The sequence below is a fragment of the Erigeron canadensis genome, chromosome 6, assembly GCF_010389155.1.
Source record: "Erigeron canadensis isolate Cc75 chromosome 6, C_canadensis_v1, whole genome shotgun sequence".
Taxonomy (NCBI): Eukaryota; Viridiplantae; Streptophyta; class Magnoliopsida; order Asterales; family Asteraceae; genus Erigeron; species Erigeron canadensis.
Window position 1 is genome coordinate 23345854 of NC_057766.1, and position 72089 is coordinate 23417942.

General features: G+C 37.0%; 2 protein-coding genes and 2 pseudogenes across 2 annotated transcripts; 1 reads left to right on the forward strand and 3 right to left on the reverse strand.

Annotated features, from left to right (window-relative positions):
• Window positions 1–6855: 6855 nt before the first annotated feature.
• Window positions 6856–9398, reverse strand: LOC122606134 (wall-associated receptor kinase-like 6). Its single transcript, XM_043779095.1, has 3 exons — window positions 8561–9398; window positions 8272–8439; window positions 6856–8073 (listed from the first exon to the last, which is right to left on the reverse strand). Exons 1-3 carry the CDS (start codon window positions 9396–9398, stop codon window positions 6890–6892), a joined length of 2190 nt encoding a protein of 729 aa, XP_043635030.1. The 3' UTR covers window positions 6856–6889.
• Window positions 9399–38795: 29397 nt separating this feature from the next.
• LOC122606133 lies at window positions 38796–41863 on the reverse strand (annotated as a pseudogene).
• An 8109-nt stretch (window positions 41864–49972) lies between these two features.
• On the reverse strand, window positions 49973–53238 carry LOC122606129 (wall-associated receptor kinase-like 1). Its single transcript, XM_043779091.1, has 3 exons — window positions 52335–53238; window positions 51571–51732; window positions 49973–51285 (listed from the first exon to the last, which is right to left on the reverse strand). The coding sequence occupies exons 1-3, from the start codon at window positions 53170–53172 to the stop codon at window positions 50222–50224; spliced, it is 2064 nt and encodes a 687-aa protein (XP_043635026.1). The 5' UTR covers window positions 53173–53238; the 3' UTR covers window positions 49973–50221.
• Window positions 53239–57290: 4052 nt separating this feature from the next.
• Window positions 57291–60119, forward strand: LOC122604489 (annotated as a pseudogene).
• Window positions 60120–72089: the final 11970 nt, after the last annotated feature.

Below are 72089 nucleotides of genomic sequence, written 5' to 3' on the forward strand. Positions count from 1 at the left end.
TCCACCTCTTCTATTTTTGTGGTGCTGATTAAAACTTGGTAACTTGTTTTGTCAAAATAATACAACTCTTCAGTGGATACCTCAAGCCATCTGAGTGTATTCCACTACATGTTTTATTAATATTATATTATATATGTCTCGAATAGTTACCTCGATTTTCTCCCAAATGGGCTACTTATTGGTACATGTCTCATCAAACTACTTATTTACGTTACTCACATACGTATTTTTGATTAATAAATAAAAACGTTTATGTGCACTACAATTGGTACACAATAGGCATTATTTTTAGTTTTTACATTTTTAATATCTTCATACTATGTATGTGAGAGAAAAAGTGACGGTTCACTTTTGCAGACGTAGGACCTACTCCCATACCATATATATTTCCAATCATGTCTATATCCAACTTCTTACGTTTCATTTTCTCTAAACTCATATCCTTCTAAACTGCTCAAATCTCTCAACTTCTCTTCAATTTCCTCTAATCTTTCATTCTCTCTAAAGGTCTTTCATTATCTCTAAACTCCTCATATCATCTAATCATCCTCTCTTATAATATCTCAAATGGCTTCTTCATCTGCACAATCTCCTCATGCTGAAAACATTGATTTTGGAAGTGTTCCTGCATATCTCACTTCCAAAGTATATGATCCTGAAGGGATTCCATCTTCTCCTCTCGTTTCCTTTCAAGCTTCAAAGCTGACCGTCAAAGCAAATAACTATCTTGGATCTCAAGGAGTACCCAAGAATGTGGAAGGGTACTACTTTATGATGGATTTCATCATGGGGTGTGACGTCAGAAGGGCTCTGTACCGAGACCCTGGTGAGATGCCTCTTCATCTTTTAAGAGAGTACTGGTGGACGTGCACATATGATAAGGTGAATGATACCGTTACTGGCACGGTATTGAAGAAAAAGTACAACATTGATATTACTGTTAACTCACTGAGGAGGGCTCTTCGCCTTCCTCAGCAATCTGAAGAGCGTTCATTTGTTGGTGTGGTTCCAAACCAAGTGTGGAAGGATTGGCTGGCCTCCATTGGATATGGTACGAATATGGAGCCAGTGCAAGCTGTGCACAACAATCCTCAAAAGAATTTTCTGTCGGGGATATGGAGGTTCCTGTTCACCCATGTCATACAATGTCTCGGTGGGAACAGTGGCTCATTCGATTAAGCCATTGCTGGCCAGATGCAGATCATCTATGCACTGGCACATGGACGTTTCTTGGACTTTGTTGCAGTTATTTTTGAAGATCTTAAAGGCAAGGTCACTATTAAAAACAGATCGAGTTCAGTGCCTTTCGCTCGATTCCTCTCACTAATCTTCAAAAGTGAGTTGGGAAATGAATATATCATCGCTGGAGCTAATTATATCAACTCTCCAAGGATCGCCAACACTGTCTATAAGACTCCAGTATGCGATCTTGAACTATTTGAAGCAAGATATGCTGAGCTCACTCCTGCAATGTATCAGGTACTACTCACTGTCTATCTTGAGCAGTATGCCCCTAACCTTGCTGGAGTTGGTGTGCTGGTAATCCCCCCAGCAGCCTCCAAAGCTCCCAAGAAAACCAAAAAGAAAATGCAAAAACTCTCTTCCATCTCACCTCCTGCTGCTGTCCCAACATAGCAGCAGCGAGTATCAAAGGGCCCAACCACTAAGGTTAAGAAGTCCTCACGGCCCAAGGACATTAGAAACCCAGCCAACCCATCAGCAGTCTCCCAACATACTGCTAACGAGAATATGGGAAACAGTGAACAGCCACCTCAAACTTCTGTAGGCGAGGTTGGTGTAGATATTGGGTCAACCCAGCCCACTAGAGTTGAGTCAACCACCCCTATAATTCCTCCCTCTTCTCAACCTTCTGAGTCCCTGACAGCAGCCAGATCATAGGTGTTGCTAAAGTCAGCAAATTCTACGGCCGATGATGAGTTGGTGCAACAACACACTGACTCTGAGGCACCCGGTTCCCTTAACCCCTTGAATTTCTCTACAGAAGCAAGATTGATTGAAGGTGAAGGTGGTGCTGATGTGGTTGAAGGTGAGAATGTCGTTGAAGGTGGTGGTGTTGCTGGAACAAATAATGAAGAAACAATTGTTGGGGAAAACCCTGAAGGCCCAACTGACTATATGGATGAGGGTGAAGGGTGTGATGTAGAGGGTGCTGGATTTGATGTGGTGGATGATGAGATGTTTGATGATGAGGAGAGTGAGTTTGAACTCGAAGAGTTCACCATTGATGAATTCCAGCTGGACACCTCCACCCATGCTGATGAACAATTTGCTAGTGACTTGGAGGAGGATGCTGACGAGGACACTGCTGCTGATGCTAATGATAATGCAGCAGTTGTCTCTCCTGAAATGGCTGCTGCTGATAACAATGCAGCAACCCCTATTGAAGCTCAAACAGAGGTAGTTGTGGAGACAAGCACGGAGGTTATGGTTGATCCACCTGCTGGTGGGGCAACACCAGCAGTGAGGGCACTTGACAATATGCCTGCACTAAGGATGCCTTCCTTCAGCATGCCCTCTTCCTTCCCCAGCATGTTTGAAAGTCAACCTGCTAGCAAGTCTGCCAATATTCCATTGACTGCCAAAGAACTGGGCCTTGCTTACAATACTCATTCTTCTGAAACGCTTGCCAGGATTGAAGAAACTTTGAATGACATATCCAAGGCTGCTCATCTAGCTATTGAAATAAAAGATCATGAAGATGACGCCTTGGTATGTACACTAAAGAGCTGGTATGTCAGGCAACAGGAAAACAGTGCCAGCATCGAAAGCATCAAAGAAAAATCTATCTCCCTAGCTGCTGATCAAGAAAAACTGTGCAGTTCTCTCACCTCTATCAAAAAGGATCAGCAGATTATTCTGGGAAGAGTCGATCGCTGTGCAAATCGGTGAATGCCACCAAAGTTATGGCTATGAAGGCATCCACAAGTAGCTCCTCAGCAGCTGCTGAAGTTAAAGAACATGCTGACTTGGTCTCTCCACTTATCTCCCAAGTCGAAGACAACACCAAGGCCATCCATGCCTTGGATACTCGTATGGCCAGTCTTCCTCCTCCTTAAGCTTCATTCACTGAGGAAGATCGTAAGTGCCAGCAAAAGTTGGAAACAGAGGTTGCTGACATAAAGAACCTACTGACCCAACTTCTGAACAAAAAAGAAGCACCTGCAGCAGTAGTGGAGGTAGTTATCAATGATACTACCTCCAAGGGGGAGAAACTTGATGCTGCTCTCTATGATCTTATCTCCGAAGTAGTTAAGAAGGCTGCTAATGATTTCATTGAAGAAGCTGCTGACAAGATCATTGATGAAGATGACAATACTTGTACAGCCACCGAAACTACCAATGATAAAAGGGCAATAGTGGTTGTACAAGACGTGGAAAGTGATGTTGTTCCCCCTGCTGGTGCTTAGGGGGAGACAAATACTGAGGGGGAGCGACAATTAATGGTGATTGATGCTCCCCAAGATGATACAGCTGTTGAAGAAGTGCTCAGCCTTCATACTATTGCAGCAGGTCAGGAAGCTGCCAGGCAACAAATGTTAGAAAGAATGGGGGCTGAGGCAACAAGGGTTCCAGCCAGTAGGAGGCCAGATTATTATCTCAATGCTGACAATCTTTCCATCATCTCCCCAGCAGGCAATCAATTCCAAGTGATTGACATTCTTGCTCTAACTGTTGAGGGAAAAACTCAACAACAGGCACTAGAGGAGCTTGATAGAAGGAAGCTGAACAAAGAAAATGAAAGGAAAAACTTGGAGCTCATTGCCAGGATGGCCCTTGCTGAAAGAGATGAGATGGATGGTGAGCAGAGAATGCTATTACTCACTGGTGGGCCTGAAGCGCTGTACAGACAAAAACAAGCCGATGTTGAGCAGCAGGTTAAGGAAAAGAGGGAACAGTTTGAAAGGGAAAAAGCCAGGTGGTTGGAATAATGGAAGAAAGGAAAAGGCCTGAAAAAATTGTTGCTGTGGAGGTGAGAAAAGCTGCTATGGGTACACAAACTAATCTTAAGTTCAGGAGGGAAGGTCTTCCTACTCCAGTAAAACTAATGAATGTGAAGCTGAAGAATCTTGGGGTGTCTGAGTGGTTTGAAGTTTATATGTTGATCAAAGATAAGAAGGCTGCTAGCTATGATCACCTTCAAGACATGCTAAAGAGATTTTTCGAAAGGGTTCTGGAGTATGAAACTAAATTCAAGGAAGATCTTCCCCTTCTGAGAACTATATTTGGCACTCCAGCAGCTGTTTCTTAGACAACAGGCAGAAGGGTACTAAAAAGAAAGCATTCTAGCAGACCTCTGTCTGCTGACCTCCCTCCAATTCCCACCGATGTTGGCTTGAACCTAAGGCTTCCCCCTAGGGCTTATTTTGAAGAAGGAAGGGTACTGGAGCAACCTGCTGGCATCTTCTTCAACAATTTTGCAAATGATCAACTATTCTTTCGCCTTGAAGAGATGGAAAGGGCTTCTAATGGATTTCTGGTTGGATTAAGGAAAAGGTTTGCAAAAATGGCTTGTGCCAGACCAGTAGTCAGCAGAATAGAAGAAGAGCTGATGAAGCCCCACAGGTTGAGTGATCCAGTGCTGAGGATAGCAAAGCAGGAAGAAGCTTTTGAGATTGAAGCTGCTATGGCGTCCTCGAGTACTTTTCATATGTAAAGTATAAATGATGTAACATTACTTTTGTATGAAATAAAGAGCCTTCTTCTTCCACCATCTCTATGTTTTCTTAAGTAATTTTCATCTAGCAAGTCTCCTCAGCTAATAGGGGGAGATTGTTAAGTCTGGGATTCGCTGAAGAAGACTTGCTCGCTGACACACGTCGTCAGCAAGTCTTTAGCAAGTCATCAGCAGATGAAGAGACGTCTTCAACAAGTCGAATGCTTCACCATGGTAGTCATGGCGGGAAGAATTTAAAATCAAATGAAGACAAAAAGGTCACAGGGTGGTTAACCAACTGTAATTTGCCCTGAATGGCAAATGTACATGCTGGGACCAAAGCAAGGGTTCTCTCTCTCTTACCCGATTTGGTATAGAAGACAATGGGCACATGATTCAAGTACCATGAGCCAATTGGAAGTCGACAACCACCATCAAGTCATAATCAAAGCAGGCTGTGTTGCCCCAAGTCTTTCCCTATATAAAGCAACACAGCCACATTGTATCTCGTGTGTTAGTCACCTTAAAAGTGTGTGTCACTTGTAATTGCTTAAGTTTTTAGTGCGTCTAGACTTAGCAATTGTCTTTGCACTCTTGTAGTCTTGTAAGTCAAGTGTATAAGATCAACCATGTATTCATCGTTTAATCAATGATACATATGATTATCCTTGCATTGATGTATTACAATTGAACTTTGCATTGTTCTTGTTATTTACTTGCTTGCTTACTTTCTTGTCTATTTAATTAAAACATAAGTTGTGCATTCGTGGACCATCAGGTTCTTTCTGAAATATTAAAAAACCAATCTTGCCACCCTTAAAAAACAACGAATACGATCATGCAAGTCTTCCCGTTGGCGGATCCTCTTATAGTCTCACTACTAGTCCTAATATCCGTACGATGTACGCTGGCTATATAGACTATATTATAAAGATATATGAATATGTCTTACACATGATTCGTGAATATGAAATAAATTGTTATTAAAATAAATCGATGATCGAAGTTAAGTTATAATAAACATTAAAAGGACGCGTGTCGATCTTCAATTCCTCAACCTTTGCTCTGATGCCACTGATGCCCAAGTATGATTATCGAATTGAAGAATAAAGTATATAATTGAATCACACAATTATATTGAATCAAATTATGTTCAATCACTGTACACGAATTTGATTACTAAGTTGGACATTAAACTAAAATGAAACTACTTCTAATTATACTAGTTGTTTTTGGCGGTTATTCCCTAACCATGACGTTGCTTCATCAACTGATGTGTTTCTTTGGAGCGTCGTGTCTGTTTGTTGTGTGAGGCCCAAACCGCCAACCCCTTTTCTGAAGAAACACATCGGTTCTCTTTTGCCCCATTTACACTTTGTATCCCTCAAGTCTTAAACTAATTAATTCCAACAATACTTTTCCGGATGCGCCCATATTGCCGCCTGTTTTGGAAGCCCTGGTTGGCACCAAACACATTTTGGAGATTAAGATTAGTTATTACCATTTTGGTGAGTGCGAAAGTTGCAAAGGTTATCGGGCTTGTGGTATATGGTGATGCCTTACAATTGGTTAAGAGTAATCTAGTGGAAAGGTCTCCCCTGGTCATCCGTCTTCATCGAGCTTATTTGAAGCGGTATCCAACAACTCATTCCCCGACAAAAGTATTTGGACTAAAGCTGTGAAAGTTGTGAGTTATGTGTGAATATCCTGTTTTGTGTTATATGGCTATGCAATAACATGTGTGATTCATGATTTGTGGTATGGGTCTTGTCTCTGGTGTGACAAAAATTCGGACTATCGGGATTTGGCTACTACTGGTGTGGATGATAGTGTATAGGGACCGGTTATTCTGGACCTATCCGTTGTCCCCCAATTCAAAAGGACCCCAAGGAGTGTCCACAAATCTGACACCATATTGATCTATGATTTATTACTTTTGAAAGATATGTTGGTGCCATTGTTGGCTTTTGGTTTTTGTGTTTCAAATTTGAAAGATGATGTCTTTTGAACACTTTTTCCAATCACATCTATTCTGGCGGTGCATCGCACATGACTGCACTCTAGTATAGAGTCTAAACCTGTATTAAAATATAAAAAAACATATTATAGAACAAAATTACAATAATACACTTATAAAATGGTTACGGAATACATTACCCATACATTCAAATTTTGATAGACTTATGATTACATAAAGTCTAATTACATACTGTACTATCTACCTATATGACTAATACTATCCCAACTCAAGGATGTTGATGTTGATTCACCATATGGCTGCTGAGATAATTCCTCCCCATATATAACGTTATCGACAATGGGTTGAACCGTTGATGGAATTTGTGATGTTCTTATGGTTTCCAACTCTGTAAATACTTCTTTCATTGTTGGCCTATTCTTTCCATTCGGATTCAAGCATTGCAATGCAAGGTTAGCTATTAGAAGAAGTTCATCCCCATTAGCCTCTTTAATCATCTTTGCATCAAGAATAGACATAACACGCCCTTCTTCCATAGCACACGTAAAGTGTGTGGCCAGATTTCTGTGTTCTCCAAATCTAGCTACAGATATTGGTTTTTCTCCGGTTATCAGTTCAACCAAAACAACTCCAAAACTATAAACGTCACTCTTCTCGGTAAATTGGCTGGATTGGAAATATTCAGGATCTAGGTAGCCAAACGTACCTTTTACCAAGGTAGTCAAGTGAGTCTGATCGATTGATACCAACCTTGAAGTTCCAAAGTCAGAGACTTTGGCCCTGTAGTTTTCATCCAAGAGTATGTTAGTGGTTTTGATGTCCCTATGGTATATTGGAATTAATGCTGCTGAATGCAAGTAAGCAAGTGCTCCTGCAACCTCTATAGCTATTTGTAACCTCATATTTAATGTAAAAAGGAACTCGTCACTATCACTGTGAAGGCTACCATACAAGGTCCCATTTGAGATGAATTCAGAAACTAGCATAGGAACCTCTGTCTCTAAGCAGCATCCCAAAAGTTTGACCACGTTCCTATGATTGATTTGTGAAAGAATGACCACTTCATTGATGAAATGCTCTAATTGGCTTTCATCAACCACCTTTGATTTTTTGACTGCCACAATCCTTCCATCCGCTAACATCCCCTTATACACCGTACCTTGACCTCCTCGGCCAAGAACTCTGTTTTCGTTGAAGTCATCAGTGGCCTTCGCCAACACACGTGATGTGAAAAGTATGGTTTTATCAACCAAAGATGGGTTAGCTTCGGCTTGTTGTTTTAATAATATACCACCATTGCGTTTAAAAAACCTCTCTTGTTGACTCTTGCCTTTTATTCTCGTGATACAATCCCCGACTAAGTGCCAATATCCCCAGCTCACTAGCACAACAAATGGTACAACTATGTTTATAGTAAAACCTGAATGAAGTTCAACATGCAAAGTTGCTTAGAACATTTTCAATGGTGTCTAACCTATCATAGATTTTTTTCAATGTCCTTCCCATTAATTTATGATATTAAATTAATAGTGTTAGTTTAAGTTATAGAAAAATATTTTAGTAAAAAGAATTTAAAAGTTAATGTGAGCGTATTGGGAAAAAAAATCTTCGATCATACCTAAACTAACGAACAACAGTGTATTATCAGCTTCATCATCATTCTTTTTGCTACCACAAGAATAGTCCTGTTTGTAAACAGAACCATCATCAATGTTATATATATAATCGATGTCACAGTAGCTTCCATCAGCTCTACACTTTGCACACACATCATTCATAGTCGCCTCTACAAGAGAAACTACGTTAGATGCCAAAATAAATAAAATAGGGAAGAAAAAAAAAAAGATATACACCCAAGAATGCACTAATATTGAACTACATATTACCAGTTAATGAATAGCATCCACCTTCTAAATAAGGATTTCCTTCGTATGAATCATGGAGGTGGCATTTCCAAGTATCTAATGAAGTTCCATTACCCAGAAGGACTATGAAATATTGTCTATAGAATGAACAAGTGACTCGATCGTAGTCATTCTGTGATAGAGTCCACAGAAGTGATATCGGAACAAAAGTTTCTCCTTCCAAGCTGCTAGAAATAGATGATCGGCTTTGATTAGTGTACAAACTTGTATCCATCACAAAGGCAGACCCACAGGCTCTATCACCGCCCTGCTCTTCCAACTCGTTAAGGCTAAAATTGTAGGATTTGAGATAACGAGGAATTGCGGTTTGGCAACAATTTATGCCAAAGCAGTTACTGTTTCTGTCGCTAAGAGTCCTGTTAATGAGACAAGCCGTGGAACACCCCGTTAGCTCAGTACTCCCATTATCTGTCAATACAGCATTACCACACCCCTCGAAAACAAATGTATTGTGTAGTGGGGAGAGCCAGAAGGGGCTCCCACCAAGATCGATGGTGTCCATCTGAGTGATATTCGTAACTGGATTTTGGCAGTTAGAGAATATTGGTTTTGGTGTTTTAACTGTGATTTTTTGATTTATCAAGCTAACACTTACAATTTCAAAGCGGTAATTGAGTGCATGTAGGTATGGCGTCGAGGAGTTGCAATCCACGACGTACCATTCGTTGAGAGCACACTTTGGCCCGATTCCAAAAGGGTACGGAATCCTAACATTCCCACACTTATCACGGCACCCTTTCTTGGCGTAATGGCCAAGCTCTTTTGATGCAACACTTAATGAAAGGAAGATAAATATATAGTAAGCTTGAAATAACTTCATTTTCTTTGTTAAGAATGATGTTAAATTTTATTTTTTTAATGGAAAATGGAAATATCATTTAACTCAATCCCAGCATCTGACAAGACGATGATTAATTAGTACCAGAAAGCTGTGTTTTTGTTTATCTTAATGTTTATATATACATATAGTAAAGTGCGTCTGATAATATATAGGAAATTAGGAACCCGGCAACTTGGAAACAAAGCACTGATCGATTCAATAGTCTACGCCGTGTGAATTAAACTTGGAAGTTTGTGTTTTTTTTTTTAATTTACTTTAAGATTAAGATGTAAGCAATATCTCTACATTCTTTATCACCGATCATATTTTGGATATTGATACCAAATGTGTATGGTCATAATTATTTTACTCATATATCATATCTAATCCATAACCTATTAAAGAGAGTGTCATATTAACCAACCACCATCTTCTCATTTACCCTGTAATTTTAAATCGGGCCTAAATTTATAACACAATACCGGCCATTCATACAAAAACCACTTGACCACCGAGGTCGGTCATAACTGGGTGTAGGCATAACTTCTTGAAATTTTCTTCATTAATGAACATTCAAAAAGATTTGGTGTACACAAATAAGAAACTACACTTGACTACTTGAGAGTCAACGTTTCCCCAACCTTCAGCAATAAATGAGAAAACAGGTAGTTCACTTGATGCATTGGGTGCATATATCGCAATGCAAAGTGATTACCAATATTGTTGGAATAAAGTGTAATTAGCAGATATAAAACTCTTATAACTTATTCAAAAAAGAGTAAGTAGCTAATCAAGACATAACTTCATGTTGGTTACTGGTGGCCGGAAAATGACTGATCTATATTCTTACACGTTGGTTGATGTCTTAGATTTCAATTGATTTGTTTTATAAACGTAAGAAATACTAACCAAATTTGATATCTTTGAGGCGATTGAAGTCTGCGAAGGTTGTTGAGAATCAATCGTTGTCGGGGAATACATGTTGAGGCCAGTCATCATTTTCCGATATGGACGTGAATCACTGGATAATTAGCAAGTGCAACGTCTTTTGGATTCACAAGAATCTCTGTTGGAATTTTGCCAAAGACTTCAGCACATGTAAGACTATAAATTTTTTCTGCAGTTCGATATATTCCTGCATGATTCAGACATACCGTTAACCAAGTTAATGATGGGTTTTAGGCATTACAAACTAACTTAAACTTTAAAGAGAACATGCAACTTAAAACAAGATCTATGTTTTCACAATTGAACCTATAACTATGAACATAAAATTAAAAATTCTAATACCCTAGTAATAATCGAAAATTACTAAGGAAAATAAATAAATAAATAAGATTACATACCTTTTAGGTGTTATAGTAAACAACTAAAATTATCCCTCTCGATCTCTTGAAAGCAAGCACCACAAATGTCGTGCCTCTAAAGAGTTCATCCACACTTAGTTATTTTTTTGAGTCGTCGGGTGTGATTCCATTAAAGGCACGACATTTGTGGTGCTTGCTTCCAAGAGATTGAGAGGGATAATTTTAGTTGTTTACTATAACACCTAAAAGGTATGTAATTTTATTTATTTATTTATTTTCTCTACTAAGTTTCAATTATTTACTAGAGTTGGAGTATTAGGGTTCTTATTTTGTATTCATAGTTATAGGTTCAATTGTGAAAACATAGATCCTGTTTTAGGTTGCATGCTCCCTTAATAGTTTAAGTTAGTTTGTAATGCTTAAAACCCATCGGATAGATATATATATATAAATATATATATATATATATATATATATTGGTGTGTCTCATATATAGGAAATTAAAAAACTGGCAACATGGAAATAAAGCACAGATCGATTCAACAGTCTACGCCGTGTGAATTAATCTTGATGGATCAAAGCTTGGAAGTTTCTGAATTTTTCTACTTCAAGATTAAGATGTAAGTAATATCTCTACAATCTTATCACCTCCTCATGTTTTGGATATCAATAACAAATAGTGTACGGTCATAATTGTTTTACAAGTTAATTTCATTACACGCCCCTATGATTTGCCATATTATTAAGTTTACCTACCGTGCTATTATTTTATCATTACATCACTCTATGGTGACTTATTGTATTATTAGACACCCAATATATAACCCAAATCGATATAATCCAATTCCGTGGTTGTTTGGGGTGACTGTTGCGACAGTGGTGGTGCCGTGGAGGTGTTTTGCCAGTAGTGGTGGGATCTCAAACGAGTCACGACGGTTATGGAGAATGGTGAATGGACGACGTTGATATATATATATATAGCTGTGTGGTATTTGATTTTGTGATATATCATGCTTTTCACCCCGATAGTTAAACATATTGAAAGGGGGCTATGACTCACCTTGATATGCCACACATTATATTCCATATATCCAAAATGGGTACTTCCCATCTATAGCTTCCTTGATTATATATTCCTTATGCTCCTCATTCGTATATCAAAGCCAAGCCTATCCCTACGATAGGACTAATATACATAAGTTTCTATCTTAAGCCATTGCTTAGAAATGCCACTTTTATTAAGTTGTCACCAATTATGGAATCCAAGTGTATTGCTAATATTCACATCTTTTTAATCATAGAGATTGATGGTGTAAAAGGTCACTTTCAGTATACATGTAGTTATAAGTTGTTAGAATTTCAGTAACTTGTCTTCATTTGTGGTTTCGTTTGGCATCTTAGGTTATCATATGCTAATGTCATATTAGTTTATACTAACCTTATTCATCATTTAATGTGTAACCGATTTTAGGATAAATTAGCATTTGTGATATCAATTTATAGATTGGTTAACGTAATTACTTATGTTCATTCCGCTTAGTTATATTTCGCGTTACAATGTTTACGCTTATCCCTTTAACGTAATTGACCCAAAATGTGATGGGTTTTTAAGTGACTTTGGCTTAATTTATTTATTGGGCTTACTCTTATTTGGGTTATGTGATTAATGGGTTATATTGGTTATTGGACTTTATGGTTTGTTGGGCCAAGTGGGCCTACTGATTTATGGTTCTATGGGTTTAGTATTTGGGCTGGGTTAGCCCTTTATGGTATTTTAGTGCATCTTTTAGCCCATTATACAAATGGTTAGTTTCCTTTCAAATCTTCTGTTTTTAATTCAGACTTTTATGAAATGTTGGATACTATTTTGGGGTCAAGCCGAATTATTTGGACCTTCATGATTTTTTACACAGTGACTTATATGTATCTAGTATTTTTGTGAATTTTTGATGAATTTTTAGATGATGTTTGGTGTCCTTAAAAATTATCCAAACACAAACTGTCCCGAATGGGCACTGCTTGCGACATCAGAAGTTTTATAAAAGTTCTTGATGTTCTGATTGTTAGAAAAATCCCATGATTTTATTTTAAGTTGAAAACACATTGAAATTACTTTCCACCAAGTATGACCTCCTGAAACCTTATGGATTAGGAGATAAAAATTGTTAAAGTTTATAAAATATTTATACCAAATTACAGTTTTGACCAGTTTCAGTAGAAAATTCAGATCTTTCATTCTGTTCAGTATTTTTGAGTAATTCTAGTTGGTGGTTATTCTTAACTCGTTCCTCTACAACTTTTATTTTGAAAGTTTTTCTTGAAAATGCCCTCACACGCCCAGTTTTCCCATTCAAAGACAGAATATGGATTATGTCAGCTTACTTTATTTGCCCAATGCATGCCTTTACTTTATGGCTTCACCCAACACTTATTTTGGCAAACTCAATACATTTTGTTCATCCTAATTCATCTCTTAATCTTTCATTAGTGTTTTCTCCAGATTTTATTTCATGATATTTTATGGACAAATCATGTGATGAAAGTGATGAATTTATATTTGTGTTCTTGTGATTTCGGTTAGTGATTTTTATGCATAGTTTTGTCTTGAATTCTTATAAAATCCTTATTTCTTGTACTAACTTCATAAATCCCAGATTATTAACATGTATTTTAACATCAAAATATATATGAAATCATCAATTAAAGATCCATCTCAAATCCCAAATCAAAACAACTTAAACTAGTGCCAATCTAAGCATGTATGTAATCATCTCATCATTTTAACAACAAATCTTTATCCATCTTCAATTCAACAACTTATAAACATATTTTTATGAAAAACTCCAGAAATATATTCATCAAAATGTATAAAAATATGACCATATTTCAAAGGAAAAATCCCTTTAAAAGTTATTTAATCTATAACAACACTTTTGTGTCTTAAACTTGTTGAATCCTTAAATCTTTCTTCTAGATTTCGACATGCATGAGCATGATGAGAAAGATTCTATCAACTTGCCTCCATCAAGTGTGTTTTTTAAAGAAACAAGAAGAAAACATAAACTTTTGATAAAGATCTTTGAATATAAACATAAACAAGATTAATCTAACAAAGAGGTGAAGATTTATACCCTTGATGAACTCGGTTTTGAAAGTGATTTTGGGCAGAAATTTCATGGCCCTATAAGCTCTAAACAACCCTTATTCCAAGCTTGAAATAACTCTTAAGCCTTACTTGAATCAACCCTTGATTAATTTAGTATAAACCCTTATTATTGTTATATGTTAGATGAGATTTATTCTTGCCTTTTTCTTGATTATTTGGGCCGAAATGGAGAGGGGGAAAAGAGAAGAAAATGCAGAAAATTTGAGAGAGAAATGAGAGATTGTGTCTGTGTTGGGAGATGTTAGAGTGATTAAGGTGTGAAGGGTGGGAGTTGGAGTATCCAAGTCTTGTCTTGGAAGTGTAAGGACTAGCTTATTTTTGATTGGTTAAAGGGTTTTGGGGAAAAGAGGTGTAGTGCTTGGTAATGTATTTGGATAGTAGAAAGACTAGATTCATGATACATATATGTGTATCTATATATGAGTTTAAGACATGGAGGAGGGTGTAAGAATAAGTGGGTTAGTTGTATGATGATTGGTGAATTTTTATAAAAGTTTATATTTATAATAAGTTTAAGTTGTATGCATATCTTTTAATTGGAAGACTTATTCAAATGTTTCAATATATTTATGTACTTATTATTATTCAAGTTTACTATTATGTACATAATAGTTTATAAATCTATCTTCAAGATGGTCATTATATTATTGTGCTCAAAAGTACTTTAATTAGATTTGTGTTTGAATTGTTGGATATCCATAAGAAATTTTTGGGTTGTTATCTCATCTTGTGAGTCTTGCATAGTTATTCTTATGATTTAACTCCTTGAAATTAAATTTTTGGTTCGTTGACATTTTCATGAAGTTCAATTAGAACTAATTATAGTATGAGATTGTCTTGAATGATTATAGTTTTTGATTATAGCATTTCTAAGGCATTTCACTGTACTAGAGGGCAATTAGCACTAAGCCCTAAATGTCTAGAAGACAATTCTCTTAATAAACCTCTACGGATCGATACCTAGATAAGTATAAGTAAATAGTCCTAATTGGAAATTGAGGGTTGTTACAGAGCATTCCCAGCCGCAGCGGGTAATGTTATCAACTAGGGCGCTATTGGCCACTAACCACTCGCTCGCCGGACGCTCGGGCTCCGCGTTTCAAGTTCGTTATCCTAACCGTATCCTCTGCTCCACCGGGAGCCTGACCCCTTCTTCTCTTTTTGGTTCTTGAGAATGGTCGCCACCTCCTCTCACTGCCCCGTATAGGGTTCTTGGCCTCGTACCATGACTACGTGTTTCCATTGGTTGATGCTGCTGCGTATTGCAAAAGATCTTGAAAGAAAAGCAACAGAAAGAAGGTTGAGTGATAGACGAGGAGAACGGTTGTTGTTTGTCAGGTTCGGTTCTTCTTAGTTGGGTTGGGCGAGTTCGACCAAAAAATAGACGCTTCTAATTTCTTTGGAGATTCTAAATGCAGCATGTGCTGAAACCCGCCTAGCTACTTGAAGTCTTGCTGCGAGGAAGATTAGAAACACCTTACTATATTGAATTTAGAATAGTGGCAAGGCAAGTAGTTAAGAACAAACGAGCATACAACGGAAAGCACAATTGGGGTAGCTCAGGAACTATAGAATCTCTCAGGAGTTAAATAAACTCTTTTATGCTAGTGGAAGTTAGGATGGGCCGACTCATCCTCGGAATCCTACAAAAAAAGAGAGGGAACAAAATCACTTTCTTTCAGTGACATAAATACATTATAAAGTTGATGATTCCCACCAAGAATTTGATTGCCGGCTCACTCGCTGCCCTAAGCCCTACAGTTCCTTCACTTACCGCCTAAGATAAATCTTGGGAAAAGCATTTAACCTGAATTAGTATATAGATTCCCAGATACGGATGATGAGGATTAGCCTTCCTCTACAAGGAATGGAAGTGTGGGTGAATCGACTTCACGATTTGATGTTCTATATTCCTCTCTAGTTTAGATTCCCCGTCGATTCTTCCCCTGATTCATACATAGCATAGTCCAAGCGAACCCACTTAAAATCTTTACTAAACTATGACCGGCCATCATATTAGCAAATAAACGTATTCCTAAGCTTAGCCAGATCTTCGTCTTTCATATAGAAAAGAGAAGGAGACCATTGTGGATTTGGGGGTTCTAAACCAGAGGAGAGGCAGTGAAAAAAGAGAAGCTTACTCTATTCCAGAAGCAGGAATATCGCGGAAAGTCAATCAGATAAGATAAGAAGATAAGGGACAATCCTATTCATAGAGTGATCCTAGGATCGATACGGGATGGGAATAGAAAAATTTATCTCTTAGAGCACATCTTTACCTACACTTACATTGAACTAAATGCGTTAAGCATATAGTTGCATTTTCATGCTAACCGAAGAGTGGGTCCCTGTTGTTCACAAGTGAAGGCACTAAACGGATCAAGATCTCGTAAATTCATTGTCTTTCTTATAAGGAGAGTCTACGGTAAGCAAGAGAGTCCACAACACCTAATGTAATACCCCACCGTTAGCGGAAACATGAGGTGTCATGAAAAGTATAGCACGACATGGAATTACATAGATACTGCTAAATGAAATAGAATATAATAAATATATTCCCAAAAACATGAGTTCAAAGTCATAGCAGTGCTAAAATAGCTTATTAGAACCAAGTCCATAAAGAAATAATCCAAGGCATGTAGCCTTAAAATCTGACAATAAATAAAGGAGCACTAAACTCTGAAGTCTAGCCTAGCATAGCAGTCTTTATCCCTGATTAGCCTGAGCACCTGAAAAGTATACTAAAATGTGTCAACACAAAGGTTGGTGAGTTCGTAGGTTTTATGTCAAAAATCTAGTCAAAGAAATAAGTCTTTTGTCGATTCTTTTAAGTCTAAACAAGTAATAGTTCAATATATAACGAGCAGAGTTACGCCATAATAAAACCAAATGTCTCAAAGTCTGGCCTTACGGTAACTGCCTTAGTCCAAAGTCTCAAGTCTCCAATACACACAAAAAGCACGTCAATTAAGCAAAACAAAGATACAACAAGACAGAAGCACGTCAAATGGCATAAGTAACTCTATACGCACAGGCTCAATACTGAACATAAACAGAAATCGAGAAAACTGTTTAAAAAGAACAAGTATACTTTTCACCCCAAAACATGTAAAAAGAGGGGCTACGAAACTCACCTGAAAGCAGCACAAGTATAAATATCCTAGATCAACGAACAAGAACACGAACAGTCAGATACACCTGAAATAAGCCCACTATCTGTCCAAAAGTCCTACATTGTCCACAAGTCACCCAATAAGTACTGTTAATTGTATATGTCTATGTCCTATACTAATGTCTTAGGAAATGCCATTATGTATTGTCAATGTCATAATATATATATATATATATATACATATATATATTTATATATAGAAAATAAGCGTTTTGTCCTTATAAATTGTCCATGTGAAATTCTTCTTTTAATAATGTCACGTTTTATTGTTTATATCTTGTCAACTATTTATATGGAATGTCATTATAAAGTATGTGAAGTCCGATAAGTCATCGATTATTATTATATAAAATGTATAATTTATTTAGTCCTTATAAAGTCGTTTTAGATATATATATATAGTCATATGTCCATATTAAATTTAATCTTTATATATATACATATGTCCATATCTATTTAATTCTTGTATATATATAGTTATGTCTAATAAGTCTTTATATATATATATTTATATATATATATATCCATATTAATTTCATAATTATGAAAATTGGAATTTAATTATAAACATGGATCAAATTAATTAAAATATAATTTAACTTTGTTTAAATACTTTAATTTTTAACTAAAATACTAAAATAATACCCAAACCCTAATCCTTATCAATAAGCCGTCGTTGAACAGGTTGACCGATAGTTTGACCAACGTTGACCAAACGAAAATCAAGATTTCGGGTGTATCTATGAACCATAACCGATTTCCAAGGCCAAAAACACGATTAACCTTCGAACTTATACCAGATCTAACCGAAATCATTCGAAAACAACACATACAATTTTGGATTAAACAAGATCTCGATTTATTTAGTTATGTATGAATCGAAAATACAAGGAAACACATCAATCTAAACATGAACATGGTTTTTGGATCCAAAGTATCCGGATTTGGAATGATTTCGGGTATAAGATTTCGGATCTCCATATATTTATACATAACATCACCAAAATATACATATATAAGTGATTACTTTTCAGGTCTAACAAGATTTCGGATATATATACACACATTCATACCCAAAACCGAGGAGTGTGTGTGAAAGTGGGAGGAAGAAGTGAGTGAATTAGGGTTAGGTTAGGGTTTTGTTCTTCCATCTCACTAGGGTTGACCGAAATTGACCACCATTGACCCTCACAAAGATCGTTTGACTCGACCATTTTACAAAACCCGAGGCTCGTTAAATTATTTAGTCGACATATTTGAATGTAACTTTTTAATAGCTTTCCAACGAATATAAACATGACTATATTTGTTTATTAAATTTTTAATTGATTAAATTTTAAGTATTTCACTTAATTTGGCATTTCCACAAGACAACTAGTATTCTTCCTGTTCTCGAGTCCACGTAAAATTTTTCTAAAGTCTAGATGCTCATAAAGCCCGAATCAAACATAAATTCATTTATTCCATGATAAAGTCTTAAAGACTAATGGCGTACATAAACGAAACCACTAAAAATGATCGGAAAAGTAATTCAGGAAAACGTTCAGATGACTGTTGTCACACCTAAGCTACTCAAACTGCTGCTGAATCCATGGGCAGGCAAGAGACAAAATCCCATTCATCCTGGTCTAATTTGAATGAATCTTGTTGAATGAATTGATTCATTGTTCTATGCCCTACTACTTTATATATATAGATATAGATGTATCATGTATATATCATCTTTAATCTAGTTGTCATAGAGTATATCTCTCTATATAACTAAGAGAGGATAACTTTTTTTTTCTATGTGACATTTATCTTTTCGTGCCAACTAAGCTTTTCACTTAGTTGACATTTTCTGGTAACTTTAATATATATTTTTTTAAATATATTTACATTTAAATCTATATTTTTTAATGCTCGTGAGACAATTAATTCGTCACGTCATCATTTGCTTATGTGATGTTATATGTGGACATTTGTTATGTTCAATTTTAAATAGCATATAAAAAAAACAAATACAAGTTTAGAATTCATGACCTTTAACTTATAATATAATGCACAAACGACTTGATCTAAGTTAATATTTATTTAATTTTTACAAATTACGTTAAATATTCTGTGAACATTAAAACTAATTAAAAGACATTGACAATATAATTGTCGATCTTTGTAACTTATCACTTTGTATTTATTTATCTTTGTACGTGGAATATAAATTACATTAATATAATATTTACTAGATAATATTGATAATTATATCTAATAATTTATTAAATGATTTTATTGTAAGATATATATTTTCTTATTTTAATCCACTTTTGTAAAATATAAATGTTAAATTATATATTTACTTTATCACTTTCATATATATTTTAGATATTTGCTTTTAAATTCGATTTGTATTTCCTTTCTTTACATGTTCCTTTCAGATTTTACATACATAATATGAATATAATATCATTAAGAGTCCTTTAAGTTTTATTGTAAAATTTATGCGTAAATAATACAGACAACTTTTATAAAATGTTTTATCCTAATATCTTTTATTAAATATTTTGGTCTTATGATATTAATTATCATTTGATAAAATAGCACTTATAATAAATAATTATTAATTACTTTAATTATGGTGTCCATATCCATATAATCTGACAGTCTACGAATGCACAACTTGTATTTTAATTAAGTAGGCAAGAAAGTAAAGAACAGAAAGTAAATAACAATAACAATAACAAGTTCAAATGCAAAGGATTTAAGCAACTCTAATTATATGTATCATTAATAAAACGATAAACACATGATCGATATTACAATTTGACTTACAAAAATACAAATGAACTAAGTAATTGCTAAGTCTAGACATACTAAAAACTTGAACAATTAAGCGATCCTTTGGCACTTTTTTTTCTACATTCTAGCCATGGAAGGTCTCCATGTTGCTATTGAGAAGCTTGTTGCGGCAGGTAGATTTCGTGGTGCACCTATCTCAAATGTGAATCTCTCACACTTATTAGTATTCGTATCTGTATGCTACTTTAGGTTTTTAGTTCTTATAGATTGATTATTAAGTGAAACATAGAAATCTTTTGTTATTGTTTAAATACTCGATAGATTATTAATATTTAATTATTCACTTTTAGATGCTTATCAAGAATTATTTATTTTAGGTTTTTAGTTCTTATAATAACTGATGGTCCACGAATGCACAACTTATGTTTTAATTAAATTAGACAAGAAAGTAAGTAAGCAAGTAAATAACAAGAACAATATTAAGTTCAATTGTAGTACATCAATGCAAGGATAATCATATGTATCATTGATTAAACGATGAATACATGGTTGATCTTACACACTTGACTTATAAGAATACGAAAGAACAATGGTAATTGCTAAGTCTAGACACACTAAAAACTTGAACAATTACAAGTGATATACACTTTCAAGGTGACTAACACATCTAATACAATGTGGCTGTGTTGCTTTATATAGGAGGATACTTGGGGCAACACAGCCTACTTTGATTGTGACTTAATGGTGGTTGTCGACATCCAATTGGCTCATGGTACTTGAATCATGTGCCCTTGTCTTCTTTATCAAATCGGGTATGAGAGAGAGAGAACCCTTGCTTTGGTCCCAACATGTATCTTTGCCATTTAAGGCACGTTACAGTTGGAAGAACCACAATGTGACTCTTGTCTTCATGTGATTTGAATGCTTCCCGCCATGATGAACTTTTGGTCAACATGCAACCCGTTGAAGAGAGTTACTGGACTCACTGAAGACTTGCTGACTATGCATGTCAGCGAGTAAGTCTTATCAGCGAATCCAGGTCTCAACAATCTCCCCCTATTCGCTGAAGAGACTTGCTAAATAAGTAAGAAGAATGTAATATGAACAAAAGATGTCTTTTATATCATCAAAGTGAATTACAAGCTAAGCATAAAGCTTTTACAAAGTTGACATCTAAAGATTTGCAGCCTCTATCTCCCAAGCATCTTCCTGCTTGGCAATTCTCAGCACTGGATCTTCTCTTCTTGCTGGCTTCATCAATTCTTCATCAATCTTGCTGATGACTGATCTAGCACTTGACATCTTGGCAAATCTTCTTCTAATGCTGATCAGAAAACCAGTCGATGCTTTTTCAATTTCAACCAATCTGAAGAAGAGTTGATCATTTTGAAAGTTTTAGAAGAATATGCCAGCAGGGGACTCCAATATTCTTCCTTCTTCAAAATGCTTTTGGGGGCAATCGAAGGTTCAGTGTAGCATCACCAGCTAGAGGAGGAAGAGCTGCTGGCAAGGTTTGATGCATTTCTTTTCTTTTTCTTGTTTTCTTGCCAGCAGTTGTTGAGATAGCTGCTGGAGCTCTAGATACCAGCCTTAGCATAGGCAAGTCACATCTAAACTTTGTTTCAAAGACTTTTGCCTTTTCAAAGTACTCCCTCATCATATTCTTCAATTGATCGTAGCTGGGAGCCTTTTTGTCCTTTATTCGCATGTACACCTCGACCCATTCCGAGGCACTTAGTGTAGTTGACTTGACACCTTCATACCTGACAGGCCTATCAGCACCTTCCCTTAAGATCTTCATATTTGTCTTTAAGCCCATGTCAGCACGAAAGGCTTCAACTGCCACTATTCTTTGGGGCCGCCTCCTGTCATTCATATGCTTCAGCCATTTAGTCTTTTCACTATCAAACTTGGCTCTCTTTTCACTCAGCTGCTTCTCTACTTCATCATGTTTGTGCCTGTAGAGAGCTTCAACACCACCTGATTGTAGAATCATTCTTTGCTCAGCATCCAACTGGTCTTTTTCAAGGAGTGGTAGTTGTCTTATGAATTCCAAGTTTTTCTTTTCATTTTCTTAGTTTTCTTTTATTCTATCCAGCTCCTTGATAGCTTCTTCTTGTGTTTTACCCTCAGCAGTCAAGGCTAAAATGTCAATCATTTGGTGTTGATGACCTGCTAGGGATTGAATGGTTAGAGATTCAGCAGTCAATGAGGTGGCAGCAGCTTGAGATTCCTTGAATAGTTCAGACTCAGTGAGCTGTTTCCTTTGACTATCAGTCATTGGAGTGATTTCAGCGTTTGCCAGATACCGTCTATGAAAGATTGGCAACGACTCAGTGAGCTGTTTCCTTTGACTATCAGTCATTGGAGTGATTTCAGCGTTTGCCAGATACCGTCTATGAGAGATTGGCAACATCTCACGAGATCTGTCTTGAGCCATTTCTTGAGCGAACCCAGCTTCCCATGCAGCCTTCATGGTTTCTGGTTCCAACTGCTCAGCTTCAAATGTTTCAGGCTGGGGAGATTTGACAATAATCTGCTGTCCCCTTCAGCATTACTCTTTTCCTCAGTCTCCCCCTGAGTACCAGCAGGGGGAACTTCATCATTTATTCTTGTCTCCCCATCAACATCAGCAGGGGGAGAGTTAACCTTGTCCTCACTGACAGCCACTATTGCCAGTTCCTCTTGTTTATCAGTCGCCGTAGCAGTGTCTTCTTCACATGCAACCTTGTCAGCTGAAGCTTCATATATGTCATTTACTGCTTTGTTAACTGCTTCGCTGACAAGTGCATCACTTCAGCATCAACTTTCTCCCCCTTGGAGGTAGTATCATTAATAACTACCTCCACTGTTGCTGTTGGAGCTGCCTGCTGTTGAAGAAGTTGGGAAAGCATCTTCTTAATGTCGCCAACTTCTTGCTCCAACTTTTGTTGGCACTTACGATCTTCCTCAGTAAATGAGACTTGAGGAGGAGGAAGACTGGCCACTGTAGTTCCCAAGGCATTGATAGCCTTGGTGTTGTATTCAACCTGGGTGGTAAGACGAGAAACCAGGTCAGCAACCCTTTTTGCTTCAGCAGCAGCAGATCCACTGCTGCTGGATGCCTTCTTTGATGAGAACCTTACAGCAGTTCTAATTTTGCACAGCGATCGTGAGAATCCACGAATGGCCTGCTGATCCTTTTTGATAGTATTTGTATAAGTGCGCAACTTGTCTTGATCAGCAGCCATAGAGACAGATTTTTCTTTAAGAGTCTCGATGCTGGCAGTATTTTCGTTCTGCTTGCTGTACCAGCTCTCCAAGATCTTCACCAATCTGTCATCTTCATGAGTTTTAAGTTGAATAGCGACTGTGGCAGCCTTGGTGAGATCATTTAATTGGTGTTCCATTCTGGCCAGCCTGTCAGCAATTTGAGAATCGACAGGTTTGGCAGGAGTTAGCACCTCAAATTCTTCAGGATTAGTTGTTGCATTGTCATCAGCAGCAGCTTCTTGAGCATTTTCATTATCAGCTGCTGCAATTTCATCAGCAGCAACAGCTTCAACATTTTCATTGATGGCTGCTGCATTTTCATCAGCAACAACCTCTTCATCAACCTCCATATCACTTGCCTCAATTTTATCAGCCTGGATGGAGGAATCCAGCTGGAATTCATCAGCAACAAACTCTCCCAACTCGAAATCACTTTCATCATTACTAACATCATCATCACCTTCAATATTTTCACCAACAGCACCTGATCTTTCTTCAAGAGCAAAATTTAGAGGGGTAGGGGAACCGGGTGCCTCAGCTTCAGTGTGTTGTTCCACCAAAGCATCATCGGCCGTAGATTTTGTTGTCTTTAGCATCACTTGTGATATGACTGCTGACAACGACTCAGAGGGTTGAGAAGAAGAGAGAATAATTTGTTCGGTGGACTCAACTCTAATGGGCTGGGGTGGCCCTTGATCTTCACCAACCTCGCCTACAGAAGTTTGAAGTGGCTGTTTTCGGTTACCCTTTTTCTCGTCAGCAGCCTTTTTTAAGGCTGCTGATGGACTGGCTGGGTCTCTATTGTCCTTGGGCAGTGAGGACTTCTTAACGTTAGTTGTTTTGCCCTTTGGTACTCGCTGCTGCTGTTTTGGGACAGCAGCAGGAGGTGAAGTGGAAGAAGATACAAGTGTTTTGGCTTTCTTGGGAGCTTTGGAGGTTGCTGGGGGGATTATCAGCATACCAGCTCCAGCAGGATTAGGTTTATAGATATCAGGATATACAGAGTAAAGTACCTGCCTCATAGCTGGAGTGAGTACAACATACTTGGAGTCAAATTGCTCAGGGTCGCAAGCAAGGGTTTTATATACAGAGCTTGCCACCCTTGGAGAGAGAAGATAGTGAGCACCTTCAGGAAGATATTCTTCCTTCAGCTCATGCTTGAAGGTCAGCGATAGAAATCTTGAAAATGGTACAGAGTTTGACCTGTTCCTTATGGTGACCTTTCCTTTTAGGTCTTCAAAAATGACACTGGCAAAGTCTATATTTCGACCATTTGCCAGGGCATAGATCATTTGCATTTGAGCAGCAGTGGCTTGATCAAATGAGCCACTATTTCCACCAAGGCACTGGATGACATGAGTAAATAGCAACCTCCAGACCCCAGGCAAGAACTTCTTTTGTGGGTTGCTATGAACCGGTGTGGGTGGAACTGTATTAGATCCGTACCCAATGGACAACAGCCATTCTTTCCACACATTTGTTTCTACATGTCTAACAAATGGTCGTTCTTCAGTCTGATTTGGAAGACGGAGAACTTGTCTCAGTAGATCCACAGAGATAGATATAGTACGCGTCCCTTTCATGACAGTACCAGTAATAGTACTATCTGCAACTTTATAATCACATGTCCACCAGAATTCCCTCAGGAGGTGGACAGCTATTTCTTTAGGATCCCTATAAATAGCCCTTCTAACGGGGCATCCCATTATGAAATCAAGCATTGAGAAGTAACCTTTGGTTTTTGAAGGGATCTCTTCAGAACCCAAATAGTTATTGGCCTTGATAACCAGCTTAGAGGCTTGGAAAGACACTTGATTAGAAGGATTAATGCCTTCATTATCATAGATTTTGGAGTTGAGATAAGAAAGATTTTATTATTCAGGAGCAGATGAAGAAGCCATTTTAGATGTGAGTAAAGTTGAAAGAAAATTAGAAGAATGTTACGAGAAAATATGAAAGACTTGAGAGAATATGAAAAATTTTGGAAGTTTAGAGAAAAAGAAATGAACGTAAAAGAAGGTGAAAAGGAAGAGATTTGCATATATATGGCATGGATATGGGTCCCATGACTGCAAAAAGTGAGTTGTCATGTGTACTCTCTTTCATACGTGGCATAAAAATATTATTTTAAAATTATAGGATACTGTATGTATATACGTATGAGAGAGGTATGATGTGACTATATGAACCATGATTTCAACTGTACTCGAGTTCATACGGCGCGTACAGTGTGCAAGTTGCCCATTTGGGAGGAAATCGAGGTAACCGTTTGAGATATATATAATATAATATTAACAAAAATACGTAGTGGAGTACACTCAGATAACTTGAGGTATCCACTGAAGAGTTGTATAATTTTGAAGAAATAATGGTTACCAAGTTTTAATCAGCACCACAAAGACAGAAAGGGTGGATGCTGATGAGCATTAAACAATTTTTGGCAAATTGTCAGCCATCAACGGATTTTAGAAGTCTTTACCAGCAGCCGTTTGCTGCTGGACTAAATAGGGACTTTCAGCACCCTATTACTTTTGTTATGCTTTTTCCCAAAGCACTAGGGATCAACGGATTTTAGAAGTCTTTACCAACAGCCGTTTGCTGTTGGACTAGATATGGACTTTCAGCACCCTATTACTTTTGTTATGCTTTTTCCCAAAGCATCAGGGATCAACGGATTTTAGACGTCTTTACCAGCAGCCGTTTGCTGCTGGACTAGATGGAAACTTTTGGCTTTCCATTGCCTTTATTTTGCTTTTTCCCAAAGAAACAGGGATCAACGAGTAAAAGGAAGAGCTCGCTGATGACTTTGACTTAAGAAGTCGCTGCTCATCTTCATAAGAGGAATATGGGCAACAAAACATGAGTGATCATGTTGTTGAACTCGTAAAATCACCATTTAACATTCCCAACCTGCTGACGAGATCCTTAAATCTCTTTTCATTTAAAGGTTTAGTGAAGATGTCAGCAAGTTGGTCATCAGTGGGAATGAAGTAAATTTCAACATCCCCCTTCATGACATGATCACGAATGAAGTGATACCTAATGTCAATATGCTTAGTTTTGGAATGCTGAACAGGATTATGTGTGATAGCAATAGCACTAGTGTTATCACACATGATGGGGATCTTGGAAAAATTTAGGTCATAGTCAGCAAGTTTGTTTTTCATCGAAAGGACTTGTGCACAACAACTTGCTGCAGACACATACTCTGCTTCAGCAATGGAGATGGAAACTGTATGCTGTTTCTTACTAGACCAACTAGTCAGCCTTCCCCCCAACAGTCGATATCCACCACTGGTACTTTTTCTATCTAACATGCAGCCAGCATAGTCAGAGTTAGAGTATGCAACTAAGTCAAAGTTAGACTCCTTGGGATACCAGAGACCTAAAGAGGAAGTCCCTTTGAGATATTTAAAGATACGCTTGACAGCGAGAAGGTGAGACTCCCTGGGAGATGCTTGATACCTTGCACAAAGGCAAGTAGCAAACATAATGTTAGGACGACTCGCTGTGAGATACATTAGTGAGCCAATCATTCCACGGTAGAAAGTGGGGTTCACATGCTTACCATCAGGGTCAGCATGGAGATTGTTTGGAGGAGACATGGGAGTAGGCTTTGTGGTGATATTAGACATATCAAATTTGGCCAGCATGTCTCGTATATACTTTTCTTGGTTTATAAAGATGCCATCAGTGAGCTGGCGAATTTGTAGACCAAGGAAGAAGGTTAGCTCACCCATCATACTCATTTCAAAATGAGAAGACATTAGTGAGCTAAATTTATTGCAAAGTTTCTTACTGGAGGATCCAAATATGATGTCATCGACATATATTTGTACATAGAGAACATGAGCACCCTTTCTATAGATAAAGAGGGTGCTGTCTATAGATCCTCGCTGAAACTCATGAGTAAGAAGAAATTCAGAGAGAGTGTCATACCAAGCTCTGGGAGCTTTTTTTAAGACCATATAATGCTTTATAAAGACGATAGACATGGTTTGGCTTGGTCAGATCTTCAAAACTAGGTGGCTTCTCCACATAAACTTCTTCTTCGAGTTTTCCATTTAGGAAAGCACTCTTGACATCCATTTGATATACAGTGAAGTTTCGATAAGCAGCATGTGCCAGGAATAAGCATATTGCTTCAAGTCTAGCCACTGGAGCAAAGGTTTCGTCATAGTCGAGACCTTCTTCTTGAAGGTAGCCTTGAGCTACAAACCTAGCCTTGTTGCGTATAACAACACCATCTTCGTCCATCTTATTTCTATAGACCCATTTAGTTCCAATGGGTCCTTTGCCAGGAGGAAGAGGAACTAAGAACCAAACATGCTGTCTTTGGAATTGAGTTAGTTCTTCTTGCATGGCAGCAACCCACGATGGGTCAACCATGGCCTCTCCAATATTCTTAGGAGTGATCATTGACAAGAAGTTAACATATAGACATGTGTTTCTAGTCGCTGATCTAGTCACAATGCCCTGCTGAGGATCACCAATAATTTGGTGAGCAGGATGACTTGAAGTCCATTTAAGTGATGGGACACTCGATGAACCTAGAGTGTCAGCGGAAGATATTTGCATGGGATCAGCAGGAGAAGAATAAGAGGAGAAATCAATGGTAATGGAAGGATCAAGAGGAGTTTGATCAGTGGAGCCATTTGACTGATTTGAGTTATCAATGATGGGGTCATCAGCAAACACCATGTTTTCAGTGTTATCTGAAGCATCATGAAACTCAACATCAGCAGAGTCATCAACTTGCACATTATCAGTCAGTGATCTAGGTTTGGCTGATGCTGCATGGATTGACCTTAAGATAGGCTCAACTGGCTCAATCAAATAGATATGAGCAGCAACTTGCTCCAGCTCAGGGTCTGCTGAATTATCCTCAGTGAGATGCTGATCAAGAGGAGGAGAGTAAGAAGCATCAACGAATGAGTCATCATCCTCCATAGGAGGGTTCGTGAACTCATTGAAGATCTCTTCAGTAGAAGATGGCTGGATATCTTTAAGAGCAGATGAGCTTTCATCAAAAGTGACATGAATGGATTCATCCACTTTTTGAAGTCGAGTATTGAATACTCTAAAAGCTTTGCTAATGGAAGAGTATCCAACAAAGTAACCATCATCAGCTTTAGGATCAAATTTCCCCAGATGATCCTTATTATTAAGAATAAAGACAGGACAACCAAATATATGAAAGTATTTGATTTGAGGTTTCTTTCTTCTTAAAACCTCATATGCTGTTTTGTCATGTCTTTTGACAATGAGACATCGATTTTGAGTGTGACAAGCAGTGTTGACTGCTTCAGTCCAAAACCTGCTGGGAAGAGAGGACTCACTGAGCATAGTACGTGTTGCCTCTATAAGAGTTCTATTTCTCCTTTCAGCAACACCATTTTGCTCAAGAGTTCTAGTGGAAGAGAAGTTTTGTGAGATCCCTTGATCAGCACAAAAAGTTTCAAGAGTGTGGTTTCTAAACTCAGTGCCATGATCACTTCTGAGTTCTTTGACCCTTATGCTGTTGAGATTTTCCATTTTCTTAATGAATTTGATAATTTCATCAGCAACATCACTCTTAGAATTAAGAAAAATTGTCCAAGTATATCGTGAATATTCATCCACAATTACTAAAGTGTATCTGCTACCCTTTAGACTTTGGACATTCACTGGTCCAAAAAGGTCCATGTGTAGAAGGTAAAAGCAACCCTTGACAGAGTTGGCTTGTTTAGTTTTGAAAGTAGCTTTGTCGCATTTGCCTTTTTCACAAGCACCACAAAGCCTATCTTTTTCAAAGGACAAAGGAGGAAGGCCACGAACAAGGTTCTTTTTGGCCAGTGAGTTTATGGTTTTGAAATTCACATGCGACATACGCTTGTGCCATAACCAATTCAACTCGGATGCTGACTTAGCAAAGAAACAAGTCTCACTATCAGTCTTGATAGGAGTGAAGTCTACAAGATATACATCTCTTTTTCTTGGTGCAACCAAGACGACTTCCTTGTTGATGTTTACTACAGTGCCTTGATGTTTATCAAGGATTACCTTGTAGTCAGCATCATATAGTTGACTTATGCTGATGAGATTATGCTTTAATCCATTTACATAAGCAACTTTTGAGAATTTTATGAGTCCATTAGAAAGAAGACCATACCCTTCAGTTTGTCCAGTGGAGTTATCACCAAACACCACTGTAGGACCAGGTGCCTCAGTATAGTCATCCAGCAGTGATTTAGAGCCTGTCATGTGTTTTGAACAACCGCTGTCCAAATACCACACTTCTTTACCTAGCGAGCCCTGCATGGATGAAAAGAAAGGATTTAAGGTTCACTTTGTTTATCCATTTCTATGTCAGCAGGATTATCTGAAGGTACTTCAGTGGAGGATGTTGGCTCTACAGAGAGAGCCTCCTCAAGAGTAAAGTGATCTCCCACAGAGACAGGGGTAGTATTATCTTCATTTGTAGGCATAATGCTGGTTTCATTACTATGAAGATATGCATAGCTGCTCACTACATTAGGAGCGCTGTACTCAACCAGTATTGAGGGTTGCCCCCAAGCATTTCAAATAACCCTTTGAGAATGGGGAATTTCAAAGCGCTGAGCAGCAATGTATTCAGCAAATGCTTGCATTTGTGACAGAGGAGGTGTCACTGATAACTGGTTCAGTAGAAAGGTTCTCACTGATCCTATTAGAGGAGGAAGATGTTTCAGTAGCTGTAGAGATGTTTGGTTGACATACAACCGCTGGAGCATCTCTTGGGCTGTATAAAAAACATTCAGAGGCAACATGTCCTCTGCTGCTACAAAGATAGCATTTTTTGTCAGAGGAATTGCCTTGATTTTGAAGGAGAAAGTCCCTCAGCTGAGAGGAAAGATCATTTACTCGCTAAGTAAGTTCATTTATTTGTGGAGTGGAGGAAGAGGAAGCTTTGCTTTTTTGCTTAAACTTGGACTTATTCCTTTGTCTAAGTTTAGGAGGGGGCATTTGAGGAACTGGACCAAGTATGGATTCACCATGATGATTTTGAGGAATCTGATGTCCTCTAATCATGGTCCATGCTTGCTGTCCAGCAGAATAGGAAGTAGAGGAACCCTGCTGAGACTGATTCTCATGATTAGGAGTTGTGGAACTGACTTGACGTTTTGGAGTGACTGACCTCATTTTCCTATGAGGTAGATACTCCTTGTTGGATATTGAGGAGTGACTGTGCTGAGAGGGCACTTGTCCTCTTTGTGGAGTAATAGACCTTATTTGCTGATGTGGCAAATGTCCTCGCTGAGGAGTTATATGCCTTACCTGCTGATGAGGAAAGTGTCCTCGCTGAGGAGTGTCAGATCTGTTTTGAGAAGGCTGTCTTCCTCTTTTAGGAGTAACATGCCTTAGATTTTATTTTGAGGGCATTGATTGAGATACTGCATCAGTTTGAGCATCAGCATGTACAACCTTTGTGGGAAGTACTTGCTGGTGTCTTACATCAGTGAACCTAACCCTTCTGTTCATTTGATGATCAGATATTGAATTTGTATGGGTAGGTTCCAGCTGAGATGAAAATTGAGCACCAGAGTGTTGCTGAACGACATGATTGACCCGCTGAGGGGTACCATAGTCATAGGAAGCAGCAATAGTGCTTCTTTTAAAGGGCTCAACACCTTTTGTGGATAGAGGCTGAGGAACAATGGGTACATACCCATCACTTGAGATATCCCCTTTAAAAGTTCTTGGAGGAGAATTTTGATTTCTCCCTTCATGTGGCATCATGCCAACAATAGGGAGATGGGAGAACATGTCAAAAGTACTGGTTGAGGTACTGGTACTTTTAGCATTTAAGGAAGAGGAAACATTGGCAAATGCTGTAGCCTTTGAGTCCATCTCAGCATGGTAGTCATTTTGTCCCTTGACAAAATACCACTTTTTCATTTCTTCTTGAGAGATGGAAGATGAACAGGGTGGAGGAATGGAGATTTCAGGCTTTACATCATCATTAAAGGAGTCAACGATAGAGGCAGCAGCATCAAAATTGCCACCAATTACCGCCTGTACTTGAGCAGGGACTTGTTCGCTCAAGCATTGATGATGAAATTTAGAAGCTTTTGACCAGGAGGTCACAATCTTCTTTAGATTAGAAACTTCAGCCTTGAGAGTTTCATTCTCAAGTTGAAGTTTCTAAGTCATCAACTCATGAGACTGAAGTTCAACATGAACATTTTTCAATTTCACAAGTTTTTCAGATTTTTCACTTAACTCTACTCCAGCAGAGTTAAGTTTAGATTCAAGTTCAGCACGTAGACTTTCTACGAACTGAAGATCACAAGACAAGGATTCAATAATTTTGGTCTTGTCTTGATTAGAAGAAGAGAGAAGAGAGTGTACCTTTTTAACAGTGACGTTCACCCACTAACTAGAGGAGACTTGATCCTTTGTCAGAGCATCACTGTCAGCAAGTGCCAAAAGGCACATGGCATCAACATAATCATCATCATCAGAATCATCTGAGTCAGCCCAATCATGTTCTTCAGCAATTAGACTTTTTGCTGGAACTTTGACATCCTCTGTTTCAGCCACTTTAGCCTTCAGCTGATAATATTTGTTCCTATATTCATCAGCAGATTTGGAAGGATTAGTTTTGGGAGCAGCCGGATTGGGTAAGGAGACTCTACACTCCTTCTGGTAGTGGCCTTTTCTGCCACACCTCCAGCACTCTTCCTGTGATTTATCAACAGGAGGTTTGAGGGGAGTAACCGTTTTGCAATTATTCCACCTTCTGGAGTATCTTCTACCAGCAACCAGGTCAAAGCCCATGAAGTCATTAAACAAATTTTGTTTTTCTTCATCATCCAGCTCATTAATGAGGGTCTGAATGGATGCTGGAAGATTAGAGGTACTGGCACCATCATAGAGATCGATGGGCTCAGTATAAACGAGAGCAATAGGGTCAGAAATAGGATGAGAGGAGATGCTGACAGAAGAAGAAGAAGAAGGGCCAGAGTGTCCTTTGGCATCAGCAGAGGCTCGAATATTTTGAGCCAATGCTCTTTCTTCAAATTGAAGAGTGCCAAAAAGTTCTCAAAGATCAAAATCTTGGATTTTCTTCGTAGTACGAAGAGTTTGTCTTAAGTTTTGCCATATAAGAGGAAGAGAGTCGATGAATTTATGACATACCTCAAAGTTATCATGGGTAATGCCAACATTTGTCATATCATTGAGCAACCCTTTAAAGCGAGTATAGGTGCTCTCAAGACTTTCATCAGGAAGAGAGAAGAAGTTTTCATAAGCTCTTTTCAAATCAATTTTCTTGATTTTGATAAGGTCAGCAGAACCTTCATAGGTGCTGACAAGTCTATCCCATACTTCCTTTGAAGAGGGATACTTGATGACTAGTTTCATGATTTCAGTGGGAAGAGTAACGATAATCATGTTTTTCAGTCTAGCATCAAGATTTACCAGCTTTCTTTCTTCATCTGTCTATTGAACCTCTGGTTTAACCAGGTCAGTGACTATCTCAGGAGCTTCAGGTGTAGCTCCTGGAGTCCTTTGGACATACATCGATACGCGTGGACCCTCAGTTAATATGGTCATTAAATAGGGTTCCACACAAGAGATGTGAAGAAGCATCATCTCCATCCAAGACCCAAAATCTTTGGGCTCGAACTTAGGAGGTGTCGACACGTAGCCAAAGTCACGTGTGTTCACTAGGCTGGGAATAGAAGACATGTTCTTGTTAAAAAAAGAAGGTTTCAAGAAGAAATAAAGAACAGAAGTTTTAAATGTAAACACAAGGAGGCAAACAGATCTTGTTTCAATGATTTAGGAACGGTGGCTCTGATACCACTTGATGGTCCACGAATGCACAACTTATGTTTTAATTAAATTAGACAAGAAAGTAAGTAAGCAAGTAAATAACAAGAACAATATTAAGTTCAATTGAGTACATCAATGCAAGGATAATTATATGTATCATTGATTAAACGATGAATACATGGTTGATCTTACACACTTGACTTACAAGAATACAAAAGAACAATGGTAATTGCTAAGTCTAGACACACTAAAAACTTGAACAATTACAAGTGATACACACTTTCAAGGTGACTAACACATCTAATACAAATGTGGTTGTGTTGCTTTATATAGGAGAAGACTTGGGCAACACAGCCTACTTTGATTGTGACTTAATGGTGGTTGTTGACATCCAATTGGCTCATGGTACTTGAATCATGTGCCCTTGTCTTCTTTACCAAATCGGGTATGAGAGAGAGAGAACCCTTGCTTTGGTCCCAACATGTATCTTTGCCATTTAAGGCACGTTACAGTTGGAAGAACCATCATGTGACTCTTGTCTTCATGTGATTTGAATGCTTCCCGCCATGATGAACTTTTGGTCAACATGTAACCCGCTGAAGAGAGTTACTGGACTCACTGAAGACTAATTGACTATGCATGTCAGCGAGTAAGTCTTATCAGCGAATCCAGGTCTCAACAATAACTTTGACTATATTATATATGTTAAAACAAGAAGTTATTTTGGATCAGAATGAATCGACATCATTTCCATGATTAAGAGATTATGTCTTTGGCAGAAAGCCAAAGATCAATATGCAATCAATTGTGCTTTATATTTCCATTATTAAGCCGTAAAATTCATGTATAAATAGAGGATAGGTTCTTTGTATCAAAATCATCAAGAAATCAATACAATTCTATTCTCTATATCTTGTCATGGTATCAGAGCCTCAAATTGGGGCCTCATCATTTACCGATTAAACCATATGAGTTATGGGAACAAGAAGACCTGATTGTGTTCTCATGGCTCATTCAAAATATCGAACCAACATTAGCGGAAACCTTACCGAATTTGCCACTGCTAAAGAATTGTGGGACGCATTAGCGGTCACTTACAGTAGTGGCAAAGATAAACTCCAGACTTTCAATCTTCATGTCAAAGCCAATGAACTCAAACAAGCCAACAAAACCCTTGAAGAATTCTGGATATCACTACAAGGAGTATGGGGCGAAATCGATTGAATCGACCCCAACCCAATGAAGTGTCCAGATGATATCAAAGTCTATTCCAAAATTAGATCCAATCAAAAACTATTCCAGTTTTCGAATGGGTTGGATCAAAAATTTGAACCAATCATCCAAGAAATCCTTCGGGTTGACTCGCTTCCCACCGTCGAGGCAGCATATGCCATGGTTCGTAGGGAAGCCGCTCACCAACTAATAATAGGAGCAACTGTCAACGAAACCCAAGGTGTTGCTTCCGGCCTTTTCACCGGAGAACTTACCGGTGGCGGCGGTTTTGTATCAAAAAGCTTCCGCCGGTACGACGACAAGAAGAAAGGAAATCAAGATGATAAATCTCATCTCAAGTGTGATGAGTGTGGCATGTCAAGGCACACAAAAGATCAGTGCTTTGAAATCATTGGATACCCCGATTGGTGGATCGGACCAAAAAAGGTCAAGCCTAGCATGGACAAGACCACCGCTCCTACCGCCGTAGGTTCCAAAGACGGGAGCAGTGGCAGGAGATCAGATGGCTTCAGTGAAGTAGCAACAGCGACCGGATCAAAAAAAGAAGAGGAAAGGTTTTCAGTCATGGAAGGTGAGAAAAAAAGGAAACACAATCTCCACAAATCCCTTTCCTTTAATAAAAAGTTAAATATATATAAACCTAATTGTTTTTTTAACCCACATATGGATCGGCCGAAGGAGTGTGGGCCTAATTCGCTTAATGGGCCAGTTGTCTCTTTTTTATGTAACCCATTGCAGTTTAATGGATCGGCCCACAGTGTCCATGGAAAGGGTGAATCATCAAATGGAGATTGGATATTTGATTGCGGAGCGACAGATACAATGACATATGAGTTATCTAATTTTTCGGAAACTGAGAAGCCTCGGAAAACACACATTGAAGCTGCAAATAAAGGGAAAATGGATGTAAAAACTGGAGGAACAATTAAAATCTCTCCCGACATTAAACTGTCTAATTGTCTTTATGTTCCTTCATTGTCACATAAACTTTTATCTATAAGCCATGTGACAAAAGAACTAAATTGCTGAGTTCTCATGCATCCAAGTTTTTGTCTTTTACAGGATATCAAGACGGGACAGATTATTGGGCGTGGCACTGAGAAAGGGGGACTGTACTATGTTGATGAAGTCAATTCAAGTGGAAATGCGATGCTTGCTCATGGAACAAAGGAAAGAGAAGCATGGCTGTGGCATAGAAGACTTGGGCATCCGTCAGTTAGTTATTTACATACTTTGTTTCCTGCATTTTTTCCGTTAAATAAACCAATTTCTTGTGAAACTTGCATTCTAGCTAAAAGCCATAGACAAACCTATAAACCTAGCAACACTAGAGTCCAAGTTTCATTTTCTCTAATTCACTCTGATGTGTGGGGTCCTGCCCCTGTTCTTGGTGGCCAAAAGTTTCGGTATTATGTAATCTTTGTTGATGATTGCACTCGTATGACTTGGATTTATTTTTTGAAAAATAAGGATGAAGTATATGATAGGTTCACTGTTTTTAATGCTATGATTCAAACTCAATTTCAACAGTCAATAAAAGTTGTGAGATCTGATAATGGTGGGGAGTATATAAACTCATAGATGAACCAATTTTTTCAGTCAAAAGGAATTGTCCATCAAACCACGTGTCCTCACACCCCAGAACAAAATGGTGTTGCTGAAAGAAAAAATAGACTTTTATTAGAAATGACTAGAGCTCTAATAATTGAATCTTGTATTCCCAAATCTTTCTAGCCTGAGGCTGTGGCTACTGCCACCTGATCTGATTAACAGACTTCCAACAAAAATCCTCAAAATGAAAACACCCCTTCAAACCCTCAATAGACATCATTCACTTCCATCAACACTTACTCTTCCACCTAAGGTGTTTGGATGTACTGTCTTTGTACATGTTCCGAAGTTATATCGGGACAAACTTGATCCATGTGCTGAGAAGTGTGTTTTTGTGGGATATGGGGTGACCCAAAAAGGGTATAGGTGTTATAACCCAAAGACACATGTTCACTACAATGAACTGTGACTTTCTTGAAACAAAGTACTTCTATTCTCAGCCATCCAGTAGTGAGGGGGAGGAACAGTATGACACACTGAATTGGCTAGGATATTCTTCAACCAGTCCTCCTGAAGAACAGTCCTTTCCGCAACAGCCCTGTCAGGACAAACAAAATAGTGCCACCGAAAATATGAGTCCGAACCTGATATCTGAGGTACGTAATTCTTCACCAGATGTTGCTCCTGAAACTGCTATACCAGATCCCATAAATGAAAATGTGCAGGAAAATGGGAAACAGGCTGGTACGGAGATTTCAGAAGAAGTCCAAGTTCCGGAAAAATATGTACTACCAGCAAGGTCAACCAGAGGAATTCCTGCAAAATGATTTTCTCCAGAAAAAGTCCCCAGAAATTCAAAGTATCCTATGGCCCAAATAGCAAAAGGATATCTGTCTGAAGAAGCAAAGGCATTCACAGCAAAACTATACTCGGAGGAGATTCCATCAAATGTAGAGCAAGCTTTGAAAATTACAGAATGGAAGGATGCTATGGAAGTTGAAATGGATGCACTGAAAAAAAATGAAACATGGGATAAGTGTACTCTTCCACAAGGAAAGAACCCAGTCGGATGTCGGTGGATCTATACAGTAAAATATAGACCAAACGAAGAAATAGAAAGATATAAAGCTCGATTGGTTGCCAAAGGGTATACTCAAACATATGGGATTGACTACTCTGAAACGTTCTCTCCAGTTGCAAAGTTAGATACAATAAGAGTTCTATTTTCTATAGCAGTTAATCAAGGATGGCCTTTTCATCAGTTTGATGTAAAAAATGTCTTCTTACTTGGAGAACTAAAAGAGGAAGTATATATGGATCCCCCGCCCGGTTTTTCTCAAGATTTTAAGAAAGGAGAAGTTTGTAAGTTAAAGAAGTCCTTACATGGGCTAAAACAGTCACCCAGAGCGTGGTTTGGCAGGTTTACTCTAGCAATGAAAAAGTATGGGTATATCCAAAGTAATTCTGACCACACTTTGTTTCTCAATCGTAAAGGAGATCGTATAACGTGTCTGATTATATACGTTGATGACATGATTATCATTGGGAATGATGAAAGTGAAATTAAGAAGCTTAAAGAAAGTTTGTATGCAGACTTCGAAATGAAAGATTTAGGAGATCTGAGATATTTTCTTGGAATTGAAGTTTCAAGAACACAACAAGGGATCTTCATTTGTCAGAAGAAGTATATCTTGGATTTTTTAGCAGAAATTGGAATGATCGATTGTAAGCCAGCAGATACGCCCATGGTTCTCAATGAAAAGTTATTTATGAAGTTAGATGGTAAGTTTGCTGATAAAAACAGGTACCAACGAATGGTAGGAAAGCTAATTTATCTAGCCCATACTCGTCCAGATATAGCATATGCTGTTGAAGTAGTAAGTCAGTTCATGCACCAACCTCAAGAAGAACATATGGATGCAGTCTTAAGGATTATCAGATACCTTAAGGGAACTGCTGATCATGGAGTTTTGTTTAAAGCAAACAGTCATCTAAATATTCAGATATATACAGATGCTGACTGGGATGGAGATAAAGGCAACCGAAGATCGACGTCAGGATATTTCTCTATGGTAGGAGGTAATCTGGTTACATGGAAAAGTAAGAAGCAAAAGGTGGTCTCTTTGTCAAGTGTTGAAGCTGAATTCCGAGGAATAGCTAAAGGCTTAGCAGAAGCATTATGGCTGAAAAAACTTGTAACGGAGTTAGGTTTCCCCCCCAAGAAAGTATTAAAATCATGAGCGACAATGAAGCAGCTATCCAAATCTTAGAGAATCCGGTTCAACACGATAGAACTAAGCATGTGGAGGTCGATCGTCACTTTATCAAAGAAAAGCTCGAAAGTGGTATTATTAAATTACCCTTTGTGAAATCTGAAGATCAACTGGCAGATATCCTTACCAAAGCAGTAGGAACAACTGTTTTTCAGAAATGCTTAAGCAAGTTGAATTTTGGAAAATTCCATAATTCAACTTGAGGGGAAGTGTTAAAACAAGAAGTTATTTTGGATCAGAACGAATCGTCATCATTTCCATGATTAAGAGATTGTGTCTTTGGCAGAAAGCCAAGGATCAATATGCAATCAATTGTGATTTATATTTCCATTATTAAGCCGTAAAATTCATGTATAAATAGAGGATAGGTTTTTTGTATCAAAATCATCAAGAAATCAATACAATTCTATTCTCTATATCTTGTCAATATATAGATCAAATTTATGTTTACATGTTTAGACTTGTGATCCATTTAGTTGAGCCAGCCCGTTATTTCCTTCCACTAACTTATGGAGTCAAAGTCTTATCAACCCCTATTAACTTGAAATCCTAAATCCGTCACTACCTTCATTTAACCATTTTATATATATATATATATATATATAATGTTATGTTTGACCCAAAACATTAAGACGAGGTATGTGAGACAGGAATGGGTCTTTTCTCCCATTTTCATTTATGTATGGATATTTGGGTATATATGTATGAATTAATAAATAAATAATATGATGGGGCAAGTGTTGATTTGTGAAAGGAAAACCTCATAGTAATGTATACTACTAGTATATTAAAATTGTTTACAACGACTTTAGAAATTCATCTATTCATCCAAATTTACTTTTGATGTATAATGATCACATAAAGGTTCTAGCTACAAGAATGGTGATGCTATTTGGCCGTACATTTTCATGGATAAACAAGCAATTCCTACAGACACATTATATTACAGTCCGGTTTTAGTTGCAACCACAGTGGGAACATGTGATGTTCGTATGGCTTCTAATTCTATAACTACTTCTTTCATTGTTGGTCTGTACATTCCGTTCTCATTCAAGCAATGCATTGCAAGGTTAGCTAATCTTAGAAGCTCGTCCCTAGTACCTTCTCTAATCACAGTTGCATCAAAAATAGATATAACACGCCCTTCTTCCATAGCCAACGTAAAGTGCATAACAAGACTTCTGTGTTCTCCAAATCTAGTTAACGAAATTGGCATTTCTCCAGTTAATAGTTCAGCCAAAACAACTCCAAAACTATAGACGTCGCTCTTTTCAGTGAATTGACTAGATCGGAAATAGTCAGGATCTAGGTAGCCAAACGTACCTTTGACTGTGGTAGTCAAGTGGGTTTGATCCAAAGATACGAACCTTGAAGTTCCAAAGTCAGAAACTCTGGCTCTATATTTGTCATCCAAAAGTATATTAGTTGTTTTAATGTCCCTATGATATATTGGAATAGAAGTTGCAGAGTGCAAGTAAGAAAGTGCTCCTGCAACCTCCGAAGCAATTTGTAATCTCATGTTCAAAGATAACCACAACTCTTGAGCCTGGTCATGAATACAATCATACAAGGTCCCATTTGAAATGAATTCCGAAACTAGTAGAGGAACTTCAGTCTCTAAGCAACATCCCAATAGTTTGACCACATTCCTATGATTGACTTGAGAAAGCACAACAACCTCATTGATGAATTGTTCTACTTGGCTTTCATCAACTAACCTTGATTTCTTAATTGCCACAATTCTTCCATCCTCTAACATCCCTTTATACACTGTTCCCTGGCCTCCTCGCCCGAGTATTCTGTTCTCATTGAAGTTGTCAGTGGCCTTCTCCAACGTATGTGATGTGAAAAGTATGGTTTTATCAACCAAACACGCATCTGCTTTTTCTTGTTTTTTTAAAAGTAAACCACCATTACGTTTGAAAAATCTCTTTCTTCGCCTCATATCTTTTGTTTTCATGAAACAATGGTACAGTACATAGCTGATTGCAAGGAGAAATAATACACTCATGCTTACGCTAACACCTGAATGTAGCCCAATACAAAATTGTAAGTGTGCAACGAAATTGAACTTTTCAGAGGATTCAATGATTCATGCTTTAATGATATTAAATTTCTTAAGATTAATTACATTGTTCTTACAATCAAAGATATAAATGTAGTGATCTTATGACTTAGGGTTTAACACCTTCGAAGTTCCAATTATGAATTCGAAGAGACCCAAGCCCATGTTTCATACCTGGCCTAGTTTCAAAAAACTGTCCCAGCCCTTATCTAACCAATTATGAGATCTAAGACCTCTTGTTTCTGTTTTCGTTCTAGTTAGAAAACTGATCCGAGTATCCCTAAATTGCTAGTTATATGTATATGCATATATATGTAATTTGTCATGGAAGTATGGAACCATGCAGTTTCGAGCTCTGTATCACCACTAAGTCCTAGTAGTATGTACCGGAAACATGGTATGCTAGAATGAAACCAATAGGACTTTGAAGTGCATGACTTATTACTACACATAGAATATATAGGCATTACCTAAAATCACACCCAAGGATGATTTATTTTCATGGTCATCGCTGGAAGGTACAGGTACACAAGTGATGTTCCATTCTTCAGATAAGCCATCAACGTCATATGTTCTAACATCCTCACACCTACCTCCCCTCTCGCTGCACCTGACACACTCTTCCGTTCCCGTTAACAGAAACTCTGCACGTCGAGTAAAAGATCGTGATATCGAATTCCATATTCAATAAACAGAATGAGATTGTTTATAGCATTTAGTAGTGTTTTTATTTTTTCAACATGCCTAAGAGCATCAGTATTGTGTTGCATCACACCATAAAGTTTATAAAGCAGAGAAATGTTGAAGTCATTTCTATATCAGAAGCAATAAAAGTAAGTGGGACTTTTTATGGACTTTTGAAGTTTATGTAAGTAAAGATATAAATATATAATACATAGAATATGGTAGTTTATAAAAAGATTGGAAACAAAAAAAAAAGCTAAAAATTAATGATACTAGCTAGTACAAAATTACATACCCCTCTCGCATCCATTTGATAAATAAGGGTTTCCCTTTAATGGCATGTTAGAAGTGTCACATTTCTTTGACGATATTGAAGTTCCATTTCCCAGATGTACTTGAACATCAGAGTCAGTTGACAAACAACAAGGTTGGTTGTACAAGTCAATATTTGATAGGGTCCAGCAAAGTGACGCTGGAACATGAGATCTGTCCCCTGAAACAGAGTGGCTAGAAACTCGTCCTTCAAAATAGGATTTCTCATCAATCAAGTAAGCAGACCCACAAGATGCGTTTTGGCGACCCAGGCTTTCCAAGGCGGTAAGATCCACACTGTAGGACTTTAGATAATAAGGAAGGGTTTTTTCACAGCAATTATTTCCAAGGCAGTTATTTTTGTCGCTAAGAGTGTCATTGCGACAAGTTGTGGAACAACCCGTGAGTATTGACCTCTGACGGTCCAAGATGACCGCATTACCACACCCTTCAACGACAAATTTGTTGTGTAATGCGGAAAACAAAAACGGGCTGTTCTCAAGGTCGACGTTTAAGATTTGATTGCTGTCCCGGACATAATTTTGGCAATCAGAATTCACTGAAAAATTAACTGTTACGGTTTGTTGTTTCAAGTTTACATCCAATACTTCAAGGTTGTTTAGTGCTGATAAATATGGTTTTGAAATCAGGCAATCAATAGTGTACCATTTGTTTGCAGAACAATTTGCTCCAATTCCAAATGGGTACGGAATCCTCACATTCCCACACATATCACTGCACCCTAGCCTAGCATAACGAGGTACCGCTATAGACTTTTCGAATACTAATGTAACCAATATAACAATTTGTAACATATGATATGCTTGCAAATATGACTTCATTTTTTTTTGTTTTCTTTGATCAAAAGGAAGGATAATGAAATGGAATGAGGCCAGGCCAGTGTTGTTGTTGTTTATTTATTTCTATAATGTAATGTTGGTTATTTGATTATTGAAGGAAACTACAAAGAAGTTCATTAGCCGGAGACTCGATAGTCAGTCTATATATGCGTCTATATAAATACCAAAGAAAATATCGAATACATATTCCAGGTGTTTTCCATGTGGATGAATTTATTTGGTTCTAGACGCAACTACTTTTGTTAAGGGACCACAATGACTTGGCTTGAATGGGATTTTGAATGGTATGCTTGCAATGACTTCTAGATATATAAAAGAATTTTTGGATTACTCTAAAACAAATTTGATATTAAATCTGATACGAGTACTATTCTTGAGTATCTCCGATATGTTTAGCATGAGTTTGAGCTCATGGTGTTCATAAACTAGTTAAATCTACAAGGCTTTTGTTTATATATTTGAATTCGCTAGAAGTCAGAGAGAATAATTTTTTTCCGTTTTGGCTAGCTTGAGCACTTATCAAACGGGAGGTGATCTGCACACCACCCGTTTTTTGCGATACACCACCAAATATGCATTATTGTGTTGTACAGTACAACATTATAAAGTACAGTTAGTGGTGCATCGCCAAAAATTGTTGGTGTACAAATCGTTCGCATGACCACAGTTGCGTGTGCCTTTCACCTAGCTTTTGAAGGGCGAATCCCCTAGGGGGTGTTTGATATAAGGGAATAATAGAGAATGGAAATGTAATAGAGAATGGAAATAGTGAGAAAGAGAATGAGTATTTGGAAAGAGAATGGATTTCGTTGTTTGGTACCCACAGAAAATGAATATATATAAAAAATAAAATTTTAAATAATAATACATTTATTACTTATAACATCTTCAAAAAAAATTTTTTTTTTCCATTCTCATCCATTCTCTACAATTTGTAGAGAATGGAGAGAATGGAATTGATTCCTCTTTCTCCTTTCTCATTCCCTTTTTTCGTCGCAAACAAACACCATAAGTCTTTCCCATTCCCTTTCTCCCCTTTCCATTCCACCATACCAAACACCCCTTATAGATTATCATGCGGAAAGAATAGATGTCGCAAATTTGAATAAATATTAAAATTTTGAGTAATTAAACTAGCTTGCGTGCGTAGAACATTATAGGAGAAACTTCGCCAGCAAAAGTCTTGCAAAGAAACATCATATAAAGTTATATAACGTATTTGTTTTCTTTGTCAAAGAACAACCAGTCAATCAGATACAATAATACATCTAGATGATGGAATAAATAACTAATCAATTGACATGACAAAAAAAATTTCAATTATAAGGTCAAGTTTTTTTTCTTTATACTTGTTTTATGAGTTTCTTTAACTTCAAACTCAAATTCAAGTCATTACAACCTTCTGCAGATACAAACATACATAGATACATCGTAACCATATATCGATTTGGTTCGAGTTAATGACATGATTAGTAAGCATTAATAGCTAAATCAAGGGGATGAAAAAAATGAATGTTGGATATTGCTATTTCAAACAATTCACCATCAATGAAAGAAATGTTGGAAATTTTATGTAATAACATAGAATATCCAAGTTAATAGATATGTTAAAAGGAGTTGAAAAAATAATTAACTAATGTGAGTGTGTCCCACATTGGTAGAAGAATAAACATTAAGTATGTTTATAAGGAGGAGTGTTGGAGTAATTATAATTCCTTATAAGGGGCTACACCCCAAGTGAGCTAGGAGGGTGCGAAGCACCCAACGCGCCCGGGACCGGGACCGTGGGCGATGAGGCGTAATGGCTTACATGGCTTGATAATGGCTCAGTGGGTAGTTGTATATGGCTCAGTGGGTGGTCTAATTCCAGGCCTTGCACCTGGCAGGACACTTGACTTAGCCTTAAGTGTAACACATGTTGTTTAATCATGCAAACCAACATGTGTCCCACTAAAACATCCACTAACCTGTTTATATGTATATAAACTATACTTAGTGGAGTTTTGGTAGTTCAGCAACAACAAAAACACTCTCTCAAACTGGATCATCAACCAGATTTTCTTTCTTTTTCTTCTTTTCGTTTTGTTCTTGAAGGTATAATTCTGGGTTGTGGTTAACTCCGACAGTACAATCTGCTTTGGCTGTTGTACCCTGGGAAACTGTCGGGTTCACTTGGGTGGCCCGAAATCAGTTTTAAGGGACCTTGGTTTAACCATATCCTCAGCCCGTTTTGCTTTTCTTTCTTTTTCTGTTATGTTCTCTATTTGTATTCTTGTATTGTTAAGTATTACTTAATTTACTTGTAATTTGAATGTATCTTCTATAAAATTGTTGTTTTTACTGAATGGTGTCCAACAATCTTAAAACTGATTTCCTTTCTTCACCATTCTGTTAATTCGAATTACATAAATATGTTTTCCAAAACTTTATTATGTACTTTTCTGTAAAGTTATTCATTTAAATTAGAATTTACTTTCTGCAAGTTTTTTAGTAAAACTTTGATTGTTCTATTTCAGAAATGGCTACTGAAATGAACTCCTCTACTAATGGAACTACTTCTTCTTCTACCACCACCAACACTGTTGGTGCAAATGTTTCACAATCTGTAGGACTTACTGTCTCTACAAGCATGGGGCCTTTAGTAGGTACCCAAGCTGCCTAAACTATGGCCAACCACTGTGAAAAACCAGAAAAGTTTTCTGGAAACAACTTCAAGATGTGGCAACAAAAGATGTTGTTCTATTTGACCACTTTGAATCTTGCGAGATTCCTAACTGAAACAGCACCTCAAATTCCTGAAGGTTCTACTGATGCCCAATCAGTAAGTGCTGTTGATGCTTGGAAGCATTCTGAATATCTATGCCGAAACTATGTGTTAAATGGTCTAGTTGATTCATTGTATAATGTATTTTGCAAAATAACAACTACAAAAGATTTATGGGAATCTTTGCAAAAGAAATACAAAACCGAAGATGCCAGAACTAAAAAGTTCATTGTTGCAAGGTTTTTAGAGTTTAAAATGGTTGACTCCAAAACTGTTATGGCACAGGTTAAAGAATTGCAAATCATAATCAGTGAAATCTTATCAGAAGGAATGGTTCTTGGTGAAACATTTCAAGTTGCTTCCATGATTGAAAAGTTGCCCCCAAGTTGGTTGGATTTTAAAAATTACCATAAGCATAAGCGAAAGCAAATGACCGTTGAAGAGCTTGTTGTTCGTCTTCGAATTGAGGAAGACAATAGAGGTGCTCAAAATGGTGGTCATATTGAAGGTCTTGCTAAGGCCAACTTTGTTGAACATGGACAAAGTTCCAAAGGAAAAGGTAATTTCAAGGGTAAAGGGAAAGGTCCTATTAAGAAGAACAAAGGAAAAAGGATGGATTTGAGTCCAAAGAATGGTGGTGTGAAAAAGAAGGTTAGTTTGTTCAAAGGGAAGTGTTACAATTGTGGTGAATCTGGTCACCGAGCTGATCAATGCAAGAATCCAAGGAAGGAAAGGGCAAATATGATTGTAGATGACATGGCTCTTGTTGCTATGATTTCTGACCTCACGGCTAAGTTGGAAGAGGTCAATCTTACCACCGATGGAATCAAAGGATGGTGGGTTGATACGGGTGCAACCCGTCATGTGTGTCCGGATAAGACTATGTTCCATAACTTGAAAGAAATATCCGGTGAAGAAAAGCTATATATGGGAAATGCCGCCACCGCCGATATCAAGGGTGAAGGCGATGTGATCCTCAAGTGGACTTCGGGGAGAGAGCTCAAGTTAACCAATGTGTTGTATGTTCCCGAATTGCGCAAGAGTCTTGTGTCGGTTGGTTGCTTAACAAGAATGGGTTTCGTTTAGTGTTTGAAAGTGATAAGTTTGTTTTAACTAAACGTGGTTTGTATGTTGGTCAAGGTTATGCCCTTAATGGGATGTTTAAGCTCAATGTTGTACCTATTAAGCAAGTGAATGAAAATGCTTCTACTTCCGCTTATTTGATTGAGTCTTCTAATATTTGGCATAATCGTCTTGGACATGTGAATTTTAATTCAATGCGTCGTTTAATTAAGTTAAATTGTATACCATCTTTTAACATTGATTCTAATTCTAAATGTCAAACTTGTGTTGAAGCTAAACAAACCACGAAATCTTTCAAATCTATTGAACGAAACACCGAGCCACTTGATTTAATCCATACCGATGTATGTGATTTTAAATCGATTCCCACTCGAGGTGGTAACAAATATTTCATTACATTTATTGATGATTGTACAAGATATTGCTATGTATACTTACTAAAGAGCAAGAATGAAGCAATAGATAAGTTTATCTTGTACAAAAATGAAGTTGAGAATCAACTCAACAAAAAGATTAAAAGATTAAGGAGAGATAGAGGAGGTGAATATGTTTCTCCATTTGCTGAAATTTGTGCTCAAAATGGTATTATCCATGAGCAAACAGCTCCTTATACCCCACAGCAAAATGGCATTGCTGAAAGGAAAAATCGAACTCTTAAAGAGATGATGAATGCCATGTTAATAAGCTCGGGCTTAGGACAAGATATGTGGGGAGATGCAGTTTTATCGGCAAACTATCTTTTGAACAAGATACCTTTCAAGAAAAAGGATGTTACACCTTATGAGTTATGGTTTAATAGAAAACCATCCTATAAGTTCTTGAAAGTGTGGGGGTGTTTAGCAAAGGTGGTGGTTCCACCACCTAAAGTTCAAAAGATAGGACCAAAAACTGTTGATTGTGTATTCATAGGATATGCTAAGCATGGTAGCGATTGTGAATCCTCAAATCTTGCTGAACATAGTAGTGCATATCGGTTTCTAGTACATGAGTCTAAGAACCCGGAAATACACAAAAACAGTATACTTGAGTCAAGAAATGCTTCGTTTTTTGAAAATGTGTTTCCTCGTTTGGATCGAGGAAAATGTTCTACGTCAACTCCGGTTGATAAGATTGTTCCAGATGATCATCAAGAACAATCAGAGGAAGAAGAAGTAGAACCGCGAAGAAGCAAAAGGCAAAAGATTGAAAAATCTTTCGGGCCTAATTTTGTTTCTTATATGGTTATGAGTGAACCTCAAACATATCATGAAGCGGTTACTTCACAAGAAGCGCCTCAATGGAAAGAAGCCATTAAGAGTGAAATTGATTCTATTTTGCAGAATCATACTTGGGAATTAGTTCATCTTCCACCTGGTTGTAAACCACTTGAACATCGTTGGATATTCAAGAAAAAGATGAAATCTGATGGCTCTATTGATAAGTACAAGGCAAGACTTGTGGTCAAAGGATATAGACAAAAGAAAGATCTTGATTACTTTGACACATATGCGCCTGTAACTCGAGTAACTTCGATCAGATTGGTACTTGCGATTGCAGCATTGAGAAATTTGGAAATACATCAAATGGATGTAAAAACCGCATTTCTCAATGGAGAGCTTGATGAAGAAATATATATGGAACAACCTGAGGGTTTTTCCGCTCCTGGCCAGGAGGACAAAGTTTGTAAACTTGTCAAGTCTTTGTACGGATTGAAACAAGCTCCAAAGCAATGGCACCAAAAGTTTGATCAAGTCATGCTCGATAATGGTTTCAGGATTAATGAGTGTGATAAATGTGTTTATGTCAAAGACATATCTAAGGGATATGTTATACTTTGTCTATATGTCGATGACATACTCATTGTGGGTAGTGATGATAGTATGATCAAATCTACCAAAGACATGTTGAAGGCAAGATTTGACATGAAGGATATGGGTTTAGCAGATGTCATTCTTGGAATGAAAATTACTCGAACCCAAGATGGTCTAGTGTTAAGTCAATCTCACTATGTGGACAAGATCCTTGAGAAATTCAGTCCCGAGGACTCAAGAGTCGCTCGATCTCCAATAGATACCACACAACATCTATCGAAAAATAGAGGTGAAGGTGTTGCTCAATTGGAATACTCAAGGGTAATTGGCAGCTTAATGTATCTCATGACAAGTACTAGGCCTGACTTAGCCTATGCTGTTAGTAGGCTAAGTAGATATACTAGTAATCCTAGTTTGGAACATTGGAAGGCTATGACTAGGTTACTAAGATATTTGAGATATACAAAGAATTATGGGCTGCATTTTGGTCGAGATCCAGCTGTATTGGAAGGATATAGTGATGCTAATTGGATATCCGATATAAAGGATTCCAAATCCACAAGTGGATATGTATTTACTCTTGGAGGAGCAGCTATAACTTGGAAATCGTCCAAGCAAACGCTAATTGCTAGATCCACGATGGAATCTGAATTTATAGCATTGGATAAAGCTGGAGAAGAAGCAGAATGGCTACGACATTTTTTGGAGTATGTTCCAAGATGGCCAAAGCCATTAACGACTATTTGTATACATTGTGATTGCCAATCGGCTATTTGTAGAGCTCAAAATACAATGTATAATGGCAAGTCAAGACATATTCGTCGTAGGCATAATAGTATACGACAACTGCTCACAACAGGGGTTATCACTGTTGACTATGTTAGGTCAAAGGATAACATTGCGGATCCGCTAACTAAAGGTTTAAGTAGTGAGGCAGTTTATAAGTCATCAAGAGGAATGGGACTAAAGCCCATTGAGTAAATTTGTACGAAGGAAAACCTAACCTAGATGTAAATGGAGATCCCATGATCTAGGTTCAATAGGACAACCTAATTGTACGAATAGAGGAAGTCATTGTGGGGAGTACCCTAAACATCAAAGGGAGTTTACAGTCACTGTGGGGGGAGAACCCACCACAATAAAGTGAGTTGCAAATTTTTCCTAGTCCATTCCTATATCAAATCAATGATATCATAGAGGTTAAGCTTATAGCTTTTAATGATTGTGAGCAATCACCTATGTTAGAGAGAAGTGTGGTCGCTTCGAATGGAATTGTGGGGGCGAAATTCCTAGAGCTCTCGCAGAACCAGGATAGTGTTCCATGACCATATCGGACACGAAAGTGAGGGGTTAACCAGACTAGGGAAAGTATTGTGTGATGTGCAATAACGTCTATGTAAAAAGGAGTTAGTTCAAAGACATCAAGTTCTACTAACTGCTAGGAGACTAAGTGCACTCACAAAGGAAAGTTCAAAGGGTAACACCTACTTATCCTGCAATACTTGACTGTCGGAATTTATCTTTAATAACCATATCTATTAATGTGGGGGATTGTTGGAAATTTTATGTAATAACATAGAATATCCAAGTTAATAGATATGTTAAAAGGAGTTGAAAGAATAATTAACTAATGTGAGTGTGTCCCACATTGGTAGAAGAATAAACATTAAGTATGTTTATAAGGAGGAGTGTTGGAGTAATTATAATTCCTTATAAGGGGCTACACCCCAAGTGAGCTAGGAGGGTGCGAAGCACCCGACGCGCCCGCGCCCGTGCCCGGGACCGGGACCGGGACCGGGGGCGTGGGCGATGAGGCGTAATGTGGCGTTTTAGTGGCGCACATGTGGCGTGGGCGATGAGGCGTAATGGCTTACATGGCTTGATAATGGCTCAGTGGGTAGTTGTATATGGCTCAGTGGGTGGTCTAATTCCAGGCCTTGCACCTGGCAGGACACTTGACTTAGCCTTAAGTGTAACACATGTTGTTTAATCATGCAAACCAACATGTGTCCCACTAAAACATCCACTAACCTGTTTATATGTATATAAACTATACTTAGTGGTGTTTTGGTAGTTCAGCAACAACAAAAACACTCTCTCAAACTGGATCATCAACCAGATTTTCTTTCTTTTTCTTCTTTTCGTTTTGTTCTTGAAGGTATAATTCTGGGTTGTGGTTAACTCCGGCAGTACAATCTGCTTTGGCTGTTGTACCCTGGGAAACTGTCGGGTTCACTTGGGTGGCCCGAAATCAGTTTTAAGGGACCTTGGTTTAACCATATCCTCAGCCCGTTTTGCTTTTCTTTCTTTTTCTGTTATGTTCTTTATTTGTATTCTTGTATTGTTAAGTATTACTTAATTTACTTGTAATTCGAATGTATCTTCTATAAAATTGTTGTTTTTACTGAATGGTGTCCAACAAGAAAAACTTATGACAGTAATCTATGAAAATAAAATTACATCACGCTGTGAATACATTTATTTGTCCAAGTCGGATACTTCAGGTAGATTTATGCTTTTATTACATACTCAACAGCACGATATGATAAATGGAAGTGTAAGCTATATATTATTTACATGCATGATGAAAAATAAGTATATAACCGTCTTTAACTTCTCTTTATCGATGATTAATATGACCATCGACAGGCTCAAGAGTCTTGATGTTGATTTGCCTATGTTAGCATGGCTGGATAATTCCCCCATAAACATTAGTACATTACAAGTCCAGTATAATTTTATAGAATAGAGGGAATATGTGACGTCCTTATGGTTTCTAACTCTGTAGCTACTTCTTTCATTGTTGGCCTATTCTTCCCATTCATTTTTAAGCATCGCATTGCAAGGTTTGCTACCGCCTGTAGCTCATCCTTGGTAGCTTCTTTAATCACCATCAGATCAAAAATAGACATAGCAAGCCCTTCTTCCATAGCCAAAACAAAGTGCATAGCCAAACTTCTATTTCCACCAAATCTAATTACGGAAATTGGTCTTTCTCCTGTCAACAACTCAACCAAAACAACTCCAAAACTATAAACGTCACTCTTTTGAGTGAATTGGCTAGATTGGGAATACTCTGGATCTAGGTAGCCACACGTACCCTTGACTAATGTAGTCATATGAGTTTGGTCAATTGACGTGAACGTTGAAATCCCAAAGTCGGAAACTTTAGCTCTGTACTTATCATCCAAGAGTATGTTGGTTGTTTTGATGTCTCTATGGTATATTGGAATTGAGGTAGCTGAATGCAAGTAAGCAAGTGCTCCGGCAGCCTCGGTTGCTATTTGTAATCTCATTTTCCAAGAAAGTTGGAACTCATCGGGTTCAAAATGAATGTGGTCATACAAGGTCTTGTTCGAAATGAATTCAGAAACGATTAGAGGAACCTCTGTCTCTAAGCAACATCCCAAGAGTTTGACCACATTTCTGTGATTGACTTGGGAAAGTATGACCAACTCATTGATGAACTGCTCCAATCGTCTTTCATCTACTATCTTTGATTTCTTAACCACCACAATCCTTCCATCAGCTAACATCCCCTTATACACTGTACCTTGGCCTCCTCGTCCAAGAATTCTGTTCACGTTGAAGTTGTTAGTGGCCTTCTCCAATTCACGTGATGTGAAAAATATAATTTTATCAATTGCAGACGGGTCAGCTTCTTCTTGTTGTTTTAGGAGTAATCCACCATTGCGTTTAAAAAACAATTTTCTTCGTCTATTGTCTTTTGTACGCATGATCAATTTGTAAATTGCGTAACCGATTGCCACAAAATAAATGACACCCGCACTTAAGCTGACACCTGATTAAATGAAACATACAATCATCCTCAAAAGATCAGAATTTCAAATTTACCTCTAACATGATCGGATCGAACCTTTCGGTAAGAGTAATCTTTAACCAGAAGAAAGAAATATTGATGTTTATAACACCTAGAGGTTTTCATCTATTTCTAATTTTCTTTCTAATCGAAAAATCTTAATGCTTACTTTCATTAGCATTCGCAAAGAACTTGAAAGAAAAACAAAAATGAAAAAGTTATGGCTTGTGGAAAAATCAGGACAGTAGATGCATAGAAATTAACTACCTAATATAAACCCCAAAGGCGATCCAGCTGATTTGGTTTTATAATTGTCAGGATTTCTTGGATCATATTTACAAGTGAAGTTCCTGTTGTAAGCAATGCCATCAACATATTCGGTGTCATAGACACAGCGACCTCCGCTATCTCTGCACCGCACACACTCATCTGTAACCAAAAACATGTTTGATTTTGAACTTAAAAAAAGGGCTTATAACATTCATGTTAGTGTATTAATAAACTTGAAGATATCCCCATAGAATGCACATGTTTTACACACTATATATATATAGTTTAGGTATTTAAGCTTAGGTGTCGGACAATCACATATTGATTTTTTAAACCATAAAAATCATGCGGGCTCAGACATTTATTCATTATACAATAAATAATAAAATATTAGTAAGTGGGGGTTCCATACCTAAGTTTTGGTGTCAGACAGTCTTGTATTCCCTTTTCCCATATATATATATATATATAGGGTAACACTCCTCTCTCTCTCTATATATATATATATATTTAATTACAATTCGGAAAAATTAATAATACAAATCACTTCTAATATCGTCAAAAGAATTGTCCGTCGTCTTAACTTTAAAACGAATCCTTAAAAAATCTTTTTTTAATAAATATTTCAGTTCATTGATTATACCCTCGATTGTGCCATGGACCACACCAAGACCCATTTTTGAACAATAAACATGTGGAATGAAACAACATAAAATAGTAATGCAATTTGGAAATTAAAATGAGTTAGATGGAGTTCGAACCTTTTTCTTCATCAAAAAGTAAATAAGGGTTTTCGTTTGATGATGAGTTTCCGTATCTAATATTGCATTTCCAAGACTCCATTGAAGTGCGGTTACCCAAATCCACTTTCAGTCTAGAGGGCCGCAAAGACTTGCAACTTATTTGATTCATATCGCGTTCCACTAGCGTCCACAAAAGTGATAATGGCACATAGGAGCTACCATGACCAAGATATGATTCCTCATCAACCAAGTAAACCGACCCACAAGCTCCATTTTGGCGACCCAGGCTTTCCAAGGCGGTAAGATTCACACTGTAGGACTTGAGATAATAAGGAAGGGTCATTTCACAACAACCGATTCCAATACACTTATTTTTGTCGCTAGAAGTGTCATTGCGACAAGTGTTGGAACAACCCGTGAGTATTAATCTACGATTGTTGTCCAAGATGACCGCATTACCACACCCTTCCACAACAAATTTGTTGCGTGATCTGGAAAACAAAAACGGGCTGTTATCAAGATCAACGTTTAAGATTTGATTGCTGTCCCGGACAGGATTCTGGCAATCAGAAGTTACCGAGGCATTCACAGTTACGGTTTGTTGTTCCAAGTTTATATTCAATACCTCAAGGTTGTTGAATTCAGATAGATATGGCCGTTCCGAGATCACGCAATCAACATTGTACCATTCATTTACAGCACAATTTGATCCAATTCCAAAAGGGTATGGAATCATCACGTTTCCACACATATCATTGCACCCTGGCTTCGCGTAATTACGCGCCGCTTTTGAGGTTCCTGTTACTAATGAAAGTATAATAACCAACAAACGGTAAGCTTGATGAAGTAACTTCATATATTATGTAATGTGCGAGTTACTTAAAAAAAAACAAGATTAAAAGATCGAGACATGCAGTTATGTCAATAAAATAATGGTGGCCCGGATATAGATTATTTGTACAACCTAGCTAATCAGAAATTACCCGGAGAATGAATATATAGTCTACGCTATATAGGAGTGTCTATGTATATATGTTATTCTATCTTTCTAGATTATGGTTGAATAAAATTTTGTTTCTACATGTGCAAGTATTCCTAAGCAGACTTTTATTACCGAATAGCACAAATCCTTTAGGTACACGTACATATATTACATGCTTGACAAGGGCCCATGACCAAGTCAAATATTGTTGCGTCGATTTCCTACTAAAAAGGATGGACCACAATAACTTATCTATAATATAACTAAAAGAGGGGTTAAGGTACTTGACACCCTTAATACCTTTAATTTAGCCTAATCCTACATCTTTATTAATTATCAAAAAATTTTAATATTAATCTAAATTAATTTATATTTTTTTGGTTTTTCATCTCCAATTTACACTTTAACCTCAATCTAAAACAATTAATTTACACTTTTTGGTTTCCTATCACCAATTTACACTTTAACACTATTTAAAAATAATTAACTTACACCTTTTGATTTTCCATCACCAATTTACACTTTAACCTAATTTAAAAATAAATAATTATACTTTTTGGTTTTTCATCATCAATATACACTTCAAAATAATTAATTTACATTTTCACTTTTAGATTATAAGAAACTGTAATTTTTTTATTTAACTAAAGTTGAAAAAAAAGGTAACTGTAATCAATATTTATATGGAGTTAATTTTTGTATGTCTCTCTTTAGTTTTCGTATTGATTAAATTGTGATATATGACTTAACTAATCTAAATATTATATATTAAATTTTGTATTTGTAACCTATGTAATCTTTTAGATATAAAGTCTAAATTTGCTATGAGTAGGTTTCTGATTCTTTAATATATTGACTTTGATTATTTTGATTTCGTTTTAAAAGTAACTCATTAATGGGTAGGTTTCTGATTCTTTAATATATACTTAAGATTTACGATTATATCTTTCTATAAACTTTTAAATAAAAAGTCGAATTTTGCCATGAGTAAGATTATGATTATTCTAATATATCGACTATGATTATTTTGAATTTGTTTTGAAACTAGCTTATTAATGGTGTAATTTTTTAGCCGTTGTTATTCTATCAAATGCTACATATTGAGATGGTGTTGAATGTTTTAGTATGATTATTTAGCATGGTGGAACAATTCATCATTTTAGTTTGTGTATGACAAATATACCTCAGATCTTATGAAAAACATGATATCAATTTTAAATAATATCTTTAGATACAACCATTTGATCCACATTATCCTTAAGATTTAACACAACATGAGATGACTTTGCAAGGTTTTTGACTCGACTCTTTTTTTTTTTTTATCAAGAATTTGTTTTCCTATCTTTCTTGCGTTAGCCGATAAAATCATTTGATCGACGTTTGGAATGTCCTTGGTTAGGTTTCTTTTTTATCATGAATAATTTTCCTGAATCTAAATGAAAGATGTTTATTCGATTCTTATGATTAATTTGTTTGGGGTTTATTTTTTAAAATTGGACTAAATACATAGAAACACATTAAGAAAACTTACCATTTTTTTCCATGTTTTTTTTTTCTAATTGCACAGCAGTATCAGACATTCCAATAGACGGGAAATTTTAGGAGTATTTTGACCAATGGAGTGAGCTAGCAAATTTCCAAGTTGATTTCAGTATATCTATTTAATATATTTGAATTCTAACTTTTTAGCTTTGATTAATATATTTTGATAGTAGCCGTCCATTGGAAAGGCTTGAACACTAGTAGTGTATGTAAATGGGTTTGGATTTTTTTTTTTTAGGCAAAGGGTTGTTTTAATTACCTCGGATGATTCTATATATTAACAAAAAAATTACAAAAATCAGGTGCTATAGCAAGTACCATATCAGCTAGTTGCCATATGCATAAGCAATAGCCAAAAAGTATGAAAGGGGTAACAAGTTCCCCAATATAATCACGCCCTATCTAGCATAAATTAGTAATAAACATTAATCAACTAGAAGAATCAATACTAATTAAGTAGTGCCTTGGGTAATCTCCACACTACCATAGCTCGCTCAGCCCTCAAATTATTAGTTTCCATCACTAGATGTTTTTTTCAACGACCGGCATATATGCTTCTTAGTTATATAATTGTACCCTGGAGTCTAGAGGTGGCAAAATATACGGGTCGGAACGAGCTAGGGGACAGGTCAAGATAGGTCCTGGTCAAAATGGGTTTAGGTCAATATAGGTAAATTTGAAAACAGGTTAAAACTGACCCGGTTGATACGGTCAGTTTTAAAAGCTCAAACCCAAATGACACGGAGCAAAGTTGCCATGAGATTTGAGTTCTGAAAAAGAATTTTAGATCAAATTCAAAAAATAGATCAACCCTTATTTTCCATTCCAACAAACATGACGCGCACGCAAATACAATCGACACCGCAAACGATGATCTCTTAAAGTATCAATACATGTGAAAGACACGATGACAATAGAAAAGCATATTGATTGAAGAAAATAGCTCAAAACAGTAAATGAACAAAAAAGGATTAAACTTTTAAAAATTATGAAAACTCCTGATATCATTTTACATTCTAATCATTTATATTACAAAAAGATATCAAAATCATCATCATCAACGACACAATTCCATAATAAAAATTTACTGTACTAAACTAATTAACCACTTCGTCACCTATAAACCACTTAGTTTTGATGAAAATAAAGACTTAACATAAATAATATAATTATAATTTGAATAAAAATAATAATCAAAGATAAATAGAAAACATAATAAAACATCAAAGATTCCTGTTTTGAAACTGGGAAGTGGCGCAGGGCACAGGGAAGAAGGAAAGATGCTATCGTGCTATGGCAAGAAGGAGAAAAAGCCACCGGTTATTACCTGGTCCATTTTTTTTGAATAATGATAATTTTACAACACAACTTACCCATTCACAACAAAAATTTACATATTATACTTCACGGTGTATAACTGTATAAAACATATATTGTTTTAAAATTTACATATTTTGGTTTTACCAACAAAAGACTACGCATCGGTTTTTTGCATTTTTCCTTCTTGTTGTAAAAGTAAACCACCATTGCGTCTGAAAAAGCTCTTTCATCGCCTCATGTCTTTTTTTTTCTCATGAAAACGTTGGACAGTACACAGCTGATTGCGAGGAGAAATGTTATACTTATGCTCGCGCAAACACCTGAATGTACCAACAATTGTAAGTGTGTAACTAATTAAATTAAACTTTTCAGAAGATTCAATAATTCATGCTTTAAACGATATGAATTTTCAATTTATTTTAGAGGATTTAATCATTCATGCATACGCTAAGTCGCTAACGATATTGATGTTATGAAATGGGATTCAACATCTTCGAAGCTTTAATTTTTCAAGATTAATGATAAAAGTGGTTTAATGTGGTCAATATATTACTTACGTGTTACTAATATATTGAATTTTAGTGAGATGGGACAGTTAGACTAGGGGAAGTGATATTCTTATAACAAAATTTAACCATATATTTACAACAATAATGTGTGCATTATATAGTAAATGGATAATGCATAAATTTTGTTGTATGGATATATCACTCCCCTTAAGATTAGTGTTTAGAACACCTTATTTTATACTACTAAAAATTCTTTATTATCTACGCTCTTTCTTGTATAAACTACGGATGTTCTTAGTATATTTTTAGTTTTTTAAAGACAAAATTCTTGTTCGTACAAATTGACCCACTCAAAGTAAACGTCCAAGTTGACTATGTGTCGTGTAGGACATGTTAATCTTAATTGATAGTAGAAAAATTAATCAACAAACTTCCAAGATTAGATTCACCAAAATTCACTCATCTTAGACTGTTTGATCTGTGCTTAATTTCCATGTTGTTTCCTAATGTCCTATCATCATAAATCATAATTCACCAAATCACCAATATATATACATATAAATAAACTCGGGTTTCTGGGATTTTTTTTTAACGAAAGTAAAAAACTACTTAACAAAGAAAATGAAGTTATTTCAAGCTTACTATTTGCTTATCTTCCTTTCAGTAACAGTGGCATCACAAGAACTTGGCCATTACGCCAAGCCAGGGTGTAATGATAAGTGTGGTAACGTTAGGATTCCATACCCTTTTGGAATCGGAACAAACTGTGCTATCAACGAATGGTACGTCGTGGATTGCAAGTCCTCGACCCCATACCTACATGCACTCGATTCCGGATTTGAAATTGTAGGTATTAGCTTGAAAAATCAAACAATCACTGTTAATACACCAAAACCAATATCCCCTGACTGCCAAAATCCAGTTACTAATATCACTCCCATCGATCTCGGTAGGAGTCCCTTCTGGCTTTCCACACTTCACAATATATTTGTTTTTGAGGGGTGTGGTAATGCTGTAATGATGGATCATTATGGGAGTACTGTGTTAACTGGGTGTTCCACATCTTGTCTCAATGACAGTACTCTTAACGACAAACGAAGCAGTAATAACTGTTTTGGCATCAATTGTTGCCAAACCACGATTCCTCGTTATCTTAAATCTTACGATATTAGCCTTATTAGGGACATGGAAAAGCAGGGCAGAGACAGAGTTTGTGGGTCTGCCTTTGTGATGGACACAAGTTCATACATTAATCGGAGCTTTTCTAGCCAATTATCTATTTCTAGGGAAGATACTTTTGTTCCCATATCGCTTCTGTGGACTCTATCAGAGAATGACTATGATCGAGTCACGTGTTGCCCTTCCAATTTTAGGGATGAACTCAAAGTCCCTCTGGGTAATGGAACTTTAGTAGATACTTGGAATTGCCGCTCCAGTATTTATTCGTTGATAGAAGGAAATCCTTATTTAGAAGATGGATGCAATTTAACTGGTAATTTGTATTTTGCAGTTCAATATTTAGTTGGTTTGTTTATTATTAATCAATATAATGGGATAAACTTATATGCTTCTATCTCTCTGAGTCCTTCTTATATTGATTTCAATCATACAGTTAAAAGTTAAAACAAATTTAAAATAATTGTGAGAAGTGAAGTATGTAATTGTCCCCATTAATTTTATTTTTTGAATTCTTCTCTCTACTGTATTTTATATATTTTGACATCAATCTTTCTCTTATTGCAGTACCTACATATAAAAATGATGATGTATGTGCTAAGTGTCAGAAGAATGGAAGTTACTGTATCAGAGATAGCGCAATATATTACATTGATGGTTCTGTTTACAATCAGAACTACAATTGTGATATGTATAATAATGGGTATAATAACAATAATAATAATATTAATAATGATAATATCACTTATAATAGTTATGGTTATGAACCCGAAGGAAAATCACTCTTCGGTGTCATTTTAGGTATGTGCTACATTTACTCTCTCTACCTCTCTGCTTATAGCCTTATATACAATTGATTAGTAAGCGTATATATTTGAAGTTTCATAAAAGCACTTCCAGAGTTCCAGTGTCCTTTCAATACAACCCATTAGCCCAATACATGTCCATAAAACTGCTCGATTATAAGCAAATTTTCATTTTGAACTTCAAGCAGGTGTTAGCTTAAGCATGGGTGTACTTCTTCTAGTGGCAATAAGCTATGCCTTGTACAGATTGATCAAGAAAACAAAAGAAAAGAGACAACGAAAGAGGTTTTTTAAACGCAATGGAGGTATACTATTAAAACAACAAGCTGAAGCTGACCCATCTTTGGTTGATAAAACCATACTTTTCACATCTCATGAGTTGGAAAAGGCTACTGATTTCTTTAACGAAAACAGAGTTCTTGGCCGAGGAGGTCAAGGTACAGTCTACAAAGGTATGTTAGTTGATGGAAGAATTGTAGCAGTCAAAAAATCAAAAGCGGTTGATGAAAAACAATTAGAGCAGTTCATCAATGAAGTGGTCATACTTTCACAAGTCAATCATAGGAATGTGGTCAAACTATTAGGATGTTGCTAAGAGACAGAGGTTCCACTACTAGTTTCTGAGTTCATTTCAAATGGGACCTTGTATGACCGTCTTCACAATGATATTGACGAGTTTCCATTCTCATTGAATATGAGATTACAAATAGCTACAGAGGTTGCGGGAGCACTTGCTTACTTACATTCAGCAGCTTTAATTCCAATATACCATAGAGACATCAAAACGACTAACATACTTTTGGATGATAAGTACAGAGCCAAAGTCTCCGACTTTGGAACTTCAAGGTTGGTATCAATAGATCAGACTCACTTGACTACCTTGGTTAAAGGTACGTTTGGTTACCTAGATCCTGAATATTTTCAATCTAGTCAGTTTACCGAGAAAAGTGACGTTTATAGTTTTGGAGTTGTTTTGGTTGAACTCATAACCGGAGAAAAGCCTATATCACTGACTAGATTTGGAGAACATAGAAGTCTAGCTACACACTTTATGTTTGCTATGGAAGAAGGACATGTTATGTCTATTTTCGATGCAAAGATGATTAAAGATGCTACCAAGGATGAGCTTCTTTTAATGGCTAACCTTGCAATGCGTTGCTTGAATTTGAATGGAAAACATAGGCCCACAATGAAAGAAGTAGCCGTACAGTTGGAAACTATAAGAGCATCACACATTCCACCAACAATTCAAACCAATATCAATCCCATGATATACGTGCATGAATTATCTAAACAACCGTATGGTGATTCAACATCAACATTGTTGAGTTGGGATAGTATTAGTCACATAGGTAGGTAGTATGAAATTGGACTTGAGTCCATCAAAAATACCATATTTGAATGGATAGGTAATGTGTTTTGCAACCATTTTATTAATGTTTAAAAGTAACATTATTGTTTTGTTGTATACTATGCTCTTTATATATATATATACACACTGTGAGTTCCCCTACACAAGATGTTAGTCGAATACAAGATATCACAAATATATAACAAGAATAACAAGTATATCAAGTAACCCGACTGGTAAGTAATTCTAATCTAGATAGTGACTAGTTTAGAATTACGATCCAGATAATGGATATGAACAATAAGATAAATAAGAACAAGTACTTGAAACTATATAAATACTATTTATAATCAAGTATTAAGACAAGGAGTCAAGATGTATTTTTCAATGTATTTTATTCATTCACATAAACAAAATACAAAGGTTGTTGCGGAAAAAATATAATCACACTTGTGAAAATATCTAAACAACCTTGAAATACAAATGATCTAAACAACAAGGAAATACTCGTAAGTTTACTTAGAGTATATATCAAACGTTGCAATGCCAAAGTTCCAAGCATTTTTGCAAGTGTGAGAAGTCTTATATTTATAGGCCAACATGTCTTGATGACATGGCAAAGGCCGTACAAATATGGTTGGGTGCATTTATGGATTTGTAGGACAAATCTATAACATGTTTGTTTTAGGTAAAGTATGTAAGTTTCTTTTGATGTGACATTACATACTTTATTCTCAACCTTTTACTAAAACTAGCACAATACCAGGTATAAAGTTATTAACCGGGTAATGGCAGTTAAAGTGTTGTAAAAAGACTTCCTCGTAATCAGTGAAAAGGTGTTGTAAATACTTTTTCGCTGAGCGGCTTCAGATCTTCAATCAGATAGAATCTTCTCAGAGCTCTGCTTCTCAGAAGTTTCTCTTCTTCAGTCTCCAGTCTTCGACTTCAGAATGAATGTCTTCAGATGTGTTGATCTTGATCTGAGCGAAGCTTCAGAGAACTAATTCTGAGAGACTCCTCAGAATTTCTGTACAAGTATCTTCTCTGAACTTCCGATATTTCTGAACAAATTATACTTGGTCGATTTTCGACCTAACAAATTCCCCCTATTGGTTCTGAAATATTACATGCATTTTTAGACTTCTATCTATACATGTTTGTAAGTCTAAAATGCAAGTTTTGTTTAAGTTATATAAAAATTTTCTAAGTACATCTTATAGATCATTGATGCTTTAGAATTTTATCTTGTGAATATTCTAACTTAAACCTATCATCTACTTTTAATGAATGACTTGCAACATATATACAGTACAAAAATTTTGAGAAATTGTTACAAGTACATAAAATTGAAAATATTTACAAGTACATGATACTTTCAGAGTAAAAACTACTTCTTTGCAGCCCTTGAGCCAGAAGGTGCATCAGTAGCTTTCCTCTTCAGCGGAGAGTCTTTCATCCCAAATAACCTAGCCTCCATTTCATTCTTGGCCTGCATCTTTTGTTGGATCCTTGACATCCACGCGCCAATCAGAAAAGACTTGGGCTTCGCCTACAGAATGGGAATCATCTCTCTATGCTCAGAAATGCCAAATTCGTGAACTGAAACCTGATTATATTCTGATGAGACTCTTCCTTCCCTTGTCACTACCAGATCAAACAACCTTAAGCCATCTTCCTTCAGAATTTCCATATCAGTGATCTTGGCAGGATGGGATCTATGCTTCTGATAATGCTCATACTGAGCCAATTCAGCTTTCCTTTGGGCTGCAGCAGCATCTTCAGAAATTGGCTTGAAAGTAGAAAGATCCGCCTCACGAATATTTTTCCTTCAAACTCCTTGGTCCAGTCACTTTGGCTTTGGGTGGTGGCCTTGACAATTGCTTCTCCACCTTCAAAACCTCTGCCAGAATTTCTTTTTTCTTTATTGCCATCTCCTTCTCTCTATTTTTCACCAAGTCTTCTTTTGAGATTTTGAAGGTGAGATGTCCAGCTTCTGTTCCAAAGGTGTGTAATTAATACCATATTCATACTCACCCATTTCTTCTAGAGCCTTCTGCACTCTTGGATCATTCTTGATTTTCTGATATCTTTCCAAAGTAAGTTCAAGAGCTGCAGCATCCACATGATCTAGTGTACCCATTGCTAAGTGTTGTGCCCTTTCCCTTTCTTTATTTTCTCTCCAAATAATAAATTGATTTGAGAGTTGCTTCTGAAGGGTCAAAAGCTTATTTCCATCAGCCGTCAAATCTGGCAATGGCTAACCATACTCATCAACATTCTCACCAACCACCAGGCCAGAATCCTTCGACCCTTTCTTCTTTGGTCCTTCAACCATTTGAGCTTTTCCTTTATCTTTCTTTGCAGGCTCAGAAGGTTGTGGCTCAGCTTGTTTCTTTTTCTGCAGTTCCCCCTCAGCTTGAGATTGCTTTCTGGTTGCTTCAATCAATTCTTGGGAACTTGCAATCAAGCCAATGGGCACTCCACTTCCCCCTCTTGGGACCTCTGCAGGCATGGTGGCATACAATTCGATTGCAGATTGCATGCCCTTAAGAGGTTCCCAACTTTGTTGTACAATGCTATCAGAAATTCCCTTCGACATGGTAGAAAACTGAGATCTCAATCTGAATGAAGAATTTAAGTTCAGTTTCTCATCCTCAAGCAATTCTTTCAGCAACTTTCTATCATCTTCAGAAAATGATGGGGGAGGAGGAGTAGGAGGAACAACTTCTGCAGGCTTCTTCCTGAGGAGGGTCAGAATATCATCCAGTTTCTGAGACTGGTCTTGGACAGTTTTTATTAAGAGTGGGCACAGAACCTTTATTTCTTCAACAGGCTTATCTGTGAGTCCCTCGATAGCTATAGATTGCTCTCGAGATCGTCTATGATTATGTCGTGAGTGCGGAATCCTCACGAGATAACTAGTTTGATTAGTAAAATGGTATATCGCTAATTATCAAGTAAATAATCAGCCGTATTATGCTATCTTCGTTTCTATAAAATATAGAACGAACTTAGGTGTCTGGTGTACTTGTATGTCGAATGTATTATTTTATTTTAGAGTATTCATTCGTATATATATGTTTAGAGTCGAACTGGGCTTGTTGGGCTTTGTTCTTACGAACTTAGCTGCCCAGCCCATGTAACGAAGTTAATCTTCGTTTGTACCAAACGAAGTTTATCTTCGTTTGCCTCTAACGAAGATATACCTTATCTTCGTTAGATACAAGACTTAGTTATATTCCTAAATATTTCATATTAAGGAATCCTAACACATATTATGTTTGTACTTGTATATCACACAACAACCATCATACATAACACACATATATATAACACCAAAACATGTAATCGATCATTACTAAAACATAAAGTCCATAATCTATCAATTACATATATAGATACGACATAAATTAACATAATGTCTCAATCTAAACAACATATCAAATCTAAGTTGTTGTTGTCACATCAACATGCATCAACAAACTCCCCCTTGACAGCAGCACCTTCGATTTCTTAGTCTTCAAAATCTGATCATTCATCAAACAACAATCTTTTGCTATTTGCATGAATATCTTCATGTAAGAAGAGCTGAAGTATCTTACGATATCTACTTTCTTCATGCTTCCAAAATGGCAAAAACGAACACTCTGTATCGTACAGCTTTCTCAGATCATTTCTTGAGAAGTTCACCAGCTGCATCGGATCATAAACTCTTCTCAACAAAATCTGCTTCTTTGAATCTGCATACATCTTGGCTTCACCAGAATTTCGATCAATTTCCCAATTATCCATCTTGTCCAAGACATCTTGTGCCCATTTCTTGGCAGGAACCTTGATCATGCATTTAATATTATGTTGAACAAACTCAACTGTTTTATCTAGCTTAACCACTCTTTTCTTCGATCTTGGCTCAATCTTAAATTGTGGTTTATCAGAATCTTTCATGTTCTTCCTTAACCAGAAATCTCTTCTTAGATTCTTACCAACAACATCAGCTAAGCCATCATCGCTTGGATTGATAATCCAGTTATTTCCAAGCTCATGTAAATCTTCTTCACACAAACTTCTGAAATGTCTCTCACACCACGCTAAGTACTGACAACCTTCTGGTCTTTTAAGCACAAACAACTTCAATTCATCATCATAAAACCAACTCCAGATGATTGTCTTATACTTTGCAGCATCTTTATCCGAGATATGAGTCCAATACAGATTTGGTTTCCACGTTTCCCTATGTACTATCCACTCATTCACTCTTTTCTCGGGAACACGTCGATCAACAATATGTAATGAATCATCATCTCTGAGAGAAACTGGAAAATCATTTGAATTGAATGGTCTTGTCACATTAATCTCATATTCAGATGGAATCGACACATCACCATTCTTAGCATACACAACAAAATGTAGAACTTGAGTTAGGCTGCTGAATGGGACTTGAAGCATTCTTTCTCTAACATCTGATCTCTGCTGATCTAGCACTCTATTCTTTTCAATCAACGGATCTTCAGGAATTGAGTCTCATACTTCATCAAACCTATAAGGCTTCTTGAATATATCTAGATTTGGTTCAGGGACAAATTCGCCTTCCTCGAGCTCATCATCATCAAAGAATAAATCTGTATAATCTGGATCATCTATTTAAATTTACACAAAATGAACACCAGAATAAAAAGAATAATCATGATAATTATAATAAAGATGAAATGTACTTGTATTAAAATAAGATAAATTACATTTTCATTACATAAAATGTCATAACTTATTACACACAATCAAGTATACATTCTATCTAACAATCTTTATCATAGACAAAATTAGAAACCTGAATCACGAGGAGCACCAGAAAGACCAGCACCAGAACCAGAAGCACCTTGCTGAGAAATATCACCTCCTGTCTCCCCCTCGATCACTGCACCCTTTCCTCTATCTTCAACTGGGCGAGAAACATTCCTTTCAGCAGCATTATCAGCATCATCATCGTCATTCTGACGTCTTGGTTGAACCGCTGACAATCTGCAGACCTCTTCAGGAACTGCTCCCCCTTGATTCTTGACCCAGTTGATCAAAAATGTTAAGGCAGCGCGAGTCTCAGTGAGTTCAGACTCCAAAGTGCGAACCCTGGTCTCCAAAAGATCAATACGACGACCAAGAACAGGAGCAACAGCAGCAGTCGGTCTTGGAGGATCAGGCATTGCGACAGAAGAAGCTTCAACAACACGTCGACGCTTAATTCTGGTATATTGAAGATCAATACTTCCTTGCCTCTTCGCTGGACTAACCGAACGTGCTCTGTTCACACGATCTTCCATATCTACAAAGATCTCTCACAATTCAGAATCATGCTGAGCTGCAACATCAGGATCAATCTCAGCAGCAGGAATGGAGTTAGCGGAATCTGAAATTGCTGGAACAGCGTGACAAGCTTTGCTTCTACGTTCTCTATGAAACACAACACCCGCTTGATCAAACGACTGATGCGAATGATCGCCTTCAGAAGCAGCCGCAATATCATAAATCATCTTAGTTCAACGTTCAGCAGCAGCAGAATCATCTGTGTCTGTCGCAATTGTAGCAGCGGAACCGTCGGAACTAGCAACATCATCAACTATTTCGGCCAAATAAGCATTATTAGTCTCATCTTGTGGAAGATTCCAGACATAAGAACCATCAGGTTGAGCAGCTACGATAGCCTTGTCATTGCTATTTCCAGTAGTATCATCAGTCAACAAGAGAGCTCTACTTGCATTCGGATTAAAAGGACGATTACCACCTCTATCTTGACGGGTAGGGGTAATGTTGACATCTCTCTTTGGTCGTTGACATTCTTTGGCAAAATATCCAAAGCCATCGCAATTATAGCACTTAACCTTTGACTTGTCAAAGCCCTGAGTACCCCCAATAAGTTGTCTACCTGTTCGTTGCATAAACCGTTGCACTCTCCTGGTGATCATCGCCAAATTCCATTTCAGATCCATTTCTTCAACATCATCTGGATCTATTTGGTCATAATCTTCATCAATGAGTGCTAGATCCGTGATCCTCCCTGCAACAAAAGCTTCATGTGCAGCACACATTGCGGCAAAAACATTCATCCTTCCTTCAGCAGATTTCATATCCATAGGTATAGACTTGTAACCAGCAGAAGTAGATGAAATGTTACCAAACGACATATTTCCTGGCTTGACATTCTCATTTGTCTTTCGAGCCTTGAAACCAACATCAGAAGCCATGAAACCTGTAGAATCATCTCCATCCATAACACAATTAGGACCCTCTTTCGTGCCAGAAGAACCAACCCAGAAAAGAATGCATTAATATCAGCTGTAGGATTCTTCATAGTGGCATGATAAAGAGATGGATCTTGTGTGAAGTTGTCTTGGAGATCCTTTGCCTTATACTTCATTTCTCTGTTTCTTAATGTGGATATAACACCATCTATACGAAGAGATGCATAATCAGCTCTTTCTTGCAATCCATGACGAAATTCTTTATAAGCTTTCGGCAAACCATCCAAGAATTTATCCACTATCTCAGTAGGAGTATACTTAAGATCAAAGTAGGCTAACTCAGCAAGAAGATGTTGAAATCTCAAGATAAAATCCTCAACCAGTTCATTCTTGGTAGCATTAAAGCAATCAAATTGTTTCTTAAGCATCTTAACTCTATTTTGCTTCAATAATGGATCACCTTCACAGTGAGCTTCGATAGCATCGAACAATTGCTTTGAAGTCTTGTACTCCTGTTTAGGAAACAGGTGCACTAATTCTTGAGGAATGCACATCCTAAGAGTAGAAAGAGCCTTAACTTCAACATCATACAAGGATTTTTCTTCACCTTTTAACTCTCCTACCTTGTAATTAGTTGTAACACCGTTTACAGTAAGAGTTGGCCATTCATATCCTTCAGTGATCATAATCCACATGTTCAAATCTTTTCGTTGAATATAATCTTCAAATCGACCTCTCCACGCCCAAAAGTCAGCCAATGAAACTAACTTCGGTGGAGAATTAGTACGTCCAACGAGATGATCATGATAGACAAGAGAATTCAGGTATTGAGCAACAGCAGTGTTGGTTGACGAGGAAGCCATTTCATAAATTTCTGTACTGAACGAAGATAGATCTTAAATTCATTTGAATGAGAGAAACGAAGATAGGATTAACTTCATTTGCAGGAAGGAAACGAAGATAGAATTATCTTCGTTTGAATGAAAGAAACGAAGATAAGACTAAATCCGTAAGTTGAGAGTAACGAAGATAACTTGAAATTCGTTTGAAGGAACTTAACGAAAATAAAGCTAAAAACGTTGGAAGAACTCGAAACGAAGATGAGGTTAAATTCGTTTGCTAAATTCGTTTGAGAAAACGAAGTTAGCGACAGTAAGGGTATCGGGAGGTTGATTTTCAGAGAAAAGAATCAAACAAAACGATCTCGAACCTTCGATAAGAAATCGATTGGCTCTGATACCACTTGTGAGTCCCTCGATAGCTATAGATCGCTCTCGAGATCGTCTATGATTATGTCGTGAGTGCGGAATCCTCACGAGATAACTAGTTTGATTAGTAAACTGGTATATCGCTAATTATCAAGTAAATAATCAGCCGTATTATGCTATCTTCGTTTCTATAAAATATAGAACGAACTTAGGTGTCTGGTGTACTTGTATGTCAAATGTATTATTTTATTTTAGAGTATTCATTCGTATATATATGTTTAGAGTCAAACTGGGCTTGCTGGGCTTTGTTCTTACGAACTTAGCTGCCCAACCCATGTAACGAAGTTAATCTTCGTTTGTACCAAACGAAGTTTATCTTCGTTTGCCTCTAACGAAGATATACCTTATCTTCGTTAGATACAAGACTTAGTTATATTCCTAAATATTTCATATTAAGGAATCCTAACACATATTATGTTTGTACTTGTATATCACACAACAAACATCATACATAACACACATATATATAACACCAAAACATGTAATCGATCATTACTAAAACATAAAGTCCATAATCTATCAATTACATATATAGATACGACATAAATTAAAATAATGTCTCAATCTAAACAACATATCAAATCTAAGTTGCTGTTGTCACATCAACATGCATCAACATTATCCACCCTTTGATTTGCCTTATTTGTAAAATCCTCAACCATCTCTTTGACCCTATCCTCAAACTTAGATACAATGGCAGTTGTCAGCTGAGCAACCAAATTCTGAGACAACTCCAAATACACCTTTTCAACTGCATCATCACACTACAAGAAAAGCTCGTATTACCGACGGTCACATTCTGTCCCAAATCCGTCCCAAAACATGTTTAGCGACGGATTTGGGACAGATTTGATCGGACCCTAAAAACGGCCTCGGAAAAATTTAGGGACAGATTTTGGGACGGCATACAATATTACCGACGGATTTACGTGGGAACATTTACGACGGATTTGCGACGAACATATTACCGACGGACACATGTTGCGACGGATTTCAGACGATACTAATGTTGATTATTACCGACGGATTTACTAATTCCGACGAATCATATCTGTCCCTAATTCGTCGGTAACATACACAGTTTACCTACGGATAGTTTCCGACGGATTCCAGACGAAAGATAACCAATTGTTTAGCTTTACGATGGAATTTTTCTGTCGGAAATCCGTTGGAAAGTATAATTTTTGCAACAAATCTGTCGAAAATCTGTTACAAATCTGTCGGAAAAGTATATTAAATTTGCCAAAAATCTACCAAAAACTATTTTTCCAGAATGTTTTTCTAGCTTCTTTAAACCCAGTTTCCATCCACAAATCAAAATAAAGTCCTAAAAGCATCAAATTGCATTTAAACATCCTAAATATCCATACATAATTCGCATTCGTTCTCCAAAAGAAAGTAGTATCCTAAAACCATAGAGTTACAAACCCAAAAGCAAGTTTAAGTAGTAGTTACAGTAGTATCCTAAAACCAAAGTAAGAGTTACAAACCCAAAAGCAAGTTTAAATAGTAGTTAAGCATGTAACGTTCAAGGCTCAATGTTTGGAATGTGCTTCAAAAGTTTAGCAATCTATTCACGCATCTCCCTTCTAACATCTTCCACTTCACTTTTGAGACGCTCCTCGCGTTCTTCCATTTCCTTTTTTGCCTTTTCGTGTGCTTCACGAATCTTTATCTCACGCTCTTCCATATCACTTTTTGCTTTTTCATGTGCTACACGCATCTCCTCCATTGTTTGCTTCACTCTTTCTACCTATAAATTCAACATAAAACTACATAAGTTAAGAGTTTAATTTCCCTGTCCCTATAATTCTGCATGCAAATTTAAATCCATTAGTGATCAAGTGGTGGATCTAGGCAAAATAAAATTGAAATGGGTAGGTTGTGTAACAGATTATATGTTCAGGTCAAACGAGCTGGGTTGCATAGTTTCCATTTCTCTAAGTTATACTTATGAATTAAAGATGTCTATCAAGCTGAACCAAGGTACCAAATCAAGTTCAAAGCCCAAGATAACAAGATATGTAGCAACAGAGTGGCAGGAAGTTAGTGGTAATGGCAATGCATTTTTGTTGCAGCTTGTTGAACCCATTATATCCGACTTTGCCATTGAACAATACAACTCACAAGCTAAAGTTTTATCCAGTTCCAAACTAGATCATAAAAGATGCAGAAATGGGTCGGTTGGCAACTTGGGCAAAAACCAGAAATGACTTTTTAAGGTGATACTAGTATGTACGCATATTTTGTCGTATTTAAAGTGATACTAGTATGTACGCATGTAGCCGTATATGTTAATTTATACTATAAAGTTTGAATATTATATGGGGATTTTGTGGAGATCAAGTGTTGAGGGTTCATTGTGGTTTTGTACAGGTTAAGGAAGAGTTGAATGTAGAGTTGGTGACTGTTAATGATGCTTATGGTTGGTGATGGAAGACACATTAGGTATTAGAAGCCGTTGGGATTTCAAACCATAGAATTATTAAAGGCATTTCTAGAAAATCATTAACAGAATCTTCAAATTCAGGATGGATTGTAGAGTCTAGTAACTATTTATGCAAATGAAGTTATCAATTTGTAAGCATTCAAGGGTAAATGACTAGTGTCGTGATTGAAATTCTCACACAAAAGGTGCATATCTAAAGTCCTTATGAGTTAATTAATTACCATAGAAGTTCCTCCACGAGAAAAAGTAACCTAGAGAAAATAAAATCAAAATGATAAAAATAGACATACCTCTTGCACACTATTTAGAACACAAGAGCTGTTGCTATTAACAGAAGGTGTGCCCGTCAATACAAAAGAAGGTGTGCCCGTCAATACAAAAGTTGGATCAGGAGATGCCCCTGTACAAAAGGATCTCCCTTTCTTCCTTTTCCCGGTAGCCTCTTCCCACAACTCGGGATCATGCATAGGGTGAGTGGTTAAATCTTCACCATATTTTTGAATCATTGACGCTTTAAGACGTTCCTATTATATATAGTAACAAACTAAATATTAAAAATTAAACATAAATAACGAACTAAAACAAACTCTTTTTAAATAACAAACTCTTTCTAAATAACAAGTTTTTAATGCTCAGAAAGTATATGCATTGATGTAATTTGTTTCCGGCAATGTATACATACAACTTACCACAACCTCGCGTGCCCTATTGTCAATCACGTCCTCAGATGAGGGTATGATTTGGGAAGTGCCTTCTCCTGCAGCTAGATTATCTCTCTTTTCTTTCTTGGTATGCGATTTAATCAAGAAAGACAAAGACGATTGTGGGCCTTCACTTTTTTCCTGCAAAAGTTGTATTAAGAGCCACTTAGATAAATTAATTTTAGCAAGGTTATACATTAATCACAAATATCTTACCAATTTTTCTCTAAATGACAAATATCCAGCAGAGCCTGTGCAATGGTAGCCAGCTACATATTTACCCCTGTTATCTTTGTTCACCTTCGAAATGTTTAGCCATGATTCTGTATTCCAATGCTCGGTGACAAGTTTACTCCAATATTTTTGATTCATCCAGGATGGGTTATAAGGGGCAATTGAGGATATATCATGATCAGTAACCGGGTGACCCGCTTTTGCGGCCTTCTCAAATGCTGCAGTACGAGCCCAACTTAAACGATCAGACAGTCTTCTTCCACAAGCTTGATTAAAAAGTCCCTTAACAGGAGTATTGATTTTCGGATTCCAACAATAATCAAGCTGAAAATAACAAATATTTAGTTTATATATATGCTGCATAACATATTTATAGTTACTGTTAATAAAATAACATGTAAAGAGCAACCTTAAAACGCTCAAACATCTTCTCTTGATCCTGTTCCGGGATACTTGTCCATGTTGGCCAGGCTTCACGGTAATACTGCGTCAAAACTTCGGTGATTGAGCGGATAACTTCACCATTATCGACTTCACCATTTGCTTTCACATAACTACACGATGATTAAGTGATAGAGAAATGAGTGAAAGTCAACCAACAAAAAGTCATACACAAGAGATATTGATCGGTTTATAAAGGGTTGGATATTGATCGATTTTGTCAGATCATCAGTTGTCAATATTGATTGAAGGAAGATAAGATCAGATTAATAGAAAAGGAAAAAAAAAGGATCTTTATGTAATAACGGGGTGGTGTTTGTGTAGGGTTAACCGATAGATAGATATCAGTATAATATAAATAATAATATTATTATTAGTATAATAATAATATCACCCATGCAATGAGGGCAAGCCAATCTACCATGTGTACTCCAACCTGAGAGCATTGCATACGCAGGAAAGTCACTAACTGTCCATAAAAGTATAGCTTTCATCGTAAAATTTTGCTTGCGATAAGCATCATATACTTCAAGACCGTGATCCCATAACTCTTTTAGCTCGTCTATTAACGGTTGAAGAAAAACATCTAAGTTTTGGCCAGGACTTTTTCTTCCGGGTATAACCAAAGATAGTTTGATATACGAGTCTTTTACACACATCCAAGGAGGTAAGTTATAGATTGTGAGAAAAACAGGCCATGATGAATAGGGATTAGAATTTGAGTTATTAGGGCTAAAACCATCGATGCACAACCCGAGACGAAC

Excerpts from the sequence above, each read along its gene's own strand:
- LOC122606134 (XM_043779095.1), bottom strand. The coding sequence starts at position 9,398 with ATGAAGTTATTTCAAGCTTACTATATATTTATCTTCCTTTCATTAAGT. Across the intron at positions 8,440-8,560 it reads AGGAAATCCTTATTTAGAAG|AGGCGACTATGAATGATGTG; the intron begins GTGGATGCTATT and ends TTTCTCTTGTAG. Across the intron at positions 8,074-8,271 it reads ACTGTTGTTCGTTAGTTTAG|GTTTTACTATAAACATAGTT; the intron begins GTATGATCGAAG and ends AACTTCATTCAG.
- LOC122606129 (XM_043779091.1), bottom strand. The coding sequence starts at position 53,172 with ATGAAGTTACTTCATCAAGCTTACCGTTTGTTGGTTATTATACTTTCA. Across the intron at positions 51,733-52,334 it reads ACTTTTTGATGAAGAAAAAG|ATGAGTGTGTGCGGTGCAGA; the intron begins GTTCGAACTCCA and ends TTTTGGTTACAG. Across the intron at positions 51,286-51,570 it reads GCCTTTGGGGTTTATATTAG|GTGTCAGCTTAAGTGCGGGT; the intron begins GTAGTTAATTTC and ends TCATTTAATCAG.